The sequence below is a fragment of the Arabidopsis lyrata genome (assembly GCF_000004255.2).
Source record: "Arabidopsis lyrata subsp. lyrata unplaced genomic scaffold ARALYscaffold_8, whole genome shotgun sequence".
In the NCBI taxonomy this organism is placed as follows: Eukaryota; Viridiplantae; Streptophyta; class Magnoliopsida; order Brassicales; family Brassicaceae; genus Arabidopsis; species Arabidopsis lyrata.
Genome location: NW_003302548.1, coordinates 10,208,715 through 10,280,803, shown reverse-complemented (window position 1 = coordinate 10,280,803; position 72,089 = coordinate 10,208,715). Strand labels below are relative to the sequence as shown.

Genomic DNA, 72,089 nt, shown 5'->3' with positions numbered 1-72,089 from the left:
TTCCCTGAATCATCAAGATGAGACCACTTTTAATCTCGAAGTTGTTGTTTTTGACAACAGGAGGCACAATCCCTTGCCTCTGATGGTGGTTTCTTGGTGCATCTCCAGCACCAATGTTTGTAGGCAGATTGTTGACATCTTGTTCATCAGCCATTCTGAAAGGATGGTTGTGTTTAAGGTCTATAGTGTCTCTCCTTTCCCTTAGTTCTCTGTCAATACGGTCAATGTTATCATTGAAAAGGAGGTTCTGGTTGCCTTTTGATCGAGTTTGCATACAGCAGGGTTGTACCTGGATCAAGAAGACAACAAGAAAAACACAAAGTTAGTAACCTAAGTGAAAATTGAAATAGAACTTGATCTAAGCAAGTCTGAAATCTCAAATGTAACAAACAAACACCCAAATGGCAACGACGCCAAATTGATAGTCGGATTTTAACTAGTTCTCAATTCCTTAAAGTACTATCATATCATTGCAGTATTTAAGGTGTCAATCCAAATGGGTGTGATGCTAGCAATCAAGATGCAATCAGATTTCACAGAGTCAAGCCAAGCAATAACAGGTTTTGGTGTTTCTAACAATCCTAGGTGATCATGCAAAAACAGAAATTCTAATAGAAACAGGCAATATACTCGATCACACAGCTTGATGCCAAGCACTGGATATGGTCGAGTATCAGGTTGAGTACCACACAGAAGCTGCAACAAATGTACTCTACCACACAGTCCGTTTCCAAACCACTGTGTGTGGTCGAGTACTTTAAATGAAATAAGTAAAAATGCAAAAACAAAGCAATAGGCAACAAGATCAAGCAATCAATAGCGATGTAAACAAGGAAATCAATTGGAAAAGAAATTCCCGAGGATGGGATAATCGAGTAGTGAAGTCTCCTTAATCTAACGGGTGGTTAACATGCTCAACAAACTATCCCTAGACAACAAGTTCAATAACCAAATCAAAGTGCCACCGCAACAGAGATCCTCAAGCAAAGCTAGTCCCAGACTCAATCACCATTGACGAGAGCTAACCTAACAGGCATTACGAATTAACAAGTTAAAGTCAAAACGCTCTCGGTAACCAATACCTTGGTACAGAGCCACGAATCTCTGGAATTAGTGGTTCAGACATTTCATCGAACACCTTGTGGGTGCGGAAATGTCTGGGCTCAAATTCCAGTTGATCAGAAAGAAATTAGCATTAAGAACAACTAATCTAGAATGGATCTATCAATCAAACTCAACCACCTAGCAGATCAAGGATTCTAAACTACTCTAACCCATCCTCAAGAACCCTAATCACTACTCAAAACTCATGAACATTAACATAAACCCAGAAATGCATAAAAACTTTATATTAGCAAGATCTCAACAAGATGAACAACTTTGTAGAAGAAATCAAAAGCAAATACTCAATAGATTAAGAGAAATCTGGATTACAAAGATGAAGAATACACTAATTGTTCTCCAGAATAAAAACTTCCTCCTGGAAATTAAGAGAAACAACCTATTTATAGTAAATACTAGGAAGCCCTAAAACACAAAACGATAAAGTTTTAAAGCGGTTTAAGAGAGTACTCGACCCTTGTGATCGAGTAGGAGCAATCGAGTAAAGTTGACGTCTTGGTGGATTCTTGCTCCAGTCATGATGTAATGCTTCATCCTCTTCTCTTCCTTATGCTCAATGTCTGGTTGAGTGCGGATCTGAGAAGCCTCTGAAGCGTGCAGTCGAGTGCTTGGTCGAGTAGGTTGGTGGAGGGTACTCGACCATGTTGGTCGAGTATGTGATCGAGTGCTTCTGAGGATTATCTCCTGGAGATGCTCGATCGGGTAATCCGCTTGGTGATGAGAGGATGTGGTCGAGTGTCTTGAGAGGATGGCTGCTGAGAGTGCTCGACTGAGTGTTCAACCTGGTGCTCGACTGAGTGCTCATTAGTAGCTCCAATTCACCTGAAAACCAAAGATATGTGCAACATACATGCAAAGCTATCCTAAACATGAAATGTGACGACAAGTGATGAGAAATGGTATGAAACAATGACAAATGATGATAAAGTGATGCTAAATGGATGCTTAAAACATGTAAAATATAGACATATCAGTAAGACCCAACTTATGCATACAAGAACAGTATCTCATCTACCCAATAACATAAACCGTGTTTACACCAGCAGATGGTACTACCCTCAAGCCCATAAAATGATCCTAGTTCTACCCTTTTGCACTCAAGGCATTTTTTCTCATTTTTATCTTTGATCATATCACTCTTTCTTTTTCTCTGACTCTGTTCTTAAGTAGAAGTTTTTTTTTACTTGATGGATCTAGTGGGTTTTTGTTTTCTTTGACAACTATGGCTCTTGTTATCTTCTTATGATAAAGACTTTTCTAAATTTTTGCTTTTGTTACAGAGCCTATCTATTCGAATTTTAGTTCCTCAAAACCCATTACTAGACTAACTTGTTTCTCAACTTCCTTCTCCTAAAAACATTAACCTTTACCTTCTTTTACTCATATACTCGATCTCTACCCAAAAATAGACTCCCACCTAGTCCTATCTAGTCCAGAAAACATGGACTAGAACTACATGAGACACTACTCTTGTCGGTTCAAACCTAACACTTTCTACCAAGCTCAATCCTGAAACAGGCCTCACAATCACACACGAGATATTACAGGGCTTAAAAGAAAGTTCTAGTTAAGGGCTAGGGAAACTGCTTCTATGGTGGAAGCAGCTACTTGGGTTAGCAAGGGTGGTGAAAAGTTGAAAGAAAACCCAAGTATGTATATGGTATCCATGAGTTCAAATTTGATGCTAAGACATGATAATTGTAAATCAGATTCAGGTTCAAATTGATAGGGAATGGTATCAAATCATGACAGTGTGATCGAGTAGAGCATTTAAGACATGGTGCAGTTTTACTTCAATTTCATTGACTACGCATCAGACAACTAGCAACGAGGGCACTGAGTCTATCTACTGAACCAACATGCTTACAAGGCTATTTCATCATAATCCCATATGCATATGCAACAATCCTATATGAAAGATACTAGACTCGATCCTAAATGTGATGCAACTAGATGAACACTCTGTTTTTGTGGAATACATTTTCAGAAAATTTTCAAATTTTTTGGTTTTTTCTATGCTTTAGATGAATGCAGACTCAAGTGTGAAATGCAAAATTTGAAAACAAGACTCAAAGAAAAAATGTTAAATACGTCTTGAATTCTCCCCCAAACTTAAACTACACAGTCCCTTGTGTAGTAAAAATCTGAAGGAGATTTCAAGAGAGACACTATAAAAACAAAAACAGAGAATGGTATTTACAATGATGGTTGGGTGTGGTACCTCAGTTAAAGGTCCTGGAGATGTAGTCATCCATCTCCTCTCTTGTGTATTCCCATGGAATGTTGGGACCTTGTTGTTGCTCTTCCTCCTCTGGTGCAGGGTACTCGATCGCAGAGTCGGCTTGGAGGTCAGTGCGGCGGTTGAGTGGTCGCCTGGCGTTGAGGAGCCTCGCCTTGCTACCTGAGTGAACCGGTGCTTGCTTTCTTCTTCTCCTATGCTCTCTAGGTTCGTGAGAGGAATGTCTTGCTGGTGCCTGGGAAGTGTCTGCTTCCCTTTGCTCATAGGCGGATTGCCTGGGCACTTCGTAGATGTCTTGAACCGGTTCATAGGTTGAGTCCCTTGGTGCATCTGAATCATAACGTCTGGAGGGTATCTCTTCAGGAGGGTCTACTCTTGGTGCAGTAGTGCTAGTAGAGGAGCGGTTCAACTTCTTCTGCATGGATTTGTACATCTTGAAGCACTTACCAATGAACTTGTCTTGGAACTTGCACCAGGCTTGGAGCTTGCTGATCTTCTCATGACTCTCATTGAGGCTCTTGCTCTGTCTTGATGGCGGTATGTGTTCAGCAAAATGGAACCTCCTGGTGTTATATTCCTCTATATCCAGGTCCTCTTCTTCTTCAGCAGCTTCGTTTTCTTCAGCATTGGTTCCTTCTTCTTCAGCAGGTTGAACAACTTCGTTCACGCCATAGAGCATCTGAACAGGTGGTTTGAAATCAATATCGCTTCTGTCCGTGATCGTGGTGAATGCCTGGTGAAGGAGGAGAAATCTCGCCCCTTCTGCTTCTGGAAGATCAAATATCCAGGCATACCTTCCATCCTTCATCTCCCAATCCAATGACGTGGTCTTCCTCAAGTATTCGATGTCGACCTACTTAGGAAGGACCTCTTCTGACTCTAAAGGCACTCCACATGCTAACAATATAGGTGTTATCAGCCCACCCATAAACAATTTTCCTTTAGCAGTTTTCTTGGCATTCGTCACCGCCCATGATCTGTAGCTCCATAAGTGGCCGAGTAAGAAGAAAACAGTAGAAGAGTTTGACTTGTCACCCACCAACACGGTATTGTTTTTGGTTATGCCTAGGGTTTCCTGCAGTGCCATCACCATCACTTCCATCTCCCCGTTGACGATCGTACCAGTTATCTCCCTTGCAAAGAGGACACTGGCGAGGCTGCGGTGGAAGTAGCGGAGGACTGGGCTCCTGATGGTGTTGCTCTTGGAGCGGGAAGAGAAGAACTTGACGTCATCTCCAATTGTCTCCCAGAGTCTAATTAACTCTTTTCTGTCAACACGGTGGCCAGTGCCTACTCCGCTCTGAAACTCGAAGAGAGATTCCAGCTGCTTCAAGGTGAAGATGTACTCTCGTCCATGGATAATGAAGGTCAAGTAGCCGAGCCCGTAATCTCTTTCTCTCTTCTTCTTCTTCTCAAAAAAGATCTCAACTTGGAAGGAGGAGAGAAACTGGATTGTTTCCTCCTTGTAAGCGTTGTAGGGACGGTTCATGAGGGTGAATAGACTGGTTTGCTCACAGAGATACTCGATATCGTCATAGATACCAAGTTCCACCATCGTCCCTGGATGCGGGTACCTAGTCCCGACGAAGTTATGCCGCCTGAAGAGCTCACAGTACTCTTCCATTGAGATTTTTTTCTTGTCTGTCTTCCAAGGCTTCGTTGCAACGTCCTTCAACAAACTGGATATCTCCTCCATGGTTTTCTTGCCTCTGGTGATGTCGTCTCTGAGCCGAGAGTACTCTTGACCTTCTCTTTCTGGAAAAGATGTAGACCATGACTCGTCCTCATTAACATTGTAGTCATGATCTTGGCTAGAGGCATAGCTCACCTGGTCATTGTATGAACTCATTTTTAGAACTAAACGAATCAAACTCAAAACTACAAATTAGTAGGTTAGTGAGTTCAAACAATTAAAAACCAAGATGGAAGAAAGAGTTAAAGTTTTGGGTGAGACAAAAGATTGAGTAAACCTTGGATCTATCTGATGGAAGCGGTATTGGGACGACGTGGTCGAGTAAAGGAAGTAAGTTAATGGCGGTGGGAGAGAGCTTGTGATCGTGTAAAAAGGAGGGAAAGGCGAACGGTTGAGCTGCCTTGGTGATCGAGTAAATGGAGTGAAAGGCGACTCGGCTTGGTTTAGTGGCGGCAAATGGACCTTGGTGGTCGAGTAAACTGATGGGAAACCGGCGTGATGAAGGCTAGTGGTCGAGTAAAGGAGTGGTGGTGATGAAGGCTGCGAGGTTGATGTTGGCGATTTTAGAGAGAGAAGTGAGCTGAGAGTGGTAGAGCTTTGTAGTGAGAGAGAGATGAGTTGGTGTGGTTAGTTCTCCTTGGAAGTGTTGGATTTATAGGGGGATGGTGTGAGTGGTGTGCCCTTGAAGATGTGGAGGAGAATGAATGAGACTTTAGGCTTGAAATCATGTGGAGGGGAGTGGAGCACTCATTAGAAACATGTGGGAAAGAGGTGGGTAAGTTGGTGGCTTTAGCTTGGTGGGAGATATGATGGGATGTAGGAGACATGATGGGATTGACTCAAGTGGAGAATCTCCTTAAGCACCATTAGCAAAATCGCAACACATTAGAGTTGATTACTGTACCTCCAAGCTTGTTTTAACACTTGATCCTTCTTCTATTTTTCAGCTCCAAAACAATCAAATTGCACCATACTGACCATTATACTCGATCTCCACGTTGGTAGGGTGCTCTGTTGCACACTCTCACTGTCTTGTTCTCATTGTGATCGAGTATGTGGTGTTGAATTGGAAAGATGTTTAGCAAAACCACACATACTCGACCCTCCTACTCGATGGAGGAGTCTCCGGGTGCAACAAAAAAATTTCAAATTTTTGGACTCCACCGGGCTGATATACTCGATCACAAGGTCCTTGGTAGAGTAAAATTTTTGAATTTTTACTCTATCTCCAGATTGTTTCTCAATTCCTGAGAACCACAAACATAACCAAAACAAATCAAAAATAACAAAAAAGGAAAAATTATTTACAGAGATAGTCATGGGACTTCCTCCTAAGTGAGCTTGTTTTAAGTCTCTAGCTTGACTCCGCACACTTATTACGCAGAGAAAGTGTGACAGAGAAGACTTAAGAAGTCTTCTTCTTCACCGAGCTTATCATCATACTCAGCATCCTCTCTTGAACCAATGTGAACGTTGGGCTGAGGTTGAACTTCCCTTTGAACCCGACTCAATATGTTTCTAAGCTCTATGACGGTGTAGGCTAGCTCCTGTATGGTTCTTTCTTGGAGATAAGACTTCTTTTTGAACTCTCGCCAATTAAACACTGAAGGTATACTCGATCGAGCGATTGAATTTGAAGGTTGAGTTTGGACTAGAACTTGTTCCTTCACTTTTGTCGCCTCAAATCCTTCTCCTAGAACTGCTATTTGAATCTCTAAGGTCTTTCCCTCTATTGTTGCCCTTGTTGGAGTTTTGTTGATGTCAAACTGCAACCTGACGTGCTTCCCAAGGTTGAGATCAATCTTACCATATCTGACATCTATTACTGCTCCCACTGAGGCCAAGAAAGGTCATCCCAAGATCAGAGGATCCTTAGATTCTTCATCCATCTCAAGCACAACAAAATCAGTAGGCACCTCTACTCCATTAATCATCACTGGCACATCCTCTAGCAGGCTAAAAGGTCTCCTTGAAGTCCTATCAACAAGAATCAAGGTAATGTCACAAGGCTTGTACTGGACGAATCCTAACTTCCTTGCCACAGAGAGTGGCATTAGGCTGACTGAGGCTCCTAGATCACATAGACAATTGCTGAAAGTTAATTGCCTAATGGAGCATGGTAGAGTGAAAGATCCCGGATCTTCCAACTTTTCTTGAATAATCCTCTCATCAGTGGCTTGAATTGGATTGGTATCATATTCATCACCTGAATCTTGATATATATTGAGCCTTTCCAATATTAAATTTCTCACATCCTTGTGAGGGTCCGGAATCAGCTTGAGGATGTCTATTAATGCCATCACTGCTTCCATCTCGTCAATCTGTTTCTCTGCAAGAGATTAATATTTGTCTTTCCAAGTTTTCCTGAACGTCCATGGGAGAGCAAGTGAAGGTGAAGGACCTGGCTTGAATCGCTTTACCATCCTCTCGATTATAGCAGCTTTCTCTTCCAAGGCAGACTGAGTTTGATGGCGGGATTCAGCTGAATGGTTTAGTTCAATAACTGAGACTTCAATCCGTTTAGAAGCCTCCCCTTCCTGAACTTCACTGTCCTTAGTGATTGAGTGTTGGGCATGTCGAGTGGGTTTCTTCATAGCATCATTAATGTCAAACTTCATCTTAAAATCTTTTCCAAGATTAAGATCAATCTTCCCTTTTTTGACATCTATGACCACTCCGGCTGTAGCTAAGAAGGGCCTCCCTAAGATTAAAGGATCTTTTGGTTCTTCATCCATTTCGAGCATTATGAAATCTGTGGGGATTTCAACATTTCCAATCTTAAGAGGCACGTCTTCTAATAACACATGAGATAGTCTAACAGACCCATCAGCCAGAATCAAGGAGTTGTTGTAAGATTTGTACTCGCTGAAACCTAGTCTCTTGGCCACAGAGAGAGGCATGAGACTTATAAAACCACCTAGATCACATAGGCAGTTACTAAAGGCTAAAGGACCTATAGAGCAAGGTAAGGTAAACGAACCAGGATCTCCCAATTTCTTGGGAGGTGTCACGTAGACTGTATCCTTGGTCTTTATAGCAGCTGGTTTTTTCAACAGTGGGAGCAACTGGTGAAGCTGGTGGTCGAGTAGACTGCTTGTCAAATATGAGCTCCTCTAGTGTGTGGTCAGCCACAACGTCATCTTGACAGAAATCTTCCCCCTCTTGAACCACACTGCCCTTAGTGATTGAGTTAATGGCATGTCAAGTTGGCAGCTCTCGATCATAGTGGATAGTGATGGCGTTAGCAGTTGCATACTCCTTGGGATTCTGAATTGACTTCCCTGGAAGTCCAGTAATCTTTGGCGCAGAGGTTGACCCAGTTTGGCCTTCCATGTATCTGACCTTTGAGGTTAGTGCTTCTACCTTGATGTTGAGATCGTTATAACTACAGTCTATCTTGTTGTTCATTTCGGTCAGCATCTTAGCGATCTCCATTGAGCCCGATGCTTGTCCTTGAAGAAGCTGTTGGAGCATTTGCTTCAGGTCTGAGTCAGGAGTGCTAGAGGTTTGTTGTTGCTGTGGTACAAATCCAGGTGGTGGATGTTGTGGTTGATAACCTCCCTGAAACTGTTGCTTAGGAACAAACCCTTGACTTTGGTTGTATGGGACGAATGGTTTGGGTTGGGTCTGCTGTTGTTGAGGGTAGACTTGATCCTGAGGGTTTGCAACATTGGTGCTCCTGTAAGACAGATTGGGATTATTCTGCTTATAGTAGTTGTAGCCCTTGTTGTAGCCTCCTTGGTTTTGCACATAGCTTACTTCTTCTGACTGAAGAGTCTCCCCATCCTGGACTTGGAATGTCTCATCTTCACAGAGAAAATGGACTTGCTTTTGTTGCACAAGAAGTAGTTTGTCCAGCTTGTCATTCATGGCCTTCATGTCCTTTCGGTGCTTCTCCTCTAAGTCTGAACTTCCTCTGATGGTTCTGTCATAATCTTCATTGTAGTTTCCATCAGACTAAGCTAAATTCTCTACCAGCTCCCATCCTTCTTTAACTTCCTTGTTCAGGAAATTCACGTTGGATGCTGTATCCAGGAACATCCGGATCTTAGGGAGAACTCCTCTGTAGAGAGTGCTCAAGAGTGAGGCTTTTGAGAAACCGTGGTGAGGACATTGATTCTGATATCCTCTGAAACGCTCCCATGCTTCACAGAAAGTCTCAGCATTCTTCTGAGTGAAGCCATAAATCTCATTCCGGAGTCTTGCAGTCCTGGAGTTGGAGAAGAATTTAGTCAGGAAGGCTTTCTTGCAGTCATTCCAGGGGTGATGGAGCCTTGAGGAAGTGATTTTTCCCACTGGTGGGCTCTGTCTCCAAGAGAAAATGGAAACAAACGCAACTTGAAGCCATCCTCATTAACTCCATTGATCTTAGTTAGGCTGCAGAGCCTATCAAACTCGTCCAGATGATCGAGTGGATCCTCCATTGGGAGGCCGTGAAATTTGTTGCCCTGAACCATGGCAATGAGACCACTCTTGATCTCGAAGTTGTTGTTCTGCACTGGTGGAGGCACAATGCCATTGCGCTGATTGTCATTTCGTGGAGCATCGCCTGCACCAATGTTGTTTGGCAGTTCTGGGTTATGGTCGTCAGCCATAGTGTCTGTGTTTAATTGCTCTCTTAACTCACGAGCAATACGGTCGATGTTCTCGTTGAAAAGCAGGTTCTGATGTCCTTTAGATCGAGTTTGCATACAACACGTTTGAGCAGAGTAATCAGAGATAGTACCTGAAACACACAAACAAAGAGAAAGACACAGAGTTAGTAACCTAGTAAAAAAAAAACGAACTTGATCTTAACGTTTCTAATGATCTCAAATATAGCAAACAAACACCCAAATGGTAACGGCGCCAAATTGATATAGGTTTTTAACTCAATTATCCTAAAACACTATCCTGTCATTGTAGTATTTTAGGTGTCAATCCAATCAGGTGTGATGTAAACAAATGAGATATGATCAGAAAGCACTAAGTCAAGCCAAGCATGAATTGGTTGTTTTCCTAACAGTCCTAGTGATTGGTACATAAAGTAGTAAAAAGACACAAAAATGACTAATATACTCTATCACAAGGCTCACTGCCAGAAGGAGGATGTGATAGAGTAAAAGGGTCCAAAAACAGACAATTATCAAAACTCAATAGCAAGTAACATAGAAGGTGAATGCAGCAGGTAAGTAAATAGATAAATCAATTGGATAAGAAACTCCTAAGGATGGGGTAATCGAATAGTGTGGACTCCATAATCAATTCTGATGGTTAACAATTCTCAATGAAGTTATCCCTAGACAACAGGTTCAACAACAGACTTATTCACTCCCGTGCAACAAATCCTCAAGCAAAGCTAGCCCAGACTAATTCCCATTAACGGAATTTAACTATGCAGGCAATAAGAACCGACTGTTAAAGTTAATAACCGCTCTAAACGGCCAATCCCTTGGGATAGAGACGATTATCACTGGAATTAGTAGATCAAGCATTCCATCGAACACCTTTTGGGTGCGGGAATGCTTTTGATCGAATTCCAGTTGATCAGAAAGGAATAAGCAGTAAACACAACTAATCCAGAAGGGATTCAATAAAACTACACTTAACCATCAGAATTGACTAAGGGTCTCACATCTACTCTATCCCATCCTCAGAAATCCTAGTCACTACTCAGACAACATGCTCAAAGACACAGAAACGATTGATGATTGCATAACTTCTAAGATTAAAGGAAATAAAACAGAAATGAACAAGGAAACGAAAGCGAAATCTCAATAACTTAGAAGAAACGAAAATACAGAGTTTCAGAAGCAAAAGCCGCTACTGAACGAAACTAGGTTGCGAGTCTAAAACGTAATTGAAAAGAGAATGTCTCAAGGAAAACCCTTAGAGACTTATTTATAGTAAAACCGACAAAGATAAGTAAGTGGGCTTCGAGTCCGTTTAACAGGCCCATGGAACGTTGTGGTCGAGTAGATGGGCTCAAAGTGGGCTTCATGATCGAGCGTGAATCAAAGCCGCGATCAAGTGGTTCCTTCTCTCCTCTTCTCTTTCCTATGCTCAGGTTATCTGGTTGAGTGCGGATTGATCAGAGGGTCGAGGTGGTGATCGAGTAGAATGGGTGGTGGCGTGGTCTGGACTGCTTCTTCTCTCTTGTGATCGAGTATGTGGGTAGACTGTCAGGACGGACTGCTTCTTCAACCTTGCGATCGAGTATAACAGTGAACTGGCACGATGTACTGCTCCTCTTCCTCTGCGATCGAGTAGAACAGTCTGGCTGGACTGCCCTGTGATCGAGTATAAGGGTCCTGATGGTCTGCTGGGCTGACTGCTTCCCTCTCTACTACTGGTGATCGAGTATAAGGGTCCAAATGTGACTTTCAGCTCTGTTTTTCCTCTTTCTGAACACCAATAGCTCCGAAACACCTGAAACAACTCCAGAATGCAAAATGCATGCAAGACTAATGCTAGACACACTTAAACATGCAAATTATGCGAAATGATGATGAATGCTATGAAAGATGAACGAAACTAGACTCAAAATGGTGATAAATAGATTTATAAAACATGCAAATTATAGACATATCAAATATCGAGGCGACGCTTCTCTAGTTCCATTCTCTTTTTTCTAATCTCTTTTTTCTCATCTTCGAGCTCGTTATGCCGAGTAATAAGATGGAGAAAACAAAACGCTTCGTTTAACAAACAACGAAAGGAGTCAAGTTACTAGGTTGAACAATACCTTGTTAATAAACTCTTTAGCCTTGACACGATCTTGAGCTGATAATCTCTCGATTAACACATTTGGAACCTGAATGCTGGTTCCCCACCCTAATGGGCGTGACTCTTCTGGTTCGTCGGTTGCTTCCGTTTTAACAAGCTCGATGTCTGACGTTTCCGGAAGATCATCGCTTATCTTTTTAAACGAGTCGGAGGGATTCTCTGAAGAATTACCTTCCTTGAACATTTTTGTAGAATTATTGTTGATTAAATTCAATAATGAGCTACACCTACTCGAAATATACTCAATCAAATTTAAGAGGGTCAATTGACGATTTCCCAAAATCTAAAATTACTATCTTCGTGGAAAATGTAATCGAGTTAATCACTAATTATATTCCGTAGATTAAACGCATTAAATAAGATTTGAGTAAATCGGCAATTTTAAAGCAAAAAGGGAAATATAATTAATGTCGCTGGGCCAGCCTAATAGCATTGTTACAAACAAAAGTAAATTAAGGGAATTGTTCGATCAAAAGTCTTCGTCCAATAACGATTCCAGCGAAGTGGATGATCCCGAGCAGCTTTCTGAGGATAACCCCTCGTCAGAAGAAAAATCGAGGAGACCGGAAGAATGATCGATTGATTTCGCCTCCGTTTTTTCGTTTTCTTCAGGTCTTAGCATCGGAAATCTCCGAAACTCTGAAGAACATGAAACAAAAGAGGATCCGTTGCCAGTTGCTAAGGATAAATGTGATAATTTGTCCAGCGCGCGGAGGAATCTTCGAAGGCAAGAAGGAATGATAGCCACGATATCTAAACCCTTCCTCTCCCACTCATGCGGTTCAGATTCGAGGCGATTGATCTCTCTTCCTATCTTCCTTATCCGCTCGTTAAGAGCACGACGCCTCCTTCCGATTATTTGTCTCTTATCACATAAGGCTTTATGTCTCCCGACGATCTGTTTGAGTAAACATTTTGTCAACTGTCTGGAAGAGAATATACAGTCTTCTGAAAAGACTAAAAATTAGAAAAGGAACTTTTTCCAGGAAGTCATAACATTTGACCCTTTCTTTCCCCGTTCGGAAATGAAAAAACGTAGGGTGAATGACTCCCTTTGGAGAGAATCCGTCTTCGGATTCAAACAATGGGTCCCCGTTCGAAGTAGTTATTCTTGAGCTTGACCTGAAGGAGGATAGCGGCATATTTCAGTTTTGCTTCTTGCAGTAAACTGTGAGAATTTTTCATAATCCTTTTAAGGAGAAAGGTGTTCGGACTCTTTTCTAAAAAAAAAAACATAACGGGCCTGCTAGAGCAGACTTCGAGTCCAATTAAAGCGTGACCCATTATCTCCAAAGCCATTTTCAAGCTATAATCGAAACCATTGCCTGGTCATTTTTATGGCAAGATTCTCATGAATTATAAAAATCTTATCCCTCGATAAAAAGAAAAACTTAAGCCAAGCTCCATCCTCGCTTCCGAGAGACCGGGGAAAAATACTTGTTAAGATTTTTTCTTTAAAAAAGGCAAGTGAGCCTGATCAGGTCATCTCTCACAATTCATAAAACCTCTTTGGTGGGCTAGGACTTGCAAACCTAGAATCGCATCCAAACGTTTTACTTAAGTAAAAGAAAAATCATATGCAAGAGCATGTACATGACTGTGCTCAGTCACACTAAACAAAACGTTTCCGTCAAACGGAGTGGTCCTCATGTATTCAACAATACAATTTTTAAGAGCGTTCCTCTACCTCTGGAGAACCCTCACGTGGCCGAGAACCCTCACCTACCTCGAATTGAGAGGGGGAATCCCCAAATACCAAAGAAAATTGTTTTAGATCGAGAGTAGGACGGGAAGCCGAGGATAGCTCGGATTTAACTGCAGCGAGTTCGGCAGTAACTTCTCTCCTCTCACTTTTGAACGAAACTCTTCCATTCTCTAGTTCCCCAATTAGGTCTAGATTGCTCCTCAGCTCGGCTCGATCAGTTAGAAGTTTAGTCCAGACCTCTTCGTCTTTGGTAAACTTCGTAATAGATTGAATAAGTTGCCTACCGAAGCCCCTCATCTCTTCTCGAGCGTTATGCTCGGCTTCAGCGATATCGCGAGCCCTATTCCTGACTAAAAGCTTGGCCTTTTGGTTCGTTTCTTCTAACAAAGCTGTAGCCTCTTCTAACTCAGTCTTCAAGCGAAGAGCATTAGACCTCGCAAAATCTCTTTCAGCATTCGCAATTCTGATGCGTTGCTCGTTAGCTGCCAGAGTCTTCTTCATATTCTCAAAAGACGACTCGTGGGCTTTCGTCTGCTCGAGTCGCTCAGACTGATTGACTAATTTAAGTTCATCGACCTCCTTCTTAGCCTTTGCGGTCTCTCTCATTGCTTGGTGAAGAAGGTTCTCATAATGAAAGATCATTCCATTAGTCTCCAGAAACGCCTTCAGAGTAAAAAAAAAATGTCATTCAGAAAAAAAAAATTTTACTTAAGAAAAAGGGGTTGTCATAATCAAAATCTAAAAGATCCGAACCTGATAGGTAGCAAGCTCGATTGACGTACATCTGACGGATTTCCGGCCTCCAAGCCGAAAAAGGGGGAAGGGATGCCCCTCCCCTGGTTTGAAAACTTCGGAAGATGTCTCCAATCTCTTCTCCGCCTACAAAACAAAGGAGAATAGTAGATTAATAAAATAGTTGCAATCTGTAACAAGTATTGCTAAGGCTCGCGTTCTAAAAAAAAAAACTAACCAGTTTCAGAAATCGAAGTGGGTAAAGGGTTTTGAGTACTAACACTCAATCCTTGAGACGAGGGAACCTCCGGTCTCGGTTCGTCGATTTCTTCTGGAATTACTCTGTCTCCCAGAAGAGGGAGCTCAGGGTCTAAAGGTTCTGAAGAGAGGAAAACAGAGTGCAAAGGGTTAGAGGCTCGTAACGGAGAACTTAATCTAACGGTTTTGAGTTTCTCGTTAGATAAAGTATCTGAGTCTGGAGCCTTCTTCTTTGTGTAAGGAGAAGAAGTTACTTCTCTCTCTCTTTCTTGTGTGGAAGGGCAAATAGCGGTGACAACTAGAGGGTCATTAGGAATCTCAGCTCCATGAGAATCCACCTCAATTGACAAAGCCGCTTCTAAGGAACCATCATCAACCAAGAGGGTCTTCCTATGGAAGTTACCAAACCTGGAGATTGCAGCTATCCGCTTCTTTTTTCCAATTTCGGATAATTGATCTTTAAGAGCCTTAGTCTCAGCAAGCATTTTTCTCTTATCCCGAGCATTCAGGCTCGAGGCCTTCAAAAGGAGGATCGAGGGGGTGAGTTTGACCATCTTTGATAGTGAGCCCCGCTTTATGAATACGTTGGAGGGTGAAGGAATTCCAATTTGTTTCACCCTCGGAAACGATTCAAAAGAAAGATAAGAAATCAACAGTTGCACGGGGAATAGTCTGGTTCCCTGAAATAAAATGTTGAGTTAAGAATTCTATGTCTTTCACACAAAAACAGTAAAAGATAATAAAGGATGATTCTAACCAAGTTTAGACGACCAATTTGGGAGAAGAAGACTGGAAAGCCCTTGGACGGAATGAGGACTAATTCGGAAAAAGAACCAGTGTTTCCTCCAAGGCCCATCATTCAGGGGCATTCCGTTGATGAGGTTACGGTCAAAAATAGGTTTCATGGAAAAAATACCCGCTGCCGTAGACTCACGGACTCGAAATAGCCCTAAGAGTTCGATGGTGGTGAGAGAAAACCCTGCCTCTGCTGAGACGGTCAAGGTGCTCAGGACATACCGGAGAAAGTTGGGAGCCATTTGGGGGAAAGCGATCCCTAGATGGAGGAGGTACAAAAGGAGAACTTTCGGTATGGGAAAACATAAACCGCAACCTTTGAAATAGACTTCGTACGCACAACAGTAACCCTCTCGCACTATTTCTGGAGACTCGTTGGGTCTAGGAAGAGAGAATTCTATTTCCTAAGGAATATTACAAAGGCGACGAAGAGCGCCAAGGGAAGCATGGGTCGATTGAGACCTGAAATGCGGACCGAATTTATCTCCCCTTTGGGTGAAGACTTCGTTCCCCACTGGGAACGGGATTCCTTGACTGTCATCTTCGTTGTCTGAGACGTAGACGGCTGGGGAAGACATTTTTTACTAAGAGATTTTTCTTTCTTTGGTTAGGTAAAAGCTTTTAGGGGTGAATGTACGCTGTAAAAGCCGTCGTTCCATTTAACCCTATTTAGGGGAAAATTGCCTCGAGATTATTGGGAAGTGGGATGGTTTTCCCGCAGTATTAATATAAAATTAAGAAATTAATGATGACGGTTGTCAGGGATATCAAATCACTTGATTATCCGAGATCGGCGTAACAGCGTAAAACATGGAGTAATTCCAGAGTGTTAAAGATCTCAATTCATTAATTACTGTTTACTTAAGTCTTCCAAGCCGAGCACTCAGCTCGCAAGACTTGGGGGGCTAAATGTTGGGGTCGGATCCCACACATTTTCGGTAGGATCCACTTGGATCTGTCCACGTCATTATTACATAATAATCCTCTTGGAATTAAAGATATTTTATTATAAGAATCGAGCTTAACCAGTCGGGAGTTCGATTCAGTCTAGTAGAAGAGCTCGATCCTTGCCAGTATGGAGTTCGTTCTTATTCGACAGACAGTTCGCATAAAAAAAAACCGAAGCGGGGAGAATATTGTTCGAGGCTCGCGGTAGCATCAAAACACGGGAGTTCGTAGTCAGCAAGAAAGAGTTCTGAAGATCCATGCGAAGCCCAAGATAATTCAAATTCAAGCCGTTTCAGTCAAATTGTAACCTACATGATTAATGCGGATCAATGCGATTATGAGCAGTAAATGACCGCATTGATAATGTTTTCTCTATAAAAACAACCTCAAACCATGTGTTTGAGGGGGACAAATCTTTTTACTGATTACTTCTAAGCAATACAATATACTTTCTCTCTTTATTACTTTCGCAAGGCATTTTGTACTTCGTTCTTGTCAAATTTCTTTACTCCTTTTCTTGGTTAATTTCCCTTTCGAATTCTCATATTCATTTTCTGATTTTACAAGAGTTTTTCTCTACTGAAATACTTAAAGACAATCGAGTGTGAATCCTACATCCACACTCCGGTTTAGAATAACAGAAAATCAATCTGACTAAACCATATCAAACCATACTCTAATAGCCTCCTTCAAGATGGCAAGTAAATGGATTTTAGTGCCATCTTGCTTATAAGAGATCGAAAATGAGCTGGAAATAAGGGTTTAGTAAGCACATCTGCAAGCTGTTCATCAGTCTTCACATGGAGAGTTTTGATCAGACCACTTACCACTTTATCTCTCACAATGTGGCAGTCTAACTCAACATGTTTGGTACGTTCGTGAAAAACTGCATTGTTAGCTATGTGAATAGCAGCAGTTGAATCACAGAAGAAAGGAACAGACCTTTCCTGAGGTGCAGCAAACTCACAGAGAAGATTCACAAGCCAAGCAACTTCTCTGACTGCAAACTCCATGGCTCAGTATTCGGATTCGGCAGAGGAATGTGATGCAGTCTGTTGCTTTTTGGATTTCCAAGATATGAGGGACTTGCCTAGAAACATACAGAAACCTGAAGTTGATCTCCGAGAATCTGGACAAGAAGCCCAATCGGCATCTGTGAAAGCTTGTAGCACCAAATCACAATCAGCAGAGTAGAACAAACCATCACCAATTGTACCTTTGACATAATGAAGTACTTTGTGAGCAGCTTTCATATGAGACTCTTTAGGAGCTGAAGTAAACTGACACAATTTGTTGATTGCATAGGTAATGTCTGGCCTGGTGATAGTTAGATACATCATTTTCCCTACTAATCTTCTGTAGGATGCAGGATCAGTCATAGGTGGTTCATCTCCATCTGAGACCAATTTAATGCTAGGCTCCATCGGTATACTCGATGGTTTGCAAGCGAGGAGACCTGTTTCTTCAAGTAATCCTAAAGCATATTTACGTTGGCAAACAAAAATACCTGAGGAATTACGAGCAATCTTCAAGCCGAGAAAGTACCGCAATGAGCCTAGATCCCTGAGCTTAAAAATTTTCTACAAATCTTCTTTTAGCTGAACAACCTCAGCATCATCATTACTTGTGATAATGATATCATCTACATACACAAGAACTGCAACATACTTCCCATTCACATTTCTCACAAAGAGAGTATGATCAGCATGTGATTTCTGAAAACCAAGAGACATTAATGTGGCACTAAATTTGAGAAACCACTATCTAGAGGCCTGCTTCAAACCATAGAGAGATTTTTGCAGTTTGCAGACTGCATTACGTGGTAAAACTTCTCCTTCTTTTGTTGTATAGCCTGGTGGTATAGTCATATATATCTCTTCTTCTAAATCACCATTCAAGAAGGCATTGGATATATCAAGTTGATGAAAACTCCACTTTTTAGCAGCTGCAACAGCCAAAAGAGTTTTCACAATGGTCATCTTAGCTACAGGGGAGAAGGTATCAACAAAGTCAATTCCCTCTTGTTGTGTGTACCCCTTAGCCACCAATCGAGCCTTATAACGCTCTAAGCTGCCATCAGCGTTTAATTTCACCTTATAGACCCATTTGCAACCAATAGCATGCTTATGCGAAGGTAAGGAACAAATCTTTTAGCCTGTGCAAAGGAAGTTGGTTCTGCATTCTTAGTGACAGAACAAATATAAGCTCGGTAAGGTGTTGAAAGACCATCATAACTCATAAAATCCGATAAAGGATATTGAATACCCGAAGAAGACATATTGCCATAATAGTCTCTCAGATACTCTGGTGTTTCACTGACTCTCCGATTAGCTTCTTTTTGAGGAGCAGTACCCGTAGAAAGAACACTATTGGGAATATCATTCATCACTGTAGGAGATTCACTCACAACTACAGGAACAATATTATCAGGAACCACAGTAGTAGAAACCTCTGCAGCTACATCAATGCTTTTGAAGAAATCAGGTAGAGTAAAAGAATCACCTTTGCTAAAGGGAAAATTATCCTCATGAAAGACCACATTCCTAGAAACATGAATACTGTTTGTCTCCAAATCCAAAAGCTTGTATCCTTTAACCCCTGGTGGATAACCAAGAAAAATACATGGTTTGGCTCTTGGCTGGAACCTGTTTCTGTTTTTGGAAGATGTTGAACTGTAACTCAAACATCCAAAAACTCTAAAACCACCATAATCAGGTACCTTTGAAGTTAGAACTTCAATAGGTGACTTATCTTTGAGCAGAGGTGTCGGTAGTCGATTAATAAGAAAGACTGCCGTTAAAACACACTCTCCCCAGTATTCAATAGGAACATGAGCTTGAAACATAAGGGATCGAGCAACATTTAAAATATGCTGATGTTTCCTTTCTACAACAGAGTTTTGCTCTGGTGTTTCTGGAAAAGAGAAGTAGTCAATGATACCTTTTGCCTTGAATAACTCCACAAACTTCAATTCTGGTGCATTGTCTGATCTCACACCTTTCACTGCAGTTTTATACTGTGTCTCAACCATCTTCAGAAAATCTGGGAATATTGTTAGCACTTCACTTTTTTTTCTCAATAGATATAACCATGTGATCATCCACAATGGTTAAAAAATATCTATATCCATCATGTGTTGGCACTGCAAATGGACCCCAGACATCAATGTGAACCAAGTCAAACGCAGAATCACAAACATTGTTCTTAGATTTAAACGGAAGATGCTTTTGTTTTGCAAGAGGACAAATGGTGCAATGAAAAGATCTTTTATTCCTTTGTTTAAAACCAAGTACATCTGTAATAATATCAGATTTTTCCATAGAAGGATGACCTAATCTGCTATGCCAGAGACTAGAATCAACAACAATGTTTGTAGAAAAAGTAATTTGATCTGCAGGATTGACAACACTCTGAACATCCAGAACATAGAGATTAGAAATTTGCTCTCCTCTACCAATCATCAGCCCCTTGATAGGATCCTGTATAATGCATGAAGCCTCATCAAATGTCACTCTATATCCAAGATCTTTAGTCAACTGACTGATGCTCAGAAGATTCAGCCTACAGTCAGGAATGTAAAGCATATTATTCAATATCAGAAACTCATTCTGTTTTACTGTTCCAATACCAGTGATCTTAACACCAAAACCAGTTGGTAAAGTCACTGAATTATTCAAAGTCTCAGATAAACTCAGAAATAAAGCTTTATCATGACAGACATGATGTGTTGCTCCACTATCAATAATCCACGATTCAGAAGACAAAACATTACATGCTGCTCTCAAAACTCCAACAAAACCAATAGTAGAAGAAGAGAAAGATATAACAGGTAAAGTTGTGATCATAGCACTAGAAGAGAATGCAGTAGTAGGCGGTGAATTAAAGTAGGCAACAACACCATTGATCTGATCTTTGGTAAGAACTCTTGCAAGGCCAATAAGTAAATCATTTATAGCAGTCTCTGTCATTGCCAATTGAGCCACTACAGGTTTAACAGGAGATGTGTGGTTGACAGTGAGAGTTTTGTCTGTTTGATTCTTGTTTTTATGCTTGAAACCCATCGGATACCCATGTATCTTATAGCATTTATCAACTGTGTGTCCTGTATATCCACAATGAGAACAAATAACCTTTTGTGGTTTAACATACGGTGCATTGACAGAAGGTTGAACTGATTCAGGAGCAAAAACATGAAATGCCACTGCATTAGAAGGAGTAGGTGTGAAGCTTCTTTGACTGTGATCCTGATCCAACAAATTGTAAATTTCTGCCAAGGAAGGAACATGCTTCTTCATTATGATTTGGCTTCTAATTACGGCATAAGATTCATTCAAGCCAGCCAAAAACTTAATAACATGAGCATGATCTCCTCTTTTGTCCATAGCTTTACAACAGTCACATCTTCTGCATAATTTCACACAATCAGAAGCATCCAATTCATTCCAAAGAGTTCTCAAAGTAGTATAATAAGTTGCAAGATCCATAGTACCCTGTTGAAGTGACCAAATCTGTTGAGACAACTTATAAGATCGCGGGAGATTAGTAATGTGATAACGAGTCAATAAATCATTCCATATCTCCGAGGCATCGTTGAAACGAATAATACTCTTGTAAATTTGCTTCGACACTGAGTTCAATAACCAAGATTTCACCATGCTGTTACAACGAGACCAAATCCTGAACATAGAATCCGATTCAAGAGGTCTCGGAACAGATCCATCAACGAAAGCTAGCTTGTTTTTCGCGTCTAAAGCTATCTTAATCGCAATTTGCCAATCATCATAATTCGTACCATCAAACACTTCAGAGACTATAGAAATACCAGGATTATCGCCATTGGGTAAGTAATACGGAGAATGTATGCTATCATGCGATACAGTCACCGGAGTTGAATTGTGATTCCGATTAACAGGAGAACCTTTGGAAGAAGAAGAACCATCGCGATTAACCGATCTATGAGCTGAAACAGGAACGCGGACCGTGCGACGAGTGATTTTGCGAGCTGGCGCCATCGGAAAAACAAGATTTCACGACGGAGATGAAGAACAAAGTGATCGATACAACAATTTCGGCGAACAAAACGCAGAAATTGATCGAAATCAACAAGAAGAAAGTTTGTTACAAAGATGAAGAAGAAAACGTTATTCTCATTTATGATTCTGTATCGTTTACATGTTTGACTTATAGTGTAAAACGGATCATCCGGTTTACTCCGGTTTACAATAACAGAAAATCAATCTGACTAAGCCATATCAAACCATACTCTAATAATATGTTTATAGAATTTTAGTTAAGCTTACAAAAATAAAATAAAAATATTATAAATGATAATCTCGACCGGCAATGCACGAATCCACATCTAGTTGAATATAAAGATCGAAAAGTTAAACTTTTCCCTGGACGGTACCAAAGACGTACGAAACTTATAGGTTTGACTTTTTATACTGATCGGTTAGGTTTTTTTAAAGTTTCCTTTTTCTAAGTTTTAGGGCTGCGACACATTGGTATATAAAGACTTTAGGTATTCTAACTGTTTTGTGCGATTTTTTTAGTTTGTAAGGTTGTTCTTCTTTTAGCAGGTTTTTTAATAGATTCTTAAAGTCCTTTGTAAATCTCCATTCAAACTCTATGATCTTTTTTTCTACTCTGATGGTGTGTACTACTACTTGGGTCATATGTGATTATGATATATAATTCATTTATCATCAATTCGTTATTCTATTGTTGTCACATATATAATAATTTAAATAGAAATACGTTATAATGCTTGTATAGGATATAAATTTATTCAACAAAAGATTTAAAATATCTAAGACAGGTGGCTAAACAATGTCGCTACGAATTGATACTATTTGAATTTAAAAAGAACTCTTGTCTTTATAAAGAACTCTTGTCTTTATATTATGTATTATATACTAGGATCGGACCCGCAGTCCACCATAGGAGAATATTGGTTTACATACGTTGATTTTAATATTATGCTGTTTTAAGTAGAGCGAATCATGTAGTGTACTTATAAATATTCATAATAACGAGTTGTAGAGAAAATGTTAAATTGTTTATAATTAAACCGTTCATAGTAATTATGATTACAAAATGGAATTTTATGTTTTAGAATTCTAAAATTAGACGAGTCATAGGAGTTAGAGCAGTCAAAATAGGTCAAAAACCGTGGGTCGTGCCCAAATCATCTCACTATGGGGTAGATTTGTGAAAATATATTAAACCCGTAAATAAACGGATCACATGGATTGATTCGCAGTGGATCATAGGTTTTAATCGGTTTTCGTCCGCGGGTTAGCAGATCAGCCAGCATGTTAGTATTTATTGATAAAAATATAATTTATTCAACATTTGGTAATTTAAAAAACTTTTAATAAATGAAATTATAATATTTATAAATATAATGAGATATAAAATTATTTTCTCTAAATTTTCTTTATTTATTTATTTTAGTAGTATTTTAAATTTTCGTTACTTTAAAATTAATCAAAATAAATCCACGGAAAACCCCGCAAATCAGCATACATTTGTGGGACGGGTTTGTGTTTCATATATGCTATATACGGGTCGTGTGAAACGACTAACTATATGTCAAAATATATTTTGCCTATCACAATACGGGCTTAACGGGACGAATCAACTCGCTTTGACAGCTCTAATGGAAATATTATTTAGTCATACAACAAAATAGACTTTGGACATAAGAATAATAGAATCTATATCTTATTTGTTAGATGAGAGATTGAAACTTTGAAAGGTGAAATATAATGATTAAAAATTAATTATTATTTTTATGATTCGCAAAATTTAATAAATATTTATCATCTTGTTGAATAATTCTAAAAATCATATTCAAGACATCTTTATAATTTTAAAATTAAACTTCTTTGGTAAGCTATAAGTATGAAAATACCATAATTTCGATTTAATCTAATTAAATTAAAATTAGTTACATGGATTTCATATCAATTTAATTTACACGACCAAAATAAAAATATCTACTTAATTTATAAATTAGATGGGTTAGTTGTGATAAATTTTCTAGAAATCTTTTGAAGCAAGCAAGAAATCTTTCTATTAATGATAATTGGCTAAAATAAGCAAAATTAATGACAAAAACGTTGATTGTTATGGAATTAGTTTCAAAAATATATGAACAAATATATTATACGTAATTAATGTATAATATTGTTCGGAATATGCTTTTATAATTAGTTACCATAAATACAATCAGATTTTAATTGATTTCGATAAATATTTTATTTTAGTTTGATTTTTCATTATTAAATATTAATTAGAAATCATATTCCAAAAAAAAATTCAAAGATCCGATTTCACAATTTTGGGTCAATTTTCTGATTTGGACCCGACCCATTTGCACTTGTACTTCCCTTTTAATAGTATAGAGATAAACAAATATATTATACGTAATTAATGTATAGTATTGTTCGGAATATGCTTTTATAATTAGTTACCATAAATACAATCAGATTTTAATTGATTTTGATAAATATTTTATTTTAGTTCGATTTTTTATTATAGTTAGAAATCATATTCCAAAAAAAAATTCAAAGATCCGATTTCAGAATTTTGGGTCAATTTTTTGATTTTGACCCGATCCATTTGCATTTGTATTTCCCTTTAATAGTATAGAGATTTGAATCACACGTGGATACGTTAGAAAGAAGTATTCATAAACACTCCATAATTGTAAATTTGTAATAACTTAATGTAACGTAATTAAGTTATTAGCATTTCTTCAAAACCACATGGTTCGCCCGTTATTAGTGTATTGACCAGGAACAGGACCTATCACAAGAATATTTTTTTTATTCTTAATTGATTCAATTATGGAATCATGAATAGTCATAGGCTATGCCATTGTAAGGTGGTGCTAAATGGAAAGATCTTATCAACGTCCAAGTATTAGCATTTCTTCAAAACCACATGGTTCGCCCATCATTAGTGTATTTAAAGAGACTTTTGATTCATTTTTATGGTTGAGGAAGATGATTTCTATGGTTGCCCATTTTCTATTCCAGAATCAATATTTTAGCTAGATGGGTCCACGGAAGATGGATCAAGAAAACTGGATGGATTTGTTAGAAGTTATCTCATCATGAATAGCAAATTGACCAAAAAAAAATATATCAAAGTATGCAGAGTACGGAATTCATGGGCTTCACCTATCAGTCTATCACTATGGCCAGCATCGCCGATAAAAAGGCCAGGTTTCATGAAAGTTGTCGGTAAGAAGCCAAGTAGTATTGTCATTGATGTTCTCAATAAATAGAGTTCTCGGACAACTTCCAAAGCGAGGCCAGAAATTAGTCGTCGACGATTACGCAGTTAAGATGGCGAGATTACCGGAACTAGTTTAGACGAGGTCGATCTCCTAAGCTACAAAAATCGAGTTGTGATGATCTTGTGAACAAATCAAATCCTAATTGATTTTTTATTTTATTTTTAAATTACTAAGAGATTATGGGCTTAGTCCCGTATATCATAATTGATTTGCATGTCTTGATTGTCAAATTACCTGCGAGAGTTGAGTAATTGAATTCTCTAGACATTGATAATTGATGCTGCGGGAGTAGATCTTAATACACAGTTACGATTTGAGTTCTAAGACATATAATAAATCAATTACGTATTTCTGAACTCCTTGTATGAAACAATTTATGAACTTCTGCATATTTCTCTGCGTTTATTTGCTTTATCCTCCTTTTCTTGCTTAGTTATTTGAGTTCTACATTTATTTATTTTTGACGGATTTGTATTATAGGTTTCAATCTCTGTGGGATTCAAATATTCAATCAGAACCATGAATCGAATCGAGCCAAATTGATTAGAAAGTAAGAAATAGGGAAACTATTGAATACCTTCAAATTGTTTAAGCGATATTGGTAATTAGAAAGGCAAGTTGCCAAACACAAATGTTAAATAACTTAAATAGAGTGCAACCAATCAAGGTCAAACATACATCAAGTAGCATGAAAATTGAAATGATTGTTCTCTTTATTGAAATCACAACAAAATGCAAAAGCAAAATAATGATTAAATCAAAGCATAGTTCAATCATGGATATTCATGACCGAAATTTAAGATATTGGTCACTGGTTTAGATCAAAACTGGAGGATTAAGGACCGCATAAGTAAGCAAGTCTTGGTCACGAACGAACATGAGCATGTCTTGTTCGGGTAAGCCTACCCAAGCTTCTACATCTTCACCATCCTTTGAATCCATTAACAACGCATACACCGTGTTGTCATAGATGGTATGCAAAGCGGATCCTACCCATACCGGAGTACCCCATCCAAAGTCAACCTTGTAGAAATGTTTTTTGCACCAGCTAGACATTGCGTATAAGTCTACGTCTGGTTTTACCTCTGATAAGTAATTTCCCATAACACTGATCAACAAGTTCTGACCAAATGTGGTATTGGTGATGGCACAAGGCGATTGTAAGTTACCAATTGCATCTCGGGAATCCTAAGCCGTAAGTCCAAGGCTTGACTCATCAGCGTTGACTTTGCAGCGACCGATGAGTTAGAGCGCGCGTGAGGCATTTGTGGCACATATCCAGATAAGTGATGTGATGGCTTCCACACGTGTAGGTACCGGAACGCTCTTGCTAGCGGCCTTCCGTTTGAGATCAGCAATCTTAGAGGATTTGAAGACGAATCTATTGGTAACACACTTGCCTTTAAGCCCGAAAAGATCATCCGATGAAGTAGCCTGGAGAGAGTTTTGGGGAGGAGGGTAAATGGTAGCTCCTATAAAATGAGGAGTAGTTACCGCCATGTCACCATTCCCTGTAGCCCAGCTTTGGATAAAGGTCAACAACGATGCTGCGTCGCAGATTTGGTGAGATGTAGCAACAGTGACCGCAACCCCTGATCCGGATCCAAAGAAACATACCTTAACACTCAACAATGGCCATGTCCCAGCAGATTCTCCTGGTTCAATTTTGGGGAAAAATTCTCCTAGATTGTTGGTATCATCGAGGTTGTTTTTAAGGAAATCGGAGAGAAGGAGATCAGTACGTGCTTCGGTGAACACGGCTCCTTCGTCGTTGCAGTTGATGGAGAAGCCTTCAATTCTTCCCGCTAGAGGATAGAAACGTGACAGAGTCTCCGACAAAGAGCTTTTAAGCTTCCCGGAGATGATCGCCGGCGACTCTCCACCGGCATCGGTTTGGTAGAAGAAGATTGCTGAAACGTAAATTTGAGGAAAAAAGACGTCTATTAAAGACACTTGAAGGCGATCATGATGTGCGGATGAAGAAGGTTTGATAATTTCTCTCCCTACAACCTCTAGCTTTGCTTCCATTTTCAACGGTAAGAACTATCAAGCGTCACGATTCATAAGTATTTATATAGTGGTTGTTTTCATTTTTGGGATTTTAAATATCCACTAAAATCTATTAATTAAGACCTTATTTCATAATTAAATGATAATATTTAATATTAAGGTATGAGGAGAGAATATGAAAGAGCAAGAACGATTGTATTGAGGAAGTATAAGAGCCTAAAATATTAATGATTAGCTAAGGGGTAATAACGAGAAATTTCTCATGGTTACACTGCGTAATTGTTATCGTTCTAAAACCCTTAGAAAACATTATTCTAATAAAATAGTGAAAATAGCAAATATAAACACTTTGAAGATTTGGGATCAATGATATTTGGAGAGTACATAATATAAGTAACTTTGATTTTTGTAAATTATTACATTAGAATACCATTGGAGATAAAAAAATTTAAATAGTGAATTAATTAATCTCATTTAGAATAAACAAGTCAAATACTAATTTATGTTATTTAATTAAATTACAAAAACGAAAATACATTATTAGTTTTAAAAGCAAAAAATGACCAATCAAAATAGACATATAAGATTTGATATCTAACTTACCATATTAATTTGTTATTAATCATTATACTTTTCCGCTCATCTTTATATGATTCTATTTTTGTGAAACAAATAATTCATCATATCATCCCCATACTAATAAAACATATAGATTTTTTTTGCATACGCCTAGGCATGACCAAAAGCTAACGTAACCGTATTTCGGACTGTAACCAGACCCTTTTTTAACTGTAACCGGACTGTAGCCGTATAAAATGGTTAAAAACCGTAACCGTTAACCGTAAAGATAGATTAGTTATGGTTAAAAAATATACTAACTGTAACCGTTAATTAATCGTAAACGTATCAAAACCGTTACTTAACCGCACGGTTAACCGCACTATTAACCGCATAGATAAAACTTAAAAAAATATAATTATAATTACGTGTAATGTAAAAACAAATATCAAATGTTTAGATAAAGATTTTTTTTATAAATAAAACCGCATATAAAAACAGTAGAAAAATGGTATTTTCTCAAATATATATGTTGTAATGCTATGTTGCATGAAATGAAGAAAATTTAGTTTATACCATATTTTTTCATCTTACTAAAAGTAGTATTAAAAGTCTGTAACTCGTAAGATTTCTTCTCCAATATTAACCGTATCATCATTATAAAATAACTGTAACTGTATTTAGCTGTAACCATTATAACCATAACCTTATGTAACCATAACCGTTTTAACCGTATAGATAGTGGTTAAAGTTACAGTTAAAGAAAATTTATAACCGTAACCAGTGGCTAATTAACTTTAACCGTAATAACCGTAACCGTGGTCATGCCTACATATGCCATGATTTAATTTGAATTATAAAAAATGAATAAAATTGTTCAATCTATGAAGAAAAAAATATTATGGGTAAAAAATTCATACTTGAGTATTATATCTTTTTTAAACAAAAAATATTACGGGTCAAAAATTCATACTTGAGTATTATACTTGAGTAACCTGTCAGAATTTCAATATTTATTCCATTGTCAAACATTTTTTTTTTTGAAATATATAATTTTATATACTACAATAAACATTTTAAATATTATAATTTGGAATATTTAGAAATAGTTTTACTTGATATTTTTAAAGAATATCATCAATACTTAATAGATCAAAAAGTTAAAAGTTATAAATGATCTAATTTGATTTTTCTAAAAAAAATATATTTAAAATATTTATATTTATAATATTTACGATCATTATAACTATTTGAATATTTATATTTAATTTTATAAAATTATTTTTTTGAAATGCATAGTTTTATATACTACAATTAAAAAATTTATTTGGATTATTTAAAATATTTTAATTTAATATTTTATTTTAATATTTTAAAGAATATCATTAATATTTCATAAATTAAAATGATAAAAATTATAAATACTCTAATTTGATTTTTAAACTGATATATTTAAAATATTTATAGCAGGCGTTGGTTCAATATAATGTATTATATGATAGAAAGAATTATGATTCTTGTAAGAGATAACATGTTAAGATTATATGATGAGATGGGATAAATAAGGTTTGACACGTCTAAATATTTGAAATTTTGATTATGCAAGCAATTTTGAAAATAACGAATGATAGATTGTGTACGCAATTTATTCATTTGGATTCTAAAATGAAAATATAAACTCCACGCACGGGTTGAATTTAGTGTTATTATATACCAAAAATATGTTCATAACATATTCGATTATACGAATAATTGCTAAATTCAAAATAAAAGCTAACTTCCTTAGTTGATTCAAAATAATGTATGTTTTATATGCGAGTCATTTATGATATTTTGATTTTTGATCTAATTGAATTATATGCAATCTCATTGTGTGGTTGTTAACATAAATTAACACATTGTTCAAACAATCTTAATTTTAAAAAAATAATATTATTTTCCTTTTCATATCTTAAAAAACATTATCCATAATTGAGTATTATATAAAACATAATATATATTCATTCTAATATTATATATATGGACTGACAAAAAAATTAATAACCAACGTCTATTGTCATTTTGTATCAAAAGCATATTGTATTCTTCACAAAAGCAATGTATATGTCTAAATGGTATGATTTTGCATGAAAAGAGAACACTAGGATCAAAATTAACACACCCATGCACAAAACTATTTTTCTTAATGTTCAATGGTGGATCACACCCATCATTTTGGTGTCGCATGAGGAAACCATACTCCTTTGTGCCAAGCCACAATATTAGACGTAGTTCGAATGTGGTTCCAAGTGTCTTTAGTGACGAAATTACCTTTGAAAATATCGTTTTTACCTCTCCACAATGCTTTATCGTTGTGCACTGTTCTGTTTTACCATTGGGAATGTAGTACCTCTTCTATCGAGTTCAAAAAAATGTTTCAATGTTTTTTCTACGACGTGTTGTCCAAGCTTCCGCGACTTATTCCCATGTCTATTACACCTCTTTCTCCCACAATGTCAACTAGTCTTCCCAGTGGGAACCATGAATCATACCAGAAGGAGGTTAGCTCTCCATTCTCCACCTCAACCTTGCAGAAATTTTTGGCTGACTTTCCGATACTTGATTATTTTTTCCCAAATCCATGACCCAATGCTTGCAGATTCTTTGACTGTCCAGAATGACTCTCATTTAAGCAAAAACATGTCAATCCACTTTTTCCATAGTGAGCTTCTATGTGAAATAATTCTCCATACCAACTTTAAACAACACACGTCAACTGCCTCTTTTAAACTTCGAAGGCCTAGACCCCCCTCTGTTTTTGGCTTGCAGACTTGGTCCCATGATAGTTTAGCTTTTTTCGAATTCATTTCTGATCTGACCAAAGAAATATTGCACACAGTTTGTCGATATATATAATAAATTGTTTACGATTCTTCTTTTTTTTTTAAATATATAATCAAGTAATGTGTTTTTCTCAGGTCCACGTGACAGTATCACATGTGCACATGTGTCACTCTCATGGAAAGAGTTGACCTCTTTTCATTTATATGATTCAATTTTAATCTAGTTTTGAAATTAGAAAAACTAACTAATTATAATAATCAATGCATTATATATATATATAATATCTTTATATTCAATACAGAATGTGTTATTTCGTAATTATACAATACCATAAGGATTCAATAGAATAATTTTCTTATTTTTGTTTTTAATTATTAAAAAATGACTTTTTTTTGCTGGTCAACGCGAGTCAACGCTGTTCAATGCCGGATTCTGACGAACGGTGTATCGGAATAAGGTGGTCGTGATGCTAACCACATGTCGTTATATAGTTGGTATATGTTGTCATGCGATAAAGAAAACTCATAGAAGAGTAAAGGAAACTACACAGAAACTACTACAGCCTTTACCTCTACAATGTTATTGGAGAGCTACACATGGATAATAGATAACTCGGCAATATTGATCCGAGAATAAGTTAATCATAGGTGGCAATGTCTTTGCTCTACATTCCTGAATAAAATAAACATTTAAAAAACATTTTATAATCGGAATAAGGAAGTACACCAAATCATTAGATGGATTTATAACATTGAATTTATAGATTGATAAGTTTGTAGTAAACATAACTTTGAAATCTTACAATAAGCAGATTAACTACATGTTATAGTGCAAAAGGTTTTAATAATATGCAATCCATATACATCATAAGATACATAGCATGCTTCTAAAGACAAACCAATTGTTACATGAGCAAAACCAATTATACCACCCTATAACTAAAAAGAATTGAGCAAATGTGGTGGGTTTACTAAGGGGGATCGAAAACCCTCGTAAATGCTAAACAAAAGATAAAATTGCAAACCTTGCCATAATTTATATGACGGGATTTGGTATATTCCTTGATCAAAATCTTAATAACTATCGAGATCAGCCGAAGAAGTTAGATTATTCACAATTATTTAAACCTACAAAGAAAAAGACCAAAATATTTATAAATCACTATCTCAGATTATGAGAGATAACACAGCGTTGTAAACTCAAATTTTCAAAGCATAAATCATCTGATTCGGCTTTGAGGATATATATATCACGATTACCCTTTGAAGAACATTACTCTGCCGCGACTTGGTACCCGCTCTTGCAGGACAAGTACTGGATCATCGCTTTCTAATTTCTTCCTTTATATACGATTTGCGAATAAATGATAACCGAGTTTTACGAAAGTTACATAACAAAGTACTTCTAAAACTAAGATTTTCGGAAAATGGTAAAGCATATTCTAAATTACCGAGTATTTTTCATGTCCCATCGCTTCGTGTATGTGATATAGGTTCATCGTTCTAGACACAACTGGCTGGATATCAGATTCGGAAACCTTAAGCTATAAACGAAACCGATAAAGCATCACACTCGACTACCATTCCATTAGAAGCCTTTGAAAACCAATTATTGGAAATTTATAAAAGTTTGCTTCCGATATTAATCGTATCGTAATCATCAAATAACCAGAACCATATTTAATCTTGACTGTTGTAACTGTAGCCGTTTTAACCGTAACCGTTTTAACCGTATATATAGTGGTTAAGGTTACGGTTAAAGAAAATTTATAACCGTAACCATTGGTTAATAAACCGTAATCGTGGTCATGCATATTCCTGACTCCTCAATGTTTAAATTTATTTTAGGGATTTGCTGAGTGTTTTAAATGGACATTGAATGAATTTCTCCCAGGTACACGTGGTAGTCAGATAAGTGCTGGCGTGTCAAGCAGATGGAGAGAGATAGTCTTCTTTCTTTTTCTTTTTTTGTCAACAGCTTAAATAAAATAAATGCTCAAAAGAGCTATTCCTGGGTGTTGGTGTCGGATCCCGCACCAGAAGTACGAGACCAACCAAAGATTGCCACGTAATCGAGATAATGGCCCATAAAGGATGAAGCCCATCGGATCCATGAGCCGAAGGAACGGTCGAAGTGGTTGTCACCACTTCGAAAGTCCGAAGTGACTGCATTGTGACATGAGTTCGATGTAGAAGACACGGGTAAGACGGTTCAAGGACGCTTGGGCCGAAAAGACGAGGCCCACGAAGATCAGAGTCAACTTAAATTCAAACGTTGAGCATTAAAGTCAAGAAATCAAAACGGACACATTTAAGAAGGAATAATTGTACTTAATTATTCATTTTAATGTCGTTTCTCTAAGTATAAATATAAAGGCCAATGGCCATGTAAAGGGGATCTTCCTCAAAAGAAAGAAATATTATAGCAATTTTTGTAGCAATTTAGAGGTTTTTTACTTATTCATTTTTGTCCCTCAAGAATAATCTTTCCTACTTAACAAAATACTTGAGTGTGTGAATCCGACATCCACATTTTGGCGCCGTCTGTGGGGAAGTTAGGTTCTTGAGTGGTCAGATTTTTTCTTTATCACACTTCCGAGATAAGCAACAATGTCCGGAGGAGACGCCGTTGAGACATCATTGGCCGAAACCCTCAAAGCTATGCAGCAAACCATGTCGGACATATCACAAAAGTTCTCGGATGTGGAAAAGGCCGTCACTACAAAAAAACTGTACATTCATAGCAGCTAATAATAGCACGATTTTCACATTTGCTATCTAAGATGAGTTTGTAATTTGCTTACCATATGATAGCATTTGATAAACGCTATAATAGAGTTTCAATAAGCGGGAAGTAAAATCACTTATACCGCCAAACACTTAGCCAAATTTACTAAAACGCAAAAACTTTCTTCTTCTCTTAACACTTTGTCGCGACTCTCTTCTTCTCTTAACACTTAGAGAGACGAAACCCTTAAACCTTCAAATCTCCAAATCTATCGCCGGCCATCGCCAATTCCGGCGGAATCTCTCGCCGTCGCCGCTTTCTGAAACACCGCCGGATCTAATCTCAGAAGAGCTGATCCAATTGAAGGTGATTTTATCCGACTCTCTCTCTCTTTCACTTTACCCAGTTGTCGAAACCCTTAAATCTTCAATTGGAGCTGAAATCTGTTTATGTGTTTCGATTTCCTGATGAAATTGGAACAATAAACGGGTTTTTTTATGACATGCAAGAGATTTGTTTATGTGTTTATGTGTTTGCTCAAACATGTTTAGCTCAAGTCTGTTTATGTGTTTATGTGTTTGCTCAGATCTGTTTATGTGTTTTGATTTGGTCATTATAAGTCTCTACGATTTCGTTTTAGCTTAGTATGTTAACATTTGCAATGAAAGAACAAAATTTTGGTTATGTATCTGATTTTAGAACATTTGTTTAAGATCCATTCAAACAAGCATTGCTGTTTCTTGTTCTTTTTTGTCAGAAAGAACTTGCTTTACTTCCCTTATTTCCTTCTCCAGTTGTTCAATCTGTATAATTTAAGGTTTACTTTTTAGTTTAGTCGAAATACACATTCTTGGTCAGTATTAAGAGATACAAGAGTGATTGAAAATTGTTTTCTTTTGAGGCCAGACTCTGGTTGATTGACATACCAAATCCAATTGAGTTTCTTGTTAAAAAGCTCGTAAAACACGCTATGAGTCTGTTTGAGATATGAGTTTTATTTTCTGTATCCGAGCAAAGCTTCTCCACCATTTTACATATAGGTTGTGTATATAAGTTAAGAACATGTTTTGATGATTATAGTTTGGTTGTGTATCTTGGATATTTCATTACTTTGGTTTTGTATATGAAAGTTTGAATATATATATATCGTTTTTATATGAGATCAAACAGTAATATCTTATACTCTTTCTCTACTTATGTTTTGCAGGTGTTGATCAGTGCAATAAAGGAATTTTGAAGCTGTTCTTTATCTCCAATCACAGTACAGGTTAAGAGCTTCTATCTTTGTCTCTTATGATGATTATTTGTATTGCAGTTTCATTACTCTGAATATATAACTCGTTTTTATGACTTTTAAAACTTAAACTCTTTCTCTAATTATGTTTTGCAAGTGTTGCTGAGTGCACTAAAGGAATTTTGAAGGTTTTCTTTATCTCTAATCACAGGACAGGTTAATAGCTTCTTTCTTTGTCTCTTATGATGAGTCTTTGTACTGCAGTTTCATTACTTTGACTATATAAATCGTTTTTAATGACTTTTAAAACTTAAACTCATTCTCTAATTATGTTTTGCAAGTGTTGCTGAGTGCACTAAAGGAATTTTGAAGGTTTTCTTTATCTCTAATCACATGACAGGTTAATAGCTTCTTTCTTTGTCTTTTATGATGAGTCTTTGTACTGCAGTTTCATTACTTTGACTATATAAATCGTTTTAAGATCAAACTGTAATATGACTTTTAAAACTTATACTCTTTCTCCAATTATGTTTTGCAAGTGTTGCTGAGTGCATTGATGGAAGTTTAAAGATTTTATTTATCTCCATTGACAGGACAGGTTAGTAGCTTCTTTCTTTTTGTCTCTTTTGTTTGTTTATTTTTGTCTGGTTGGTTTGTTGTTAATGCTGTTAGGTTGTTTCAAACATACTGTTTTGTTTTGAGTTTGTTTATATTGTTTTAATATATGTGATATGGTTGTTTCTCTCTAGCTCTAAAAGAACGTAGGTATATTTGTGTCTGAATTGTTTTAAAGTACAAAGTTATTTTTTGATGTGTCTGATTTTTTCAATAACTCTGTTCTTATATGATGTTAAGGATACTAAAGGTTTTAAATTAAGCTTATATCATATAATGCTGGACAAAGATTGGGTGCATCTTTGCAGGTATTAAATTTAATTATATAGATGTTAAGTTTTCAATAGGGGTTTGTAGATTTTTTTTATTTCTTTCTTTTTTATTTTTTTTCTCTTCATTCTTAAATGAAGAGCTGATCCAGCTTATCAAAGAGGGGCTTCAGATTTTGTAAGAGTTGTGTCTGCGGCTTTGGTAGATGGTGATATGATTGTATGTCCTTGCATCGACTGTCGTAATATAGATCGTCACATAGGAAGTGTTGTAGTTGACCATCTTGTTAGAAGAGGTATGGATGAGGATTATAAGCGGCGGTCTGATTGGTATCATCATGGAGAGTTAAATTCTGGGGTTGAAGGTGACAGTAAATTCAGTCAAATGGATGAGATATATGGGTTATATCAAGCTGCTGAGTTCATGGATGACGACTTTGTTGGAGATGATGAACCTGATGAGACCGCAGATTATGAGAACAAGAAAGAAGATGACTTCTTTGCAAAGCTTGCAGATGCTGCATCACCCTTATATCCAAGTTGTGTGAATCACAGTAAACTCTCGGCAATTGTGTCCCTATTCAGACTTAAGACACAAAATGGGTGGTCTGACAAGAGTTTCAATGATCTTTTGGAGACACTATCGGGGATGCTACCGGAGGACAATGTGCTACATACATCACTATATGATGTGAAGAAATTTTTTAAGTCATTTGATATGGGCTACCAGAAGATTGATGCTTGTGTTAATGATTGCTGCTTATTCAGAAAGAAGTACAAGGATCTCGAGAATTGTCCTAAATGCAAAGCTTCTAGATGGAAGACGAACACGGTTAATGGTGAAGTAAAGAAAGGTGTTCCACAGAAAGTGTTACGCTACTTTCCAATAATCCCACGGCTGAAAAGAATGTTTAGATTTGAGGAGATGGCTAAGGACTTGAGGTGGCATCATAGTAACGAGAGCAACGATGGAAAACTCCGCCACCCTGTGGATTCAGTAACATGGGCTCAGATGAATGCGAAATATCCTTCCTTTGCAGCTGAAGAAAGAAATGTGCGGCTTGGTCTTTCAACGGATGGATTTAATCCATTCGACATGAAGAACAACAACTATAGTTGCTGGCCTGTTTTGCTAGTAAACTATAATTTGCCACCAGACTTATGCATGAAGAAGGAGAACATCATGCTTACATTGTTGATACCTGGACCACAACAGCCTGGTAACAGCATTGATGTATACTTAGAGCCGCTCATAGATGATCTAATTCATCTGTGGAACAATGGAGAGACGACATATGATGCATTTAGTAAATCAACTTTTAATCTTAAGGCAATGCTGCTTTGGACGATTAGTGACTTCCCGGCTTATGGGAATCTTGCAGGCTGCAAAGTAAAGGGTCAGATGGCATGTCCATTATGTGGCAAAATTACAGACAGTTTGTGGTTGAAGTTCAGCCGAAAACATGTGTATATGTGCCATCGGAAGAGACTGCCAGCAACGCATAGTTTCAGATTAAAGAAGTCATGGTTTGATGGAAAAACTGAACCAGGGATAAAGGGAAGAATATTGACTGGAAAAGAAATTTCTCAAAACCTGAAAAATTTCAAAAATGATTTTGGAAATCTGAAACGATCTGGACGCAAGAGAAAAAAGACTGAGTCTAATGGTATGGAGTCTGATGACGAGGAGTTATCAAGTGAGTCGGAAGATGATGAAGAAGATGAAGTAAATGTAGATGAGGATGAGTTATCAAGATGGAAGAAAAGGTCTATATTTTTCAAGTTACCGTATTGGGAGGTATGTTTAAACTTCGATATTATTTAATTTTCAAATTTTATTCATTAAACTTTGTTTAACGTTAGAGTTAATTATTGTATTTGTTCTATGTAGTTTATAGGATCTTCCTGTGAGGCATAACTTAGATGTTATGCATGTAGAAAGGAATGTGGCTGCAAGTATTCTTTCTACTGTGTTACATTGTAAGAAATCAAAGGATGGTCTAAATGCCCGTAAAGATCTGGAGTATCTTGGTATTAGAAAGGATTTGCACCCTAGGATTCAAGGGAAAAGAACATATCTACCTGCAGCTCCTTGGTCTCTATCGAAGAAAGAGAAAAAATTTTTATGTAGTCGTCTTGTTGATTTCAAAGGACCAGATGGATACTGCTCAAACATAGCAAGAGGCGTATCTGTAGATGAATGTAAAGTGACAGGTCTGAAATCACATGACTACCACGTATTAATGCAACAACTCCTTCCAGTTGCACTTAAAGGTTTGTTACCTAAAGGTCCTAGGCTAGCAATTGTACGCTTATGTGCATTCTACAACCAATTGTGTCAGCGAGTAATTGATATGGAGCAGATTGTGGTAATGGAAGCTGAGGTTGTTGAAACGATATGCATGTTTGAAAGATTTTTTCCGCCAAGTTTCTTTGATATCATGGTTCACTTGACGGTTCATCTTGGAAGGGAAGCTCGGTTAGGTGGACCAGTCCAGTTTAGATGGATGTACCCTTTTGAAAGGTATATGAAAGTTCTGAAAGACTTTGTGAGAAATCCTGCAAGACCAGAGGGGTGTATTGCTGAGTGTTATCTGGCTGAAGAATGCGTCCAGTTTTGTAGTGAATTCTTAAAGAAGTCTACAAACGTACAGGAAAAACTAGATAGAAACACTGACTATGAGAATAGTTCTATACTAGAGGGTCGTCCTATATCCGCAGCCACTTCCATAACTCTCTCAGAAATGGATAAGAAAATAGCTCATCTTGCTGTCATCCAAAATATGGCTGTCGTCGAACCTTATATCGAGTAAGTTCTATACAGTTCTTGTTCTATTATTATTTACAGTTTTATGATAAAGTATCTGATTAAGCTTCTTATTATTAATATTGTACAAGTGAGCACCTTCAGCATCTACAAGACACCAATGGAAGATGCCGACGTGATGCATCAGTTTTATGGGCTATGCATTCTGAGAATTTTGCATCTTGGTTAAAACAGCAGGCAAGTTACATCAAATCTACTATTTTCTGTTGTTATTTCATGTTTTTGTGTGTATGTGTCTGATTTGTTATATTTTATTTCTCGTAGATACCAATTGATTCAGACAGACATGGAGAAGTTTTAAAATGGTTGGCTTACGGTCCACGTTATATGGCACGGTCATATACAGGTTACATAGTGAATGGTCAACGGTTTCATACAAGTTTAGTTGATAGGAAAAATCAGAATAGTGGGGTTTTCTATGAGGCAACAGCAGTCTGTAGGGCTAGTGCGAAAGATACTTCACAAGTGGTTGATTTGGTATCTTACTACGGCAGAGTGATAGACATCATACTATTAGATTATAATGTTTTTTATGTTCCTCTCTTCCGGTGTCACTGGGCAGTAATGGGTAATGGAGCTAAGATAGAAGATGGTTTCACACTAGTTAACATGAATCATAGTCAAGTCTCTTTTTTAAAAGATCCATATATATTAGCATCGCAAGCAAAGCAGGTGTTTTACTTAAGGGAAGACGCAGAATCAAGTTGGCATGTTGTTATGCAAGTTCCTTCAAGAAGATATAATAAAGATTTGGGTGATGGAATTGCAGACATTGGACCATTACCAGCAAATGTGGACATGGATGTTCACATGGATGAATCTGAAAATGCCCGAACTGATTGTGAAGGCATATTTGTCTGAAATGGAGTCTGTTTGTCATTTACATTGTTGTTGCTTTATTTGCTATGTCTGATGACTACTTGGTAATTATTTTATTTTTAGTTGTGTTTGTTTGGCATTCACATTCTTGTTTTATTTGCTACGTCTGTTGACTGCTTGGTAATTGTTTGATTTGTATTTGTGTTTCCATTTGCTATATATCTGATGACAGCTGCTTCGTAATTGTTTAATTAACCCTATTGTCTTTCATTTATTTCAGGTGAGTTGACATGGGACCAAAGAAAGTAACAAACCGTGGAGGGAGAAAAAAGAAGAAACATTCTGAAGAGCCAGAATTCTTGGGTACAATAAACCCGCCACAACCTGATCATAACTTACAACACAACCAGCGTCTAGAAGGAGTTCAGCCTTTAGAAGAGCAGGATCAGCATCCTTCAGAAGAGCAGCCTGTAGAAGCTCAGCCTTTAGAAGAGCAGGATCAGCATCCTTCAGAAGAGCAGCCTGTAGAAGCTCAGCCTTCAGAAGAGCAGGCTCAGCATCCTTTAGAAGAGCAGCCTGTAGAAGATCAGCCAGGAGTTAATGATGGGACTGACGAGCACGATCATGTAGCTAAACCTACAGGTAAGAGAAAGCGAGGACCAACAAGATTGAGAGACATCGCCAGGAATCCAAATAGCAGATTAAAGGTTAACTTCACTTTCATGGGAGAACATTATGGTCATGGGTCTGTTAAGTTGTCAACGTATCTTGGTATAATTGTGCGAGAACACGTTCCTGTATCCATTGAAAGTTGGCCAAAAGTCCCTCAGGATATGAAGACAATGCTCTGGATGTCTGTCAAGGTAAACTTTTCTGTAATTTGACATCTACTTACTTAATCTTTCCAGGTTGAAATGTTTTTTTCTTAAAACCTTGATTGATTGCAGTCAAGGTTTGAAGTAGAAGAAGATTACCAAAAGAAAGCATTGATTGAACAGATGGGAAATTTGTGGAGGTCACACAAGTCACGAGTGGTTAGGGAAGTTAATGAAGCTACGACTTTGAAAGAAAGGATGGATCTGCGACCTAAGAATGTTACTGAAGCTGCTTGGCGTAAATTTGTCAAGCTCAAAACTAGTCCTCAGTTTAAGGTATTATTTTCTGAAGTAAGTAAGCTTTATGTTTGTTTATGAATAATATGACATATCTATAATCATGTGTTAGGTTGTGAGTGATAGCTATAAGAAAAGGAAGAGCCTACAGATTCCACACACTTGTAGTCGCAAAGGAATGGTTAGACTAGCTGAAGACTTGGTACGCCAAATGCTTTGGATTATTAATTCTCATCAGTTTAACAAGTATTTTGAATGATCTATTTTTTTTATTTGTTTAGAAAGAAGAGAGACGAGAGAAATCAGATCCTTCTGATGTGACAAGAACTGATGTGTGGGTGAGATCGCGTACTAGAAAGGATGGGACACCAGTGAATACTGATGCAGCTGAAAAAGTTGTAAGTTATAAGTTATGTACATCGTGAATTTGGTTTTCAGTATAGATTTAGATTTTTGGAATTGTTTTTGATATGTAACTAAATTTGCAGAAAAAGGCAGCTGAACTTGTTAATTCTGTTGAAACAAATGAAGGACAAGATACACTTGTCGAACTATTAGGACCTGATAATCCCGGTCGAATGAGGGCAATGGGGAGAAATATGACTAAGACGAAATTAGCTTGTTTCGAAGTTAATCACAAGTGTATGGTTGAAATGGAAAAGAAACAAATTCATCTCCAGGACAAGGTTAATGAGCTAGAAAATAAACTTGGTAAACTGCAGAACCAGGTAATGCACTTTTGTATTTTTTGTACATTAAGCTGTTGGGTTGTAACATAAATTAAAAGTTAATATTTTTTCTGGCATGTCACAGGGACAAGAAACTGAAGTTGGTGAAAACTCTAGATCTGCTGCAGGGGTAAGTGATTAATAATCCATGAAATTGATTTCTTTATAACTATAAAGTCTGACTTGTTTTTTTCTACTCTAAATCTGCATAGAGTGTTAACAAAAAAGCACAACCAAAGTGTATTTTGATTGACTGGGCTGGTGATGATGCGAATGTTGCTGAGGGACGTATTATATCTACTGATCCAGAGGATGTTGTGAATGGGACACGTTTAGGTCCTTTAGATTATAAAGTTTTGGTTGAGACTGCCACGGTACCAGAAGCATTCCTTTGGAGAAATACTATGGGAATGTCAACAATTGAAGAATCTGTTGGGCATATGATTGCATGGCCTGCCACGAAGTGTGTTAGTCTAGAACAGGGGGTTCAGGAAGAAGACATGGCACCACTAGTAAAGTTTCTAACTTGTTCATTAATTAATAAGTTTATACAGATTGTTGTTGATTTAAAATTCTGACATTGTTTTATGCGTTTAACAGGGCACAAGAGCCAATTCTTTGAACAAATGCAAACTACTTGATCTGTCTAACGATGATGTAGTTGTTGCTGAAGGCCGTTGGACCACGCAAGATCGTAAAGCTTTGGTGAATGGACTTTCACTCGGACCAAAGGCTGTAAAAGTGTTTGTTGATGTGGTACATGAAGCCAATACATTCATATGGAGGCCTACAATGGATGTTACATACATAGAAGACTGTTTAATGTCCTTTGTAGCAGGGCCTTTCAACAAAGTTGTCTTCGAAAACAACCCAGATGGAACAGGCCGGTTATCTCCTATTCAGAATTATGCATCTACTCAAACAGCTCATGGAAAATCAGCATCATCAAGTCAAAAATCCACAGCAACAGGTTCTAAATCGCAACCAGCTCATGGAAGATCAGCATCAGCAAGTAAAAAATCCGCAGCAACAGGTTCTAAGTCGCATATGCAACCAATCTCAGCATCATGTGAGAAGTCTCCAACAACAGTTCCAAAAGCTAATGCAGTGGAAACTCAAACAGCTGCACCGTCCCGGCCTCTTCGAAGATCTCCGGTAACTTATTTTATATGTTCTAAAGTTGATTATGGTTCTGTCTCATTTTACTGTAGTAATTGGTTAATATGGTCAACTTGTCAGCGGAAAAAAGGAGCTATACAGGAAAATCAGAAGTGTATGTTACTGGATATTAAAGAAAGGAAGCAAGTTGTTGCTGAAGGACGGGTGATTTCAACTGATCCAGAGAGACGTGTACACTGTGCTCCTTTGGGTCTTAATGCTGCGCAAGTTTTGGTAGATATAGTCCAGGTAGATGATGCAGCGGTTTGGAGGACATCATATGAGATTGAGTATATGAAAGATGCACTTGGTTCATTTATCGCATGGCCAACTGATAACTTGGTCATGTATTGACTATCGTCCAACTGAGGTAAGTATTTTTTATTTTGATAATTGTGTTTTTGGTTTTTCAGGTGCAAAACTAATATAAGACAATGTCCATTATTAATTGCAGGGGATGAAGCAACTTTGGTCCAGCTAGCTTAATTTAGGTTAAGACTAGTCTTTATGTATTTTGGATTCAGAATGTTTAATGTTTGGTATGTTGGATTTGGAATTGTTTTTGGTATGTTGGATTCGGAATTGTGTTTGGCATGATGCGGAAGTGTTTTAAGTATGTTGGAATGTTTTTGAGATGTTATAAATGGTTTCATTTTAAACTTACAGGTTATATATATATATATATATAAGTATATATTACATATGATAGCATGTTATATTTTTAAAGATGGCACTATGAAAACATGAATTAACGCAACAAATATTTGCTATTGTATAGTGATCTATTATAGCACCCAATTTGAATTATCAAAAAAAATTGAAAAAATTCATAAATTGCTATGAACCACTAAATAATGGCAATAAATTATTGCTATAAAAACGTAAATAATAACACTAACAAAGTGCTATTGTATATGAACATACTATAGCAGACAAAATTAATGTATCGTAGGTGGGACATCTACCATAGCTGCCGAGATCATAGCAGTTGTTATTTCGCTATGTATTACCTATGATAGCATTTTTTCCGCGCTAAGAATGTAAATTTTTCTTGTAGTGCGTCGATACGTTGCAAACATCCCAGGTATCTCTTAGTCAAAACGTCAATACTATACAAACTCGTGTTCGCTCTTTAAGTGCAGGAAACCCGGTGGGAATCCGAAGAGGGATATTCAACTCGCCAAGTTCCGCTGCACGAAATGAAACCAGCGGGCAAACAACCCCCGGTGCTACTAATAATGCAGCTCAGACGTTGGAGGAAGAGACGTAGCTAGGGGATGAAGAACAACTTGCAGCTCAGTATGAGCAGGAGAATCTCGACCAGTTCGAGACCATGAGGAAGGTTAGCCAGAAATTAAAAGAAATGAAATCAAAATTTCATCAAGCTACAAGTTCAGAGCCAGATATCAATCGAGTCATTGAAGAAGCTAGGCGAACACCTTTCATCTCGCGAATTGCGAGTTTGAGGATCAAAGATTCCCGGAAACTCAAATTGGACCCTTACAGCGGATTGGAGGATCCAAAAAGCTATCTCGCAGCTTTTCTGATCGCTGCAGGAAGAGTCGAATTGGATGAAGCTGATGAGGACGCAGGCTATTGCAAGCTGTTTTCGGAGAATCTATGTGGCCAAGCTCTAATGTGGTTCACCCAATTAGAGCCGGGTTCGATCAGCAATTTCGACGAACTATCAGCCGTATTCTTAAAGCAATACTCCATCCTTATGGATAAAAGCGTTTCGGATGCCGATCTTTGGAACTTAACGCAAGGATCTAATGAATCACTTCGAGTTTTCATCATCAAATTCAAAGGAGTGCTGTCAAAACTCCCAAGAATCTCACAGCAATCAGCTTTATCTGCCTTACGAAAAGGATTGCGACATGATTCAAGGTTTAAAGAAGACTTAATACTTCATAAACCAGACACAATTCAGGATGCACTCTTCCGCGTGAACAACTGGATGGAGGTAGAGGACGAAAAAGAAAGTTTTGCCAAAAGGAATAAACAAGAAAAGTCGGCAATCACCGTCCCTACCAGGAAGTTCGAGCCTAGGGAGAGCAAGGGACCAAAGAAGTTTGGGTCGCAACCCTTCAACAATACCGTCGGGAAGCAATTCCAAGGGAAAGGAAGATCAAACACTTGGGTCCGTGATGAAAGTCTATATTGCGATATTCATAAAGTAACCGGACATTTAACCAAGGATTGCAGCGTTCTTAAAAAGCACCTCGCAGAGCTTTGGGCTAGCGGCGATCTTTCTAAATTCGATATAAAAGATTTTGTGAAGGAATACCACGAAGCAAAGGAAAACTCCAAAGATCAAGATTCCAAAAGACCAAGGTTATCCAACGAGGAAGAACCAAGAAGATCGAAGGGTAAGATCAATGTGATTCTAGGAGGTTCCAGATTTTGCGGAGATTCAATAAGTTCCATCAAAAAGCATAGACGAAATGTCTTACTCAAAGCAAGCTTGAGCGAAGAAATTGATTTTCAAGGTGCCTCAATATCATTTAACGAAGAAGAAACGCGGCATCTCGAAAGACCGCATGATGATGCTCTAGTCATTACTCTTGATGTCGCCAACTTCGAAGTATCAAGGATCCTTATAGATACAGGCAGTTCGGTCGACTTGATCTTTTTAAGTACTCTAGAAAAAATGGGAATCAGCGGAGGAGACATAGTAGGACCCCCATCTCCGTTAGTTGCGTTCACAAGCGAGTCAGCCATGTCTCTCGGAACAATCAAGCTACCGGTCCTTGCCAAGAAGGTATCGAAGATCGTGGACTTCGTTGTCTTCGATAAGCCCGCAGCTTACAACATTATCCTCGGGACTCCCTGGATTTATCGAATGAAAGCAGTCCCCTCTACATATCATCAATGTATCAAATTTCCAACATCAAATGGGGTGGAAACAATTCGGGGAGATCAAGAAGCTTCACGGACGTGTTACTTAGCTAGCCACCGTTTGAAGATCCAATAGCAATTAACAAAGCCCGCAAAAGAAGGACTAAGGCAGAAATTTCCTAGTGGGCAGGAAAAAGAGGATGTGGTAGTCGAAGTGGTATTGGAAGAAAACAAACCAGATCGGAAAATTCGAATTGGAGCAACTTTGACTGGCCAAATAAAAGAAGCTTTGATCGAACTCTTAAGGAAAAACAAAGCATCATTTGCATGGTCAGCAGCGGACATGCCTGGCATAAATCCGAGTGTAATTTGTCATGAACTAAACGTGGATCCAAGCTTCAAACCGGTGAAACAAAAAAGAAGAAAGCTTGGAGTGGAGCGGGCAAAAATAGTAAATGATGAAGTGGATAAACTTTTGAAAATAGGGTCCATACGAGAAGTGCAATATCCGGAATGGGTAGCAAACACTGTCGTTGTCAAGAAAAAGAATGGGAAAGATAGGGTTTGCATCGATTTTACAGACTTGAATAAAGCATGTCCCAAAGATAGTTTCCCGCTCCCGCATATAGATCGACTTGTGGAGTCCACCGCTGGAAATGAGCTGTTAACGTTCATGGACGCCTTCTCGGGTTATAATCAGATAATGATGAACCCCGAAGATCAAGAAAAGACGTCATTTATCTTAGATAGAGGTATCTACTGTGACAAGGTAATGCCTTTTGGTTTGAAAAATGCAGGAGCAACTTACCAACGGTTGGTGAACAAAATGTTTCACAATCACCTCGGGAAGACTATGGAAGTCTACATAGATGATATGTTGGTTAAATCGTTGAAGAAAGAAGATCATGTTAAACATTTGGAGGAATGTTTTGATACTCTCAATAAATATCAAATGAAGCTGAACCCGGCGAAGTGCACATTTGGAGTGCCATCCGGAGAATTTCTTGGCTATATCGTGACAGAAAGAGGGATTGAAGCCAATCCAAATCAAATTAACGCCTTTCTAAACATGCCATCTCCAAGAAACTTCAAAGAAGTACAACGGTTGACTGGGCGGATTGCGGCTTTGAATCGTTTTATTTCGAGGTCAACAGATAAGTCGTTGCCTTTCTACCAAATTCTAAAAGGGAACAAAGGATTCCTTTGGGATGAGAAGTGTGAAGAAGCTTTTGGGAAGCTTAAGGCATACTTAACCACTCCGCCTATACTGTCCAAACCGGAAGTGGACGAAAAACTTTATTTGTACGTATCAGTTTCAAACCACGCGGTTAGTGGAGTCTTGGTTCGGGAAGACCGTGGAGAGCAGAAGCCAATTTACTACGTGAGCAAGTCAATAACGGATCCGGAAACCAGATACACAATGATGGAAAAACTCGCACTCGCAGTGGTGATATCGGCTCGAAAGCTACGCCCGTACTTTCAATCCCATCCGGTTGAGGTATTAACCAACCAGCCACTCCGAACAATACTTCATAGTCCAAGCCAGTCCGGACGATTGGCGAAATGGGCGGTGGAATTAAGCGAGTACGACATAGAGTTCAAAAGCCGGATCAGTATGAAGGCTCAGGTCTTAGCAGATTTCCTGACCGAACTACCAATACCTAGAACGATAGAACAACCGGAGAACCAAACTTGGAAATTACACATAGATGGGTCTTCAACAAAACAAGGATCCGGAGTGGGAATCAAGTTGGAGTCTCCAACGTCAGAAATTCTAGAACAATCATTCCGGTTGCTATTCAATGCCTCCAACAACGAGGCAGAATACGAAGCCCTGATTGCCGGACTTCGATTAGCACAAGGAGTTGGAGCTAAGGAAATATTGGCTTATTGCGATTCACAATTAGTAGTTAACCAATTTAATGGAGACTATGAAACCAAAGATTCGAGAATGGAAGCGTACCTCGAAGTGGTAAAGGATTTATCTAAAAATTTCTCGAAATTTGAATTAATCCGCATACCTCGAGGAGAGAATACAACTGCAGACGCGCTCGCCGCATTGGCGTCAACATCAGATCCTGAGTTGAAAAGAGTTATTCCAGTGGAATGCATTTCGGAGCGAAGCATTCAAGACAACAAAGAAACCCTCGTCATTACAAGATCTCGAGCGGCGGCACACGACCGTGGCGAACCAGAGATCGAACCACCACCCAACAAACGGAGGAAGTCAAGAGGATCAAATACGTCTAACAAGGAACCCTTTGTCTTAGCTGAAGATGTGAGTTCAGAAACAGTATTAGAAACCGAATCGTTAATCGAGGAGGGTGCTCTCGAACCAAACGAACATCCCGAGCCAGAGCCACGAGTATTTCACAAGGTTGACCAAATTCCGGCTAAAGACTGGGGGGCTGACTAGAGGGAGCCAATAAAGCACTACATCATGACAGGGGAGCTCCCAAAGAATAAATGGCAGGCCAGGAAAATGAAAGTCGTTAGCGCGAAATTTTGTCTGTCAAAGGATGCGTTATATAGACGAGGTGTCAGTGACCCTTACCTATTATGCATTTTCGGGCCCGAAGTCGAAATCGTCATGAGCGAGGTGCATGAAGGATTATGCGGGAGTCATTCATCAGGAAGAACTATGGCTTTTAAAGTTAAAAGAATGGGGTATTTTTGGCCAACTATGATCACAGATTGTGTTAAGTTCGCCCAAAGATGCAAGCGCTGTCAACTCCATGCACCATTGATCCACCAACCGTCGGAATTATTCTCCTCCATTTCCGCCCCATACCCGTTTATGAGGTGGTCAATGGACATCATTGGACCATTGCACAAATCAACTCGAGGTGTACAGTACCTTTTAGTCCTTACGGACTACTTTTCAAAATGGATTGAAGCTGAGGCGTATGTTGGTATCAAGGATTCGGCGGTGAATACCTTTATTTGGAAAAACATTATATGTCGACATGGAGTTCCATACGAAATAGTCACCGATAATGGACTACAATTCATTTCACACGAGTTTGATGCCTTTTGTGCGGACTGGAGAATCAAAGTTAGTTATTCTACTCCACGATATCCGCAAGGAAACGGTCAAGCTGAAGCCGCGAACAAGACAATATTAAGCAATCTCAAGAAACGCTTAAGTCATCTAAAGGGAGGATGGTATGAAGAACTCCAACCCGTCCTGTGGGCCTATCGTACAACCCCTAGGCGACCTACAGGAGAAACTCCATTCTCTTTGGTTTATGGTATGGAGGCGGTAGTACCAGCTGAACTCAATGTGCCCGGACTTCGCCGAACAGAAGCACCGTTAAATGAGAAAGAAAATTCAGCAATGCTTAATGATTCACTAGATACCATAAATGAAAGGCGTGATCAAGCTCTAATTCGGATCCAGAATTACCAGCAGGCAGCAGCCCGGTATTACAATTCCAAGGTTAAAAGTAGGCCGTTCTTCGTGGGAGATTATGTATTAAGGCGCGTCTTTGACAACAAAAAAGAAGAAGGTGCCGGTAAACTTGGTATTAATTGGGAAGGACCTTACATTATTACCGAAGTGGTTCGGAACGGTGTTTATAGGCTGAAAGACTTAGAAGACAATCCAGTCAAGCGACCTTGGAATGTGATCAACTTAAAGAAGTTTTATGTTTAAAGCTATATGCATTGTTTTTGTACATGAACTACGGTGTGGCTTGATCCCGAGATGGGTACGTAGGCAGCTCGGAAACGAGTTCAGCTATTGATAAAATTTTTTTGTTTTATTTCTTTATTAAAGGAAAAAGGTTCGATTATGCGAACAAGTGAAGCAAATAAAGGTTCGGCTATGCGAACATACAAGAGATTGGGAATAGAGCGTTATTTAAAAGACGGAATGTCCCTCATCGTACACTTCGGATTATGGAAATCTTGTTGACGGGCAGAACACTTCAACTCCTTGACCAGCAAGATCGAGGATCGGCATCATGCAGTCCGGAATTCGAGCAAAGTAAGAAATTCCAAGCTCAATCCATTCTCCTGGGTGAGATTCAAGGATGTGAAGATTTCTTGACACCGTAGTAACTCGGCGTTGCATCCGGTTAATCCTCTTCCGGAGTCTCCTCTTTTCCGACATAAGCTTCTGGTGTTGAAGCTCGAGTGCCTCTATGAACGCCGTCGCTGTTCCTTGGTCTCTGATTGAGAGATCCCTGATCAAAGCACATGGGGCTCGGATCTGAGATCTTAAGAAGCCGCGAGGTGGAGGAGGCTGCCTGTTTGGCTCATTTGGAACATCTTCGCTCATCATTCCGACTCTGGAGAAGTCAGGCATAGATTCTGAACAGCGAAGATTGAACTCCATACCTGCTAAAATAAAAAGAATGGTGAGAAGTAAAGGGAAGTTGAGACTATAATTTATAGGAACGTCATATCCCCAACAAGCTGCGGATTCTATGGAATGATTCGCGGAGAGATTTATGCCCTCGAACGGATCCTGCATTAAAAGGCGCATCTCCGAGAATATTTGAAAAGAAAGGAAAGGTGCAAATATTTCCATAAATAAAAAGGGGCCGAAGCCCATTACGAGTTTAAAAAAAAAAAAGAAGAAGTGAAGAAGTTAAAGAACATTTATGGGAGAGGCTCAGGAACAGGCTCCTTCATCGCCGGTTTAGTCTTCGAAGTGGACGCCTTGTTCTTGGCATCCACTTCAGAACGATCCCGAACGCGTTTCCGGCAGTTGCTGGCCTCCTCCTCCAAGTCCTCTTCCTCTTCACTGTCGGATGGAACGGCGCAGACAGGGGCGTTCATGGGACCCGGGACTCCTCTAGCGCGGAGATACATCCGAAGCATCTTCGGGATCTTAGCAACGGAGTCGAAGTTCCGCCACTCCCATTGAAAGGGATCACTCTCCAAGGCCCGTATCTTCCTTTCCACCCGAGCGATGCGAGCCTCGAGCGTCTGCCTTTTGAGTCCCAGCCGCTGCCTCTCTTCATACAAGCGACGGTGCTTGTCGGCAACCTAACATAAAAATGAGTGAATAAGACGAAACAAGAAGTTTTTAAAATCAAAAACTTTAATATTTACCTTGTCAATAAAATCGCAAGCCTCTTTCTTCTCCTTCGAAGGAAAGTGAAAGACGGCGTGAGGGAAGAGAACGCCGGCCGGTTCAAAGCCGTCGCCGGACAAGAAGAGTGGGCTGCCGGGATCGACGGGGGCTACCGTTTCGTTTTCCATTCTTAAAATATTTCTCAAGTAAGATTCTAAAGTCATGTTTAAATAAAGCTTAGAGGTAGGTAAGCCTTTATTTATAATGATTTAGGGTTTGTCTTGGAACCATAAATCCATTAATGGTAGCGTGTCCGAGTGGTTTAAACCATTTTTGGAAATCGAGAAAAGGCAGTTATTGCATTAAAGACGAGCCGTTTTCCTTGCTTATAAGAAGGGAAAGCGCAACCGTCGCATTAATTACAAAAGTTTCTAAGGCCCAAGCCTAGTAAGATTATCGAGTTGACTAAACCGGAAGTGGGGAACTCGCTTTAAGCCGAGCTCAGTTCTCGCATCCTAAAGAGAAAGGTCTGATCAACCTAAAAATCTCAAAAGCATAACCACAAGGCCACAAAAGGTTAAAAGCGGACTTTGCAAACCCGCATATAAATTTAACCAAACCCCCTTGGGTCACAACCTAGAAAGGTTTAAAAGCCTCCTCAGGCAAATATCTTGTTCAAAAGAAAATAATAAAGCCTCCTTAGGCAAAGACAAGTTCGAAATTAAGTCTTAAAATTAAAGGGACAATTCCCAATATAAAGTGGACACAGCCACTACGGAGCAGCAGCCACCTCGGAATCCGGCTCAACAGTCGAAGCTTCATTCGCCTCTTTGGCAGCCGCTTGGTCAGATGAAACTCCTGATCCACTCTCCACGGTACAACCAACCTCCGGAGTGACCTCCGGTACCATAGGAACTACGGGCGGGACAACGTCTTCCGTCTCACTTGAGCCTAGAAATAATAATTCCAGTCAATCAAAGGTACAAGGTAAGAAAAGGTAATAAATATCAGGAACCAAGCATTACCTGCCCAGTCTAGACCTGATTCACTTATAGGAGGCGATTCAGTGAAGAATTCCTCGAAGTCCTGAGGGTTGAAGGTCGAAGTAGGAAGAGCTGCCAAGCGACTCTGCTTTTCAGAAAGATTAGCCGACAGTTCGGTTCTCTCTTGCTCCTCGGAGAAATCTGTGTCATGGATTTGATCCAGCAGGATCAGGTTGCTCTCGTGCTCCTTGATGTCTGATTCCAAATCAGACCTAGCCTTCTCAGTCTGCATGAATCGGATGGCCCCTTGGATCAACTCCATCCCGCGTCCCTTAACCTCTTTTCTGGCTTTTGATGCCGACCTCGCCAACTCGGAGTCACGCAATTTGGCAATCGCCTTGTACTTCGCGTTAAGCTCGATGAGTTGGTTGTTCAGGGAATCAGCGTTTGATTCGGACTCTTGAAGCCTACCTTGAACACCAGAAAACTCTTCCTGGAGCTTGAAGTTCTGGTCGTACTGACCCTGCAGCTCCCCCTTTATCTGCGCAAGCTCGGATGTTAAACTGTCGACCTTGTCCTCCAGATCGTGCTTGGAGCCGGCAGAAGAACTGAGTTCAGCCTCAAGGGCAGAGAATTTCTTTTTCCACATGTTAATCTCCTTCTCCCGTCCAATGACCAGCCCTTCGTAATGTTCGATCATGTCGTTAAATTCGCTATGAGCCTGGCATTATACATGAACCCGGGATGGCGAGTCAGTTCGCGGAATGGCGTAGCAAAAAAAAAAAAAAACGGAACTAACCCGAGATGAGTGATGCGCGTGAAGCAAATAGCGTTCACGAATCGCAGGGCGCCATTTGTCGAAGTCTGGCAAGATCGAACCCGATCGGGTCTTGAAGCATCGGAAGACGCTGCCCTCTTTCTCCATAGCTGCGAAGAAAGAAGAGTTGTAAGAAAGAAGAGTTGTAAAAATTGAAATCTTAATGGAAATAAAAAACGTTGAAGACTGTATGAATCACCGAACCTGAAAGCGATTTGACTTGAGGGACAAGAGCAGGTTTTAACCTCGAGGAAGCATCTCGAGATTCAGAATCTCCCTTTTTCGGAGACGCACTCCGGGCAGTCTTTCCACTATCAGGCTGGGAAGAGGAAGACCTATCAACCGGTCGTGGAGGACCCATTGGTTCAGGAGGAGGGGATGATCGAGGTGAGCGGTCAGTCCGGGCCCTTGACTTTTCCCTCCGCGGGGAAGAATCACTGCGAGAGGACTTGTCTCTCTTCCGGCGAACCAAGATCTTAATTGGTTCGTTACTAAAATCATCTCGGGGAGGACGAGGTGAGTCACGGCGAGGAGATTGATCCCTCCGAGGAGAACGTGAGTCGCGACGATCGCGACGAGGAGTTAATCTGAAGGAAGCGACAGATCGAGCTCCCTCGGTGCTGCCATCATCAACCAGCAAGGTCCTACTGTAGTCCTTCTTGTCTATAGAAGTCGCGAGAAACTTTTTCTTCTCCTCGCAAGCCTCAGCCATCGGCTTGGAAAGCAACTTACGCTTGGCCGCAAGGGCCCGAGATGACATTCCCTGAGTTGAGGGAGGAGGCGGAATTTGGTGAAGATGACCAGGTGGACTCATCCTGAGTCTGTGGTTAGCTTCTAGGAATCGTTCAAGAGTGAAAGAGTTCCAAAGGGTTTCCCCTTCAAGAATTATTTTGAAGAATTCGATGAACTCTTCAGATGGGAGAGTGGAAGCGACGAAAGCTGCGAAATTAAACGACGGTGTTAGTCAATAAAGATAAAGAAACAACCGGAAAAGATACGGGCGACCTAATCACTACCGGGTTTCGCAGACCACTTCGAAGGGAGAAAATCTGCAAGATTTCCAATCGAAGCGGGAGTTTTCTTAATCAGAAACCAAGGATGATGCCAATTTTCATCCTTGTTCGGAAGATGTGAAATGATGTTCCTGTTGGCATTAGGATATGCTGAGAAATACCCTGTTTTCTTCGATGAACTTCTCACGCTTAGAAGCTCATTTAGTTCAGTAACTCCGACAACGTAACCGGCCTCCGCCGCGATTGTTATAATTCCAAGAATAGTACGGAGGAGATTGGGGGTTAATTGAGGAAGAGCGATTTCAAGAGCCGCTAGGTATAGAACTAAGGCTTCGGGAAGAGGAAAGGTCAGCCCGCAACCCTTGAAATAAATCTCGTACACACAGAAGTAACCATCGCGATGGTTCTCTGGGGATTCTGTGGGGGAAGCTATTTGTGCTTCCGCCATAATTTCCGGCGGAATCCGGCAAAGCTCTCTCAACCGCTCGAGGGATTGAAGAGTACAAGTGGACCTATAGTGCGGACCGGCAATATCATCAGAGCGGGTGCACTCATCATTGCTAGAACGCCTCTCATCGAAAGACGGACACTCGGGTCTATCGGAATCGGAAGTCATTGGGAAGAAGGAAAATTTCAAGATCCGGCGAAGAGGGTTTTTGAGAGGAAACAAAGAGAGAGGTTCCGATTAAAGTACAAAAGTAAAAAAAGAGAGTAATGGTGAAAAGAAGTTACCTCAAGCTAATGATGAAACCGCCTCGGGAGTTGTGTGGGAAGTGGGAAGGTGTTTTCCCGTTTTAATAGTAATTAATCAATATACGGTCATAATGATGACAGATGTCACTGGGTTAAAAATGGCTAGTGCCGAAATTAAAGGAGTGATGAGATTTTCGGCGGGAAATCAGAAAGATTCTCGAACGCAATCTTTGGCTACTTGAGCATTTAAAGTCCTCCGAATTGGAATAGCACTTCGAAGAACTTGGGGTCTAATTGTTGGTGTCGGATCCCGCACCAGAAGTACGAGACCAACCAAAGATTGCCACGTAATCGAGATAATGGCCCATAAAGGATGAAGCCCATCGGATCCATGAGCCGAAGGAACGGTCGAAGTGGTTGTCACCACTTCGAAAGTCCGAAGTGACTGCATTGTGACATGAGTTCGATGTAGAAGACACGGGTAAGACGGTTCAAGGACGCTTGGGCCGAAAAGACGAGGCCCACGAAGATCAGAGTCAACTTAAATTCAAACGTTGAGCATTAAAATCAAGGAATCAAAACGGACACATTTAAGAAGGAATAATTGTACTTAATTATTCATTTTAATGTCGTTTCTCTAAGTATAAATATAAAGGCCAATGGCCATGTAAAGGGGATCTTCCTCAAAAGAAAGAAATATTATAGCAATTTTTGTAGCAATTTAGAGGTTTTTTACTTATTCATTTTTGTCCCTCAAGAATAATCTTTCCTACTTAACAAAATACTTGAGTGTGTGAATCCGACATCCATACTGGGGAATGTTGTTTATATAAGTGATATGATGCGGTTCGGTACGAATTTTTTGTGCCAAATTATCCGCTTTTACATTTGCGCTACGCGGAATTAAAGATAAAGAAAAATTAGAGAATTCTTCCTTGTCACTCTTCAAGTCTTCCAAATACACTGAGAAGGCCGGCCATTCGGTTGGGGAAGACACCATCTTCACCAAATTTGAACAGTCTATAAAGAAAGCTACATCTTGGTTGTCAGCACCAATCATACACTTCATCGCCCAGAGTAGAGCTTCGACTTCTGTATGTAGGTGGGATAGACTTCGCCGGATGTTTGCAGCTCCCATGGTTGGCATCTCTCCATTTGCCGATGGACAGTACCACCTTGTTCCTGAAAAAATATCAGTCATTTTCCATGATCCATCCACGAAACACCGATGTCCGGAGTAACTGGAATCCAATGAAATCTCTCTCACGCGATTTCGAGTTACAGTATCTAAAGAACCTTGGTTGTCAATATGTAGCTCAGATTGAGCAACCTGCCAAGCTTGTGCCTCTTTCTCCGCTAAATGTAGAACTGATATGTGTATATTTCACATGTTTTAAGCATCCATTTAGCATCACTTTATCATCATTTTGTCATTGTTTCATACCATTTCTCATCACTTGTCATCACTTTACATGTTTAGGATAGATTTGCATGCATGTTGCATATTTGAGTGTTTTCAGGTGATTTGGAGCTGTTAGCGAGCAGATTGGGAGAAGCAGAGCAAAACCAACAGTATCACTCGACCTGCACAGTCGAGCACTCTCAGCAGCCAGCCTCTCAAGATCACTCGACCACATCTCCTCATCACCAAGTGGATTGCGCGGTCGAGCATCACCAGCAGACTCTTCAGATGACCACTCGACTGACCACTCGACCTCGTGGTCGAGTACCCTCTCCTTCACCAACTCGACCTACCACTCGACCTCGTGGTCGAGCACCATCTTCTTCAGCCACTCGACTGGATGCTCGATCTCCACTCCCCACAGCCACTTAATCACAAGCTTCAAAGTCGTCTCAGATCCCAACTCAACCAGACACTGAGCATAAGGAAGAGAAGAGGATGAAGCACTACTCGAGTGCATACTCGACCTAGTCACTCGATCGCATCACGACCAGATCAAGAAACCGCAAAGGAGCCAGCTTTGCTCGACTTCTTCACTCGATTGCACGAAGCCGAATGTCTCCGTAAACCGCCTTAATACTTTGTCGTCTTGTGATTTAGGGTTTCCTAGTATTTGCTATAAATAGGTTGTTTCTCATAATTTTGAGACTAAGTTTTATTCTGTCTAAGTTATTTTCTGCAGAACAATTAGTGTTTCTTCATCTTTGTAATCCAGATTTCTCTTAATCTATTGAGTATTTGCTTTTGATTTCTTCTACAAAGTTGTTCATCTTGTTGAGATCTTGCTTGTATGAAGTTTTTATGCATTTCTGGGTTTATGTTCATGTTCATGAGTTTTGAGTAGTGATTAGGGTTCTTGAGGATGGGTTAGAGTAGTTTAGAATCCTTGATCTGCTAGGTGGTTGAGTTTGATTGGTAGATCCCTTCTGGATTAGTTGTTCTTAATGCTGATTGCTTTCTGATCAACTGGAATCTGAGCCCAGACATTTCCGCACCCAAAAGGTGTTCGATGAAATGTCTGAACCACTAATTCCAGAGATTCGTGGCTCTGTACCAAGGTATTGGTTACAGGGAGCGTTTTGGCTTAGACTTGTTGTTTCGTAATGCCTGTTAGGTTAGCTCTCGTCAATGGTGATTGAGTCTGGGACTAGCTTTGCTTGAGGATCTCTGTTGCGGTAGCACTTTGATTTGGCTATTGAACTTGTTGTCTAGGGATAGTTTGTTGAGCATGTTAACCACCTGTTAGATTAAGGAGACTTCACTACTCGATTACCCCATCCTCGGGAATTTCTCTTCCAATTGATTTCTTTGTTCACATCGCTATTGATTGCTTGATCTCGTTACTTGTTGCTTAGTTTTTGCATTTTTACTTATTTCACTTGAAGTACTCGACCACACCCAGCGGTTTGGAAACGAACTGTGTGGTAGAGTAGTTTTATTGCAGTTTCCATTTGGTACTCGACCTGTTACTCGACCACATCCAGTGTCTGGCAAACGGACTGTGTGGTAGAGTAGTTTTATTGCAGTTTCTGTAGGTGGGATAGACTTCGCCGGATGTTTGCAGCTCCCATGGTTGGCATCTCTCCATTTGCCGATGGACAATTTCTGTTTTTGCATGATCACTTAGGATTGTTAACAACATCAAAACCTGTTATTGCTTGGCTTGACTCTGTAAAATCTGATTGCATCTTGATTGCTAGCATCACACCCATTTGGATTGACACCTTAAATACTACAATGACATGATAGTGATTTAAGGATAATTGATCTTAGTTAAAATCCTACTATCAAGAACCTCTAATGGGTCTTTATCCATATTATCAAAAATCTTCTCGTTTCTCGCTTTCCAAATATACCAAATTATCCATGTAAATGAAGATGAATCAATCTCTGATGGAATTCTCCAGAGATAGTCTTCTTTCATGTATATGATTTTGGTTTTGGTTCGATTTGGTTTAAAACCATAAAAACCATTTGATCTTTTTAGGTTTATAATATCGTCATTGTAATACCAATTGTTTGGTTAGATTTTAAGTATTTTTTGCAATATTATTTTCCTTTTCATGGTAATATTAGCTACATGAATAAATTCTCTCAATCTAGTGATATTTTCTTAAGAAATTCATATCAATACATGTTGGAGAAGAAGAAACAAAACTCTTTGAAACATGATATATTTCATAAGAATATTATGTTTAACATTTAATTGGTAAAATATGTTGGAATCTACTCATAGTTTCATCGAATCTAGATCAAAGATGATACAAGTGAAGATAAAAAATCTAATGTTATATTTTTGAAAAATATGGAATCAAGCAAAAAAAACTAAAATCGAACCAACCCGAATTGCAAATAGTTTTTTATGTGGTTTTTTTTTTTTTTATAAAACCGGTAGACCGGAAGACACAAAATTTTGTTGTAACAAATCAGAATAACATATGGTCTCTACAGTGTTTTTAAAAAGTTTCCAATTTTTGTTTGTGTAGCATTTTTAGTCTTAGAAAAGTCATAGACTCCTAATTTATATCAATGGCTTTTGTTGATGTTGCTATTAGCGGCGGCATAAATTCTGAACCTAAAGTTATTTTGGTTTTTCGGTTTAAGCTTGAAAACCGTTTACCATTTTTATCTTTAAAATAGGCAACTGGTTTAGATGATTCGATTCAAAAAAGATGAACCGATCACTTAAAAGATTTTGTTTTCTAAGATTTTCCATAAAATTTTAAATCGTTTTCAAACCAAACTTTGGAAATGTACTCCAATTGATGAAACGTACCAAAATGTATAAAAATTACCAAAATTATTGAAACGTTTCAGAAATTTTCCAACAAAAACTGAACCGAATAAAAATAAGGGAATAATATTAACTGTTTTCAAGAGGCATTTTGGTATCGAGTTTTGAATCTTTTTGTCAGAAACAAGTTAGTTTTCAACGTTTTTGAGTTATTACAAGTTTTTGAACTTTATTACAAGTGTCTGAACTTTATTACAAGTTTATGAACTTGTAAGAGTAAAAGTAGGAGTTTAGAAAAGGAAATGAAGCAAAATACGATAGGAGAAAATAAGATCAAATATGAAAACCTTCACCAGTCGGTAACAAAGACGTATGGAACCGATCGGTTTGACTTTTGTACCGATGAGTTAGGTTTTTGTAAATTTTTACTTTTCAAGTTTTAGGGTTCCAACTCTTTGTATATAAATATTCTATGTATTCTAGGCAAGATGTTTTGTGCGGCCTGTGGATGTAGGATTCACACTCGATTATCTTTAAGTATTTTTGTAGAGAAAAACTCTTGTAAAATCAGGAAATGAATACGAGAATTTGAGAAGGAAATCAACCAAGAAAAGAAATGAGGAAAAAATTGATAAAGACGAAGTACAAAATGCCTTGCGAAAGATAGTAAAGAGAGAAAAATATATTGTATTGCTTCGAAGTAATGAATAATTCGCCGCCCCCCCCCCCAAACACATGCGTTTGAGGTTGTTTTTTATAGAGAAAACATGATCAATGCGGTCATTTACTGCTCATAATCGCATTGATCCGCATTAATCATGTAGGTTACATTTTGACCGAAACGGCTTGAATTTGAACTATCTTGGGCTTCGCGCGGATCTTCCGAACTCTTTCTTGTTGACTCCGAACTCCCGCGTCTTGACGCTGCCGCGAACCTCGAACAATATTCTCCTCGCTTCGGCCTTTCTCTATGCGAACTGTATGTTGAATAAGAGCGAACTCCGTACTGGTAAAGATCAAACTCTTTTTAATAAAACGAATCGAACTCCCGATTGGTCAAGCTTGATTCTCATAATAAAATATCTTTAACTCCAAGAGGATTATTATGTAATAATGACGTGGACAGATCCAAGTGGATCCTACCAAAAATGTGTGGGATCCGACCCCAACATTTACCCCCCAAGTCTTGCGAGCTGAGTGCTCGGTTTGGAAGACTTAAGTAAACAGTAATTAATGACTCGAGATCTTCAACATTTCGGAATTATTCCATGTTTTACGCTATTACGCCGATCTCGGACAATCAAATGATTTCATATCCCTGAAAACCGTCATCATTAATTTTCTAATCTTATATTAATACTGCGGGGAAAACCGTCCCACTTCCCAACATTCTCGAGGCGGTTTTTTGCTAAATAAGGTTAAATGGAACAACGGCTTTTACAGCAGCGTACATTTACCTCTTAAAGCTTTTACCAAACCAGAAAAAGAGAAACCTGCTATTAAAAGATGTCTTCCCCAGCCGTCTATGTTTCGGACAACGAAGATGACAGTCAAGGAATCCCTGTTCCTAGAGGGGACGAAGTCTTCACCCAAAGGGGAGACAAATTTGGTCCGCATTTCAGGTCTCAATCAACCTCTGCTTCCCTTGGCGCTCTTCGCCGCCTTTATAACATCCCCCAGGAAATTGAACTCTTCCTAGACCCAACGAGTCTCCAGAAGTGGTGCGAGAGGGTTACTGCTGTGCGTACGAAGTCTATTTCAAAGGTTGTGGTTTGTTTTTTCCCGTACCGGAAGTTCTTCTTTTATACCTCCTCCACCTAGGGATTGCCATTCCCCAAATGGCTCCCAACTTTCTTCGATACGTTCTGAGCACCCTGACTGTTTCGGCAGAAGCAGGGTTTTCCCTCTCCACCAGCGAACTCTTAGGGCTATTTCGAGCCCGTGAATCCGCAGCAGCTGGTATTTTTTCTATAAACCCTATCCTTGATCGTAACATGATCGACAGAATGCTCTCAAATGATGGGCCTTGGAGGAAATACTGGTTCTTTTTCCGAGTCAATCCCCATTCCGTTCAAGGTCTTTCCGGTCTTCTTCTCGCCAATTGGTCGGCTAAACTTGGTTAAAAATCCAACCTTTACTACTTTCCACTGTATCATGTAAAAGAGATAGAATTCTTAACCCAACACTTTGTTTCAGGGAACCAGACGATCCCCCGCCCAACTGTTGACTTCTTGTCCTTCTTTAGAATCGTTTCCGAGGGTGAAACAAATTGGAATTCCTTCACCCTCCAACGCATTCATAAAGCGGGGCTCGCCATTAAAGACGGTCAGACTCACCCCCTCGATTCTCCTCCCGAGGAGAAAGACGTCTCAAGCTTGAATGCTTGAGATAAAAGAAAGATGTAGGCTGAAATCAGGGCTCTTAAGGATCAGTTATCCGAAATCGGGAGAAAGAAACGGATAGCTGCAATCTCCAGGGTTGGTAACTTCCACAGGATCGATGATGGTTCATTAGAAGCAGCCCTGTCGGCCGCGGTGGATACTCATGGAGCCGAGATCCTTAACGACCCTCCAGTTGCCACCGCAATTTGCCCTTCCGAACCAGGGTGTGAGGGAGAAATAACCTCCTCTCCTTGTACAAAGAGGAAGGCTCCAGATTCCGATAATCTATCAAACGAGAGACTTAAAACCGTGAGATTAAGTTCTCCGCCACGAGTCTCTAGCCCTCTGCGTTCTGTTTCTCCCTCTTCAGAACCTTTAAACTCTGAGCTCCCTCTTCCGGGAGACAGAGTAATTTCAGAGGAAATAGATGAGCCGAGACCGGAGGCTCCCCTATCTCAAAGACTGAGTGTTAGGACTCAAAATCCTTTACCCGCTTCGATTTCAGGTAAGTTTTTACTTGGAAAGCGAGCATTAGCAAAACTTGTTACAGATTGCATCTATTTATTAATCTGCTATTCTCCTATGCTTCGCAGGCGGAGAAGAGATTGGAGACATCTTCCAAAGTTTTCAAACCAGGGAAGGGGCATCCCTTCCTCCTTTTTCGGTTTGGAGGCCGGAAATCCGTCAGATGTTCGCCAATCGAGCTTGCTACTTATCCCAGGTTCGGATCTTTTAAGATTGTGATAACCTCCCTTCCTTAGGTAAAAGCTTTATGTCTAAACGATACTTTTTTTTTTACTCCGAAGGCGTTTATGGAGACTAATGGCTAAGAGAGAGACCGCAAAGGCTAAGAAGGAGGTTGACGAAGTTAGATTAGCCAACCAATCTGAGCGACTTGAGCGGGAAAAAGCACTCGAGTCATCTTTCAAAAATATGAAGAAAACTCTAGCAGCTAACGAACAACGCATCAGAATTGCGAATGCTGAAAGAGATTCTGCGAAGTCTAATGTTCTTCGCTTGGAGGCTGAGCTAGAGGAGAATACGGCTTTGTTCGAAGAAGCGAATCAAGAGATCGAGCTTTTAACTAGGAACAGAGCTCGCGATATCGCTGAAGCTGAACATAATGCTCGAGAAGAGATGAGGGGATTCGGTAGGCAACTTATTCAATCTGTTACGAGGTTCATCAAGGACGAGGAGGTCTGGACTAAACTTCTAACAGATCGAGCCAAACTGAAGAGCAATCTAGACATGATTAAGGAACTAGAGGCTGGAAGAGTTTCGTTCGAGAGCGAGAGGAGCGAAGTTACTGCCGAACTCACTGTGGTTGAATCCGAGTTAACCTCGGCTTCCCGTCCTACTCTCGATCTAAAACAATTTTCTTTGGTATTTGGAGATTCCCCCTCCCAATTCGAGGTAGGTGAAGGTTCTCGGCCACACGAGGGTTCTCCTGAGGCGGAGGGACCCTCTTAAAGAATTGTTTTGCTGTATCCATAAGGACTAATCCGTTTGTCGGAAATGTTTTGTTTTTGATTAGTGTGATTGAACACCATTTTGTTTTTGATTAGTGTGATTGAACACCATTATGTATATATATATATATATATTTTAAAAAGATGAAACGTTTGTATGCAATTCTAGGTTTGCAAGTCCTAGCCCACCAAAGAGGTTTTATGAATTGTGAGAGATGAGCTGATCAGGCTCACTTGCCTTTTTTAAAGAAAAAACCTTAATAAGTATTTTTCCTCGGTCTCTCGGGTGCGAGGATAGAGCTCGGCTTAGGTTTTTTTTTTATCGAGGGATAAGGTTTTTACAATTTATGAGAATTTTGTCATAAGAATGACAAGGTAATGGTTTCGATCATGACCTAAACAATGGCTCCAAAAGTGTTGGGCCATGTTTTAATTGGACCTGAAACCTGCTTTAGCAGGTCCATTATATATTATTCCTTTAAAGAGTCCGAACGCTTTTTTGTTTTTTAAAAAGAATCCTGAGAGACTCGCAGTTTTTTGTTTTTGTAAGAAAAACGAGACTATGCCGTTATCCTCTTTCAGATCTAGCTCAAGAATAACAACCTCAAGTAGGGATCCGCTGTTTGAATCTGAGGATGGATTTTCCCCCAAGGGAGTTATTCACCCCCACGTTCTTCCACTTCCGAACAGGGAAAGAAAGGGTCCAATGTTATGACTTCGTGGAAAAGGTTCCCTTTTAGTTTTTTTTTTTTAGAGACAAAAAACTCTTTTTCGACCAGTTAACAAAATGTTTGTTCAAACAGGTCGTCGGGAGACACAAAGCTTTATGTGATAAGAGAAAAAGAATCGGAAGAAGGCGCCATGCTCTTAATGAGCGAATAAAGAGGATAGAAAGAGAGATCCTTCGCCTAGAATCTGAACCGCATGAATGGGAGAGGAATGGTTTAGACATCGTGGCCATTATTCCTACTTGCCTCCGAAGATTCCTCCTAGTGCTGGGTAATTTTTTCCATCTATCCTTGGCTACCGGCGATGGATCCACGTTTGTTTCGTGTTCTTCAGAATTTCGGAGATTTTCGATGTTAAGAACTGAAGAGAACGAAGGGCCGGAGGAGAAATCTACTGATCATCCTTCCGGTCCCCTCGATCTATCTTCCGACGAGGGACTTTCCTCAGAAAGTTGTTCGGGATCATCCACCTCGCTAGAATCGTTATCGGGCGAAGACTTCTGATCGAACAAGTCCCTTGATATATATACTTATTTCTTATTACTATGTAAAATACTATTGGACTAGAGGCCCAACAATATTAATTACATTCCCCTTTTGCTTTAAATTTCTTGATTAACTCATCATATTTAATGCGTTTATCTGGGGAATATAATTAGTAATTAACTCGATTACATTTTCCATAAAAGTAGTAATTTCAGATTTGGGAAATCGTCAAATTACCCTCTTAAATGTGGTCAAGTATATTTTGAATATAAAGCAGATGTAGATCGTTATTAAATTTAATCAACAATAATTCTACAAAAATGTTTGAGGAAGGTAATTTCTCAGAGAATCCTCTCAACTCATTCAAAGTGATAAGTGATGATCTTCCGGAAATGTCAGACATCAATCTTGTAAAAACGGAAGCTAACGACGAACCAGAAGAATCACGCCCACTAGGTTGGGGAACCAGCATTCAAGTTCCAAACGTGTTAATTGATAGATTATCGGCTCAAGATCGTGTCAAGGCCGAGGAGTTCATCACCAAGGTATTGTTAAACCTGGTGATTTAACTCTTTTATTATTGCTAAACGAAGCATTTCATTTTCTTCAGCTTATCATTCGGCACGACGAGCTCGAAAATGTGAAACAAGAGATTAGGCAGAGGATCATGGAACTAGAGAAGCGTCGCCTCGATATTGCCCGCGAGCTTCATCGCATATACAGTTCGGCCGGGACTACAGCTTCCATCCCATATACTAATGAAAATGGAGTTTCTCCCATTGCTCGTCTCGGGGTTGTTCGATATGCCCACAACACAGGTTGCAGCTCGTCATACCAACCACCTTTCCGAGCATTCAAACGTTTTTTGAGATTGCTGAGAATGGTTTTATTGGAAGCTTCCGCTTGCCCATTTCCTTGAGGGTATCTCGGTGTTGAATAGCTAAGTTTTATTCCCCAAGCGGAACAAAAATATTCAAATTCATTTGAAATGAATTGAGGACCGTTGCTAGTTACTATTTCGTAAGGAATTCCATGGCGACAAATAATGTGTTTCCACAAAAATGTTTTTACCACATAATCTTGTATATTTACGTAGGCTTCTGCTTCAATCCATTTGGAAAAGTAGTCCGTTAGAACTACTAGGTATTGGACGCCTCGCGTTGAGCGATGCATCGGACCAACTATATCCATTGACCACGGGAAAACGGCCAAAATCAACCCGACCTATTTCCATGCGGCGTTTTTATACCCGAACTCTAATGTATGGTCGTTTCCTATCCGAACTGATCAAGTATTCAAATTTCCAACCTGAACTTATCAGCATTAGTCAAAACCAACATTGACCACCTTATGAAAGGGTATGGAGCGGATATAGATGACAGAATTTTAGATGGCTGGTGAATAAGAGGAGCGTGCATCTGACACTTTTTACACCGTTTGGCGTAATCGATGTAGTCAGAAATCATAGTCGGCCAGAAATATCCTAACCGTTTGATTTTGAAAGCCATTACTCGTCCCGAGGAATGACTACCACAAAGCCCTTCGTGGACCTCGCTTATCACTATTTCAACTTCGGGTCCGAAAATACATAAAAGGTAAGGATCACTGACGCTTCGCTTGTACAATGACTCTTTAATTATACAATACTTAGCGCTGATAATTTTTAATTTGCAAGCTTGCCATTTGCTCGATGGTAGTTCTCCATTAATAATGAAATTTTTGATGGGCACCCTCCAGTCAGCCCCCCAATCTTTAGCGGAAGTATTATCCCTGAGTACAAACTTCCTTGGTTTGGGTTCGGAAGAAATATCAGGATCTTCGATTGTCTCCCGAACCTCTTCATCATCTGGAGGTGTCTGTTCAGTTCGAGACGGTTCTTCAACAGGAACTTCTTTATCCTTTAATTTTTTCCTTGGCTTCCTTTTAGGAAGTTCCAATGGTGAAGTAAGTTCATCATTTTGAGATTTTACTCGTGATCTCGTGACCACAAATGAATTATTTTCATTTCTGGAACTTGATTTTGGAATTTCGATATGCTCGGCCTCCAAAATGTTATCGTTTTCTGTTTCTTCAACCGAAATACTTTGCGAAGAAATACATTCAACTGGGATAACACGTTTGAGCTTGGGATCTGAGGTAGAAGCTAGGGCAGCTAGGGCGTCGGCCGAAGTGTTTTCTCCTCGAGGTATTCTAACTAACTCGAATCCTTTGAATTTTCCGGCTAATTTTTTGACAATCGAAAGATAGGCTTCCATTCGATGGGCCTTAGCTTCGTAATCTCCAACAAACTAGTTTACAACTAGCTGAGAATCACAATAAGCTATTATTTTTTCTGCTCCAATTGCAAGAGCGAGCCGAAGTCCTGGTAAGAGAGGTTCGTATTCTGCCTCATTGTTCGAAGCCAAAAACATTAATCGAAAAGACTGTTCGATTATTTCCTTTGTTGGAGTTTCGAGCCTAATACCGATTCCGGATCCTTGTTTAGAAGAAGAGCCATCTACATGTAATTTCCATGTAGAGTCTGTTTCAATAAGGATCCAACCATCTAGTGGTAGTTCGGTAAGAAAGTCAGCCAGAACTTGTGCTTTTGCGCTAGTTCGACTTTTGTACTCTATATCGTACTCACTGAGCTCGATTGCCCATTTTGCCAATCTACCGGACTGACTTGGTCCGTGAAGAATTGAACGAAGCGGATGAGAAGTTAAAACTTCTATCGGATGAGATTGGAAATATTGTCTGAGTTTTCTAGCAGATATGACTACCGCTAAAGCTAATTTTTCCATCATGGTATATCTCGTTTCCGGACTAGTAAGAGATTTACTTATGTAGAAAATCGGCTTCTGATCACCTCGATCCTCTCGAACTAAAACCCCACTTACAGAATGATTAGAAACCGAGATGTAAACATAAAGTTTCTCATCTGACTCAGGTTTGGATAGAACCGGCGGTGTTGTGAGATAAGTTTTGAGTTGATCGAAAGCTGCTTCGCATTGATCGTCCCAGCGAAACTTTTTGTTCCCTTTTAAAATCTGGTAAAAGGGGAGACATTTATCAGTAGATTTCGAAATAAAACGATTCAACGCAGCAACTCTGCCCGTCAACCGCTGGACCTCCTTAATGTTTTTTGGTGAAGGCATCGTGAGGAAAGCGTTAATCTGATTAGGATTGGCTTCTATTCCTCTTTCTATAACTATGTAGCCTAGGAATTCTCCAGAAGGTAAACCAAAAGAACATTTAGCTGGATTTAATTTCATTTCGAACTCATTCAGGATTTTGAAACATTGCTCAAGATGTGTGATGTGCTCGGATTTCTTAAGAGATTTTACGAGCATATCATCGATATAAACTTCCATCGTTTTGCCCAAATGTTTTGCAAACATTTTGTTAACTAAACGTTGGTATGTTGCCCCGGCATTTTTTAGACCGAATGGCATAACTTTATAACAGTAGATTCCTCTATCTGTTATGAAGGATGTTTTCTCTTCATCTTTGGGATTCATCATGATCTGATTATATCCAGAAAATGCATCCATGAATGTCAAGAGTTAGTTTCCGGCTGTTGATTCTACGAGCCGATCGATATGAGGGAGAGGAAAACTGTCTTTTGGACATGCTTTGTTAATGTCAGTGAAATCGACACATACTCTCCACTTTCCATTTTTCTTTTTGACTACCACGGGGTTAGCTAACCAGTCCGGGTATTTTACTTCTCTAATCAAACCAATTTTCAAAAGTTTATCAACTTCGTCATTGACCGCTTGAGCCCGGTCAGGACTCAATTTTCTTCTCTTTTGCTTTATTGGTTTAAAACTGGGATCGATGTTTAAATCATGGGTAATGATACTTTTGTCGATTCCAGGCATATCTTTCGCCGACCAGGCAAAAGTGTATTTATTTTCCTTTAGAAATGTTACCAATTGATATTTGATTTCTGAATCTAAAGTAGTACCGATTTTTACTTTTCGGTCTGGAAATTCGGAATCAATTTCGATTTATGTGGTAACCTCATTCGAACTGAGACCACTTGGGTAACGCGAGGTGCTTTCTTGCTTAGCATTTATCATTAATTGCTATTTGAGCTTTAAACGATGTCCCATGAGATAGCAAGATCGCGATGTTTCCTGATCTCCTCGAATGGTTCCAATTCCACCAGGAGTCGGAAATTTCACACACTGGTGATAAGTTGAAGGTATAGCCTTCATTTGGTATATCCACGGAGTTCCGAGAATTATGTTGTAAGCGGCCGGACGGTCCAAAACAATGAATTCTACAATTTTTGGAACCCTAGCGGTGAGCACTGGTAGTTTTAGGTTTCCCAAAGACATATATGTGTCACTCGTGAAAGCTACTAATAGCGCTGGTGGACCGATAATATCGGCCTTATTTATTCCCATTCTTTGCAAAGTGCTTAGAAATATGAGATCTACCAAGCTTCCAGTATCGATTAGACACTTTGTCACTTCAAAGTTCGCAACATCTAAAGTTATTACAAGAGCATCATCATGAGGTCCTGTTATTCCTTGAGTGTCCGAATTATCAAAGGAGATAGAAGGTATTTGTTCATTTGATTGGAAACCCACATCGGTTTGAATTGCTGCTGATTTCTTATGCCTTTTGATTGATCTGATCGAATCTCGGCATAATTTGGATCCTCCCATTATAAGATCGATCCTTTTCTTAGGAGTGTTCGGAGTTCCAGGCCCATTGGGTTTATGTTTCTTTTCCGGAGGATTAGAAGCTTTGGAATCTTCTTTTTCTTTGTGGTAAGACTCTACAAATTCCTCGATATCGAAATTAGCGAGCTCTCCGGCTGCCCACAGTTCGGTGAGGTGCTTTTTAATTACGCTACAATCTTTGGTGGAGTGCCCGTTTACTTTATGAATATCACAATAGGCACGTTCATCTCTAACCCAAGTATTAGGAGGATTATATCTCCCTCTTCTTGGAGATGGTTTTCCTACAGCATTAGTTACAGGATTAACTCCGAACCGTTTTTGATCTTTTGGTTTGAACCTTTAGTTGGATTCGCAACGACTAACTTAGCTGGCCGATGCTTTTTAGAGGCTAAGCTTTTCTTCTTCTGCCTCCATCCAATTAGTAGCTCTGAATAAAGCATCTTGGATGGTACTCGGACGATTGACGATGATTTCTTCCCAAAATCGGGATTCATGCCAGAGTCCGTTCCTTAAAGCAGAAAGGGCAGCTGCGTGCGATACCCCAGGAATTTTGGCTATCACTTCTTTGAATTTAGCGATATATTTGCGAAGTGGTTCATTCTGACCTTGGGTTAAATTCCAAAGATCCGCATCAGAAGTTGCCTTTTCCATGAACATAGAATATTGTTTTAGGAATGCTGATGACAATTCCTTAAAACTATCAATAGTTTCTGGTTCTAACTGAGTGAACCATAACAGAGCCGGTCCGGAAAGATTCTCGGAAAATAATTTGCAAAATCCGGCATCTTCCTCGCCTGGTTCTAGATCAACTCTGCCTACAACGATCTGAAAAGCAGCGAGGTGATTTTTAGTATCTCCTTTACCATCGTAAGTCGGTAATTTAACCTTTCGAGAATCTTTGATCCGAAGGTTCGAGATTCTCGAGGTAAAGGGCGTTCGACGAGTTTCTTCGATTACTCGATCGATCTCAGGCGCCGAACTGGTAGCCTGATGAAATTTTGACTTCATTTCATTAAGCTCTTGGCGAACTTTGATGAAATCGTCTGATAAGGTGACATCAGGATCTTCTATATAAAATCCGTCGTCAACAGGAGGATTTCCCTGTCCCTGGGGAATTTCTTCCCTGGTTGGGTTAGTCGCATCCCCCACGGCTGCCGGATTGCTATTGCTTGCTGGCTGGCCTCCTGGAGGAGTTTGAGTAATCCCAGGAGTAGCGAATAACCTGTGCTGACGCGATGTTGTTCGCGGTGAGGACAAATTATCTAAACGGCTTGAAACAGCGTTCTGCGCGTTTGACAAATTTGTCTGGGTGGTTTGAACACTTGTTAAGGTTTGCTCGATTGAGTTCAACCTTTCACCAAAGGTGGTGTTGGCAGTAACAAGTGTACCCATCTGATTGGTCAGATCGGTGGTTGTCTGAGTATGCAAAGCAATTGCATCGCTCAATGCTTGCTGATCAGCCATAGTTTCTTGGTTGGGAAAGAAAGATTTTGAGATTAAAGAGTTTTGTGGTAACTCCCCACAGGCGGTGGCAAAATGTGGATGTAAGATTCACACTCGATTATCTTTAAGTATTTTTGTGGAGAAAAACTCTTATAAAATCAGGAAATGAATACGAGAATTTGAGAAGGAAATCAACCAAGAAAAGAAATGAGGAAAAAATTGATAAAGACGAAGTACAAAATGCCTTGCGAAAGATAGTAAAGAGAGAAAAATATATTGTATTGCTTCGAAGTAATGAATAATTCGCCCCCCCCCCCCAAACACATGCGTTTGAGGTTGTTTTTATAGAGAAACCATGATCAATGCGGTCATTTACTGCTCATAATCGCATAGATCCGTATTAATCATGTAGGTTACATTTTGACCGAAACGGCTTGAATTTGAACTATCTTGGGCTTCGCGCGGATTTTCCGAACTCTTTCTTGTTGACTCCGAACTCCCGCGTCTTGACGCTGCCGCGAACCTCGAACAATATTCTCCTCGCTTCGGCCTTTCTCTATACGAACTGTATGTTGAATAAGAGCGAACTCCGTACTGGTAAAGATCGAACTCTTTTTGATAAAACGAATCGAACTCCCGACTGGTCAAGCTTGATTCTCATAATAAAATATCTTTAACTCCAAGAGGATTATTATGTAATAATGACGTGGACAGATCCAAGTGGATCCTACCAAAAATGTGTGGGATCCGACCCCAACACGGCCCACATGATGGTGGGCTAAGCTAGCTGATAGCCAATTCGTGTGATCTGGTAAGACTGTACATTTTCTGCCATGTAGACAGTTAAGAATACACAAGAAGGAGATTTTGTTTCTGGTTGGTGGTCAACCTATCAGGTTTGGCTTGAATGAATTTGGTCATATCACGAGGTTAAACACGGATTCAATCCCTACAAAAAAGTTTGAACCTAAAGCTGACTACAAAGCATTCTTCAGTGAATTGAATGTGCCTGGTAGTGAAGGTCCAAAGCTAGATGAACTGAGGGCAGGATTATTAGTGTGCCTGACATGGACTCCTGAAAAGTGTAAGTGGTTGGGGCTGTTGACTCTTCAAGCCATTGGACTTTATGGCTTGCATCATAACTCTAGAATACCATTTGAAAGTGCAAAAAGAGTTTTTGATGAAGAATCCATGAACACTTATCCATGGGGTCGGTCAGCATTTGAAGCCCTTGTTAATTCTATAAAGATGTTGAGGCCTATTGGAAAGACGTACACCATCAGTGGTATGATTTTCGTGTTACAGGCTTGGGCGTATGATTCAGTCAAATGCTTTGGAGAGCGATATGGGAACGTAGTTAATAAGGATGAGATACCGTTGCTTCGTTGGGGTGGAAACCGTACACGTACATCAATGGAATCGACCATTGCTGAAGATATCAAAGCGCATGGCGAGGTAAGGTTTTGGCTATGTTATGATAGTTACTGACTGAGTTATATTTTTTGATGGCTGAGTTATATTTTGTTATGGCTGAGTTATGGTTTGAGATGGCTGATGGTTGATTTATTGTTAGTGATGTCTGAGTTGTACTTATTGATGCTTGAGTTTAAACTTACTGATGGGTTTTTATAATCTCTTATGGTATAGCTGCGTGTGAGTAAAATGGTTATGAAGAATGATGTAAGAGAGCTATTTCATACGTGGCCAGATGAAGAAATCAACCCACCACTTGATAATTTGATCTGAGACATACATGAGGATAAGTTTGTTAAAGGTTATTGGGATGTGAGAAGAAGAAGAAAAATGTAAGTGATTTGGTGGACAGAATTGAGGGTGGGAAATCTGATGAAGGAGACACACAAAAGAAGAAGAAGAAGAAGAAAGAAGAAAAGGTAAGTGATATGGTATGTATTGAGTTTATATTTTATGTAACGTTTGGCTAGCTTGTTTATGCGTTTTTGTGTATGTGTTGCAAGGGGGTAGTGCGGAGGACGATGCTCTGGTCGATGTGTCTGTTAAAACAGTCGTGGATATGGTGAATCAATTAAACTCAAGGTTTGACACCGTTGATACAAGCATCAGAGATGTTTCTTCAAATCTGGAGAAGGTGATTGGAGATAGATTAGAAGCGAGGATGGCTGAAAAGTTTGAAAGCAGGTTTGGATCTATGGAGAAGGAGTTCAAACAGATGAAAGAGCGTCTGAATGCCATGGACCAAGGTTTAGGGAAATCCGGTGAAAACTGTGAGGAAAACTCAGAAATCAAACTTATAGAGACGCTCAGAAACCCGACGCATATCGACCTTTTGCTGAAACAGAAAGAAAAAGTAACACCAAAACGTCCAATGAAACCTCCACAAAACCAGTCGGTTACTAGTCCGCTGGTAAGCTAACAGTGACAGACATATGTCTGATTTATAAATACATTGCGGCTGTGTTATTATTATCTTAATAACTGAGTTATCATAACATTTATGAAGGCAAAGGATAAGGTCAATGTTGAGAATGACAATGGTATTTCTGGTGTCAATAAGAAGTTGGAAAAAGAATTTAAGAAGGTCATTGATGGAAACTCTGCTATTGATTTCATCCAGAAGTCTCCTTCAATTAGGAATTTACGTTCGAGGAAAACTGACACAGCGAAAATCGCAGCGGGAAAGAATAAGCCCATCAAAGATAAGCCCGTTAAAGCTAAGGATGTCAAAGAAGAGCAAACAGCAGTCAAACGTAGAAGCGGTAGAAAGCCTGCTTCTAAAATAGTTAAAAAGTTGAAAGTAGCTGCTGATGTCCCCGCAAAAGATGAGGAAGTATCGGAAAAAACTGGCATTGAAGGTGACAATGAGGTATATGAGGTCACAGACGAGTTGATGGCTGAAAACGCACGCACATTACCTGAGTCTTAGGATGATGAAGAGGAAAAGATAAGGATTGAAAGAATCAAAGCTATAAGGAAGGAGAGTGTCACGATGAACAGTGCCGCGATGAACAGTACCCGCGATGAACAGTGCGGCGATGAACAGTACGGCGATGAACAGAATTGCATGAGGAAGAATTGCTTGCCTTCAGCTGGGATATATGATCCTCTATCACCAGTTGATCCTGCCAAATTCCAGAAACTGAAGGAATTCATGGCCCCATTCAAGTATGTGTTATAGAACTTGTTGTTCTTATTGATTAATGAATGAGATTTCGATACATATATATACATGATGAGGGGAGACAAATCCCCATTGGGCTAGTAAACCCTAAAGCCCAAAAGCCCACTAAGTACAATATAGGCCGTCATAAGGAGAATCTTCAAGAACATGGGCATGGGCCTTCTAGGACATGGACATGGGCCTTCTAGAATATTCATAAGGTCCACGGTTATGGAGTCCATCCAACATGTGGTTTATAACACTCCCCCTTGGATGACATAACCGTGTAGATGCCAAAGGATCTCAGTAATACGCTTGGAAGAACAACAGTGTCTGTTTATCTGTTAGGCATCTCCCATTGGGCAGGGCAACAGACACTGTTGATTTCTAAAGTATTATCATCACCGAAAGAAATGACTGACCACATGAAAGTTATGGATGGTTGTGGGATGACGTAAGTATAACATTATGGCTGAGTTATTAATGTGTTTTGGCTGAGTTATTGATGTGTTTTGGTTGAGTTTTTATACATTATGGCTGAGTTATTGGCTGAGTTTTTATACATTATGGCTGAGTTATTGGCTGAGTTTTGATACATTATGGCTGAGTTATTGGCGGAGTTTTTCTACATTATGGCTGAGTTATTGGTGTGTTTTTCTACATTATGGCTGAGTCATTGGTGTGTTTTGTCTACATTATGGCTGAGTTATTAGTGTGTTTTTCTACATTATTGTTGAGTTATTATTGTGTTTTGTCTACATT

The 72,089-nt window shown here is 39.3% G+C and overlaps 3 protein-coding genes across 3 annotated transcripts; 2 read left to right on the top strand and 1 right to left on the bottom strand.

Moving 5' to 3' along the window:
- Positions 1-25,361: 25,361 nt before the first annotated feature.
- On the bottom strand, positions 25,362-26,593 carry LOC9301659 (BAHD acyltransferase At5g47980). Its single transcript, XM_021016313.1, is given in 3 exon segments — positions 25,362-25,746; positions 25,749-25,815; positions 25,817-26,593. Coding segments are annotated over 3 exon segments (1,209 nt in total). The 3' UTR covers positions 25,362-25,381.
- A 6,541-nt stretch (positions 26,594-33,134) lies between these two features.
- Positions 33,135-42,037, top strand: LOC110225868. The gene is made up of 8 exons (XM_021016092.1): positions 33,135-33,357; positions 40,085-40,287; positions 40,373-40,417; positions 40,500-40,799; positions 40,888-40,971; positions 41,167-41,442; positions 41,527-41,815; positions 41,900-42,037. The coding sequence occupies exons 1-7, from the start codon at positions 33,330-33,332 to the stop codon at positions 41,797-41,799; spliced, it is 1,209 nt and encodes a 402-aa protein (XP_020871751.1). The 5' UTR covers positions 33,135-33,329; the 3' UTR covers positions 41,800-41,815; positions 41,900-42,037.
- LOC110225867 lies at positions 36,239-38,627 on the top strand. The gene is made up of 3 exons (XM_021016091.1): positions 36,239-36,599; positions 36,700-37,610; positions 37,700-38,627. Exons 1-3 carry the CDS (start codon positions 36,273-36,275, stop codon positions 37,866-37,868), a joined length of 1,407 nt encoding a protein of 468 aa, XP_020871750.1. The 5' UTR covers positions 36,239-36,272; the 3' UTR covers positions 37,869-38,627.
- Positions 42,038-72,089: the final 30,052 nt, after the last annotated feature.

Excerpts from the sequence above, each read along its gene's own strand:
- LOC110225868 (XM_021016092.1), top strand. The coding sequence starts at position 33,330 with ATGTTAACATTTGCAATGAAAGAACAAA. Across the intron at positions 40,418-40,499 it reads ACTCTAGATCTGCTGCAGGG|AGTGTTAACAAAAAAGCACA; the intron begins GTAAGTGATTAA and ends AAATCTGCATAG. Across the intron at positions 40,972-41,166 it reads TTGCTGAAGGCCGTTGGACC|ACAGGCCGGTTATCTCCTAT; the intron begins ACGCAAGATCGT and ends AACCCAGATGGA.
- LOC110225867 (XM_021016091.1), top strand. The coding sequence starts at position 36,273 with ATGTGCCATCGGAAGAGACTGCCAGCAACGCATAGTTTCAGATTAAAG. Across the intron at positions 36,600-36,699 it reads TCAAGTTACCGTATTGGGAG|GATCTTCCTGTGAGGCATAA; the intron begins GTATGTTTAAAC and ends TGTAGTTTATAG. Across the intron at positions 37,611-37,699 it reads GTCGTCGAACCTTATATCGA|TGAGCACCTTCAGCATCTAC; the intron begins GTAAGTTCTATA and ends ATATTGTACAAG.